Source organism: Felis catus, chromosome B3 (genome assembly GCF_018350175.1).
Source record: "Felis catus isolate Fca126 chromosome B3, F.catus_Fca126_mat1.0, whole genome shotgun sequence".
Taxonomy (NCBI): Eukaryota; Metazoa; Chordata; class Mammalia; order Carnivora; family Felidae; genus Felis; species Felis catus.
The window spans coordinates 14,518,599-14,590,687 of record NC_058373.1 but is presented as its reverse complement, the minus strand read 5'-3'; the positions used below and the strand labels follow the sequence as shown (position 1 = coordinate 14,590,687).

The 72,089-nt window shown below is 42.8% G+C and overlaps 1 long non-coding RNA gene across 2 annotated transcripts; it reads right to left on the bottom strand.

Annotated features, from left to right (window-relative positions):
- Positions 1–36,348: 36,348 nt before the first annotated feature.
- LOC111560785 lies at positions 36,349–47,526 on the bottom strand. 2 transcript variants are annotated; one of them, XR_006598905.1, is made up of 4 exons: positions 47,185–47,526; positions 44,863–45,871; positions 40,970–41,090; positions 36,349–36,475 (listed from the first exon to the last, which is right to left on the bottom strand). It is a non-coding gene; the product is annotated as an uncharacterized LOC111560785 (long non-coding RNA). The 2 variants fall into 2 exon arrangements; XR_002742801.2 differs by lacking the exon at positions 47,185–47,526 and having other exon boundaries at positions 44,863–46,368.
- Between the last annotated feature and the right edge of the window lie 24,563 nt (positions 47,527–72,089).

Genomic DNA, 72,089 nt, shown 5'->3' with positions numbered 1-72,089 from the left:
TGTTCTTACATTTTGGGGAACATATGTGGGACCACACTACCCAACCTGGAGAATCCCTTTGGAACTTCTCTACCATTTATGAAATAGTACACATACACATGCACATATAACTCATAAGGGAATAAAATAACAGCGATGATAATTAAGCACATTCATTGAACACCTATTGTGTGCCACGTACGATCTAGAAGGGTTCAGATTTATTAATTCGTGGATCTGCAACAAACCAACAGACGTCCTCTGGGATAGTAACCGTGACTCCCCTTTTGCAAATGATAAAGCCGAGGCACAGAGAAGTTCAGTAACTTGTTTGGCTGATGTCACAGAGCTGGGAAGCTGAGATTCAGACTGGAACCATCAGCCTCCTAAGCTCTTGCTCTTGCCTTCTACAAAGCATCCAGTTAAAGTGCTCACTTGTGGTCCGACTTTGACATATTATGACTTTGGGGTACACGGACAAATTGGTGGTTTCAGGGAGTACAGACTCTCTCACGCCCACCAGTTACTTTGGCCCCGTGAATCTCTCCCGTCTCCCCATAATAATCTGGGAGCCTCATCTGGAGGCTGGACAATAGTGAAATGACTACAGGCTTGACCAGACTTACGGTCTACTGAACAGAGAGAGGCGTTTTGTCAGGCTGCTAAATCAGTATTTTAGACTACTAATTCATCTCTCCATTCATCCATCAATCCATTCATCCATTCTTCTAACTTTCCTTGAGTTATACACCTTCTCTTATTTTTACCTACCCTTTCTGCGTGATAAAGACACTAGGCAATTTTGATTCCAGGCCCCACATTTGAATCTGAATCACAATCCAGTCACCTGATGTTTCTTAGACTTGAGTAAGTCCACTTTTTCATCTGTGAAAAGGATGTGTTAATAGCTGCCTTATTTTGGGGGGTGGGGGAGCAGGGAGCATTAAATGAGATAATATATACGCATCCCCATTCAGGACATAGTATTAGGTTCTAAGTCAATATTCTCCTTAAAAGGAAAACTAAACCCAAGTACTGTTGAATTAAAATCATAAATAATTAGGAGAAAATATAAACGAATATACTCTATCTTTTCCTAAGTGTAAATACAAAGCAAGGAATTCTGAAAACAGACATTTAACTAATTAACCTAAAAATTTCTGCAAGATCAAGGAAATTAAATTGAAAAAAGTTGGAATCTGTAATGAGTCCTTAAAAACCAAGTAGATGGAAAAAGATAAATACTGATAACTCTGAAAATTAATGCAAGTAGTCAATGCAAACATGAAATGTTTTCACTGACCCTGGCAAAGAAAAATTATTTTTATTTGGAGAAGAAAATTAAAGTTTCACAGAGAGTTTCTTTTTTTTTAAAATTTTTTTTAACATTTATTTATTATTGAGAGACAGAAGAGACAGAGCATGAGCAGGGGAGAGGCAGAGAGAGGAGGAGACACCGAATGGGAAGCAGGCTCCAGGCTCTGAGCTGTCAGCACAGAGCCTGATGTAGGGCTAGAACTCACAAACCAGGAGATCATGACTCGAGCCGAAATCGGAGGCTCAACCGACTGAGCCACCCAGGCGCCCCCACAGAGGCTTTCTTGACATACGAAATTGGTAAGTTTTTATTGGCCAACACACACAAAAAATAGTAGTCATATTCTTATCAGAGTGTAAATTTGCCCTCCTTTCAGAAGAGCATTTGGCAGTATTTACAGAAAGCCATGGAAATGTGCATATGGTTTTACTCAGTGATTTTTAGGGCAATGCTGAGAGACAAAACACAAAAGGCACTCGATGATTCGTGCATCAGGATTACACGGCAGCATTATTCTGTCAGAAACAAAACATATATTGTTATTTAAAGGATATTAGCTGACAGGGGAAACACCCAGGATGCAATGTTAAATTTTAAAAGTATTCTAGAGAACGAACGTTATAGAGAGTGGCGCTCTAATTGTGTAACACGTTTGTAACTAGTATGTGTGCCCGTGTGTGTAATGAGTCCTCACCTGTTTTAGTTATTATGCTGTTGGCCTCAATGGTTTCTATACAATTTTTTCTTCCACTGAATCGTCCCGTCCACTGTGCGTTGAATGCCTCATTGCAGATGAAGACAGAAGACAAGGAAAGGAAAGAACTCAATGCTATGGTCTGAACGTCTGCATCCCCCCAAAATTTACGTGTCGAAATCCTAACCCCCAAAGGCGATGCTATTAGGAGGTGGAAACTCTGGGAGGTATTTAGGTGATGAGTGTGGAGCCCTCATGAATGGGATTAGTTCTCTTCTAAAAGAGGTCACATAGGGGTGCCTGGGTGGCTCAGTCGGTTGCGCGTCCGACATCGGCTCGGGTCATGATCTCGAGGTCCATGAGCTCGAGCCCCGCGTCGGGCTCTGTGCTGACAGCTCGGAGCCCGGAGCCTGCTTCGGATTCTGTGTCTCCCTCTCTCTCTGCCTCTCCCCCGCTCATGCTCTGTCTCTCTCTGTCTCAAAAACAAAAAAAGATAAACATTAAAAAAATTAAATAAAAGAGATCGCACAGAGCTAACCTGACCCCTTCTACCATATGAAGACACAGAAAGAAGTCAGCCGCCCGGAAGGTCCTCACATCCCCAGGCTGGTGCCGTGATTTTCCAGCCTCCAGAGCTGGAAACAATAACGTTCTGCTGTTTCCGAACCACCCATTCTGTGCTATTTGTTATAGCCGCCCGACCGGATTATGATACTCAAAAGTCCTATCTCTTAATGAATGAATGGTGAGACCAGGATTTTACCATTTACCTGTTTGACATAAAACTCATGTTAGTTAGTAAACCAGCATGGCTCAAATCTCCGCCCTGATCAACTGCACTTTAGAAGGAAAGATCCCCTCAACCCAGTTAACAGTGGCCGTGTTGGTTTTAATTTTCCTCTTTATAAATTAACTGCGTGCCTCTTGCCTGTCTGTCAACCTATGGCAGGTAGGGATAAAAAAAAAAATCCCCTTAAGAGAAAGACAGATCTATGTTCAACTGTTCACTTTCTCACTTCATCATTCTGTGGTCTTGGGTAAGTTACTTATTTCACACAATCGTTATGCAGATGAAACTGCATATGCCTGCAAGGCACGAGGCTTTACAAGGATCTTGCAAGTAATAAGTGCTCAATAAATGGTAGGAAATAGATGTGTACGTTTTTTGCCAAAAGTTCTTTAATGAACGCATGACTCTTCTACTCAGAAAAAGCGCAATAAATATTATCGTCAAAAATGAAGTAAACCCATGACCTGATGTCAGTCTCCAGAAGCTGTTAAAAACAGAAAAAGCAAAAAAAAAAAAAAAAAAAAAGAAGTAAAGCCACCTTTGTCTGGATGCCGTATCCCAATTGTGGCCGCTAACCACAGGTGGGTATGGAAGCCGGAGGGAAACCAATTATGTGCAAATCCTTTGACTTAATGAAAAATAAAATTAAGCGGACTAATACCCAGCAGGTACTTAAACATCACCTAATATTATGAAAGCCAGTGTTTCTTAAAGACGAAAAACGTCCCTGGAGAAACTGGCAAAAGAAGTCCTTGACCCAGGAAGAAATTTCCTATGCGTAGGACTTTTTTTTTTTCTTTTTTTTTCCACAGCCTGCCTGCAAATTACCAAGTGGTTCCTCCTGTCTGCTGAGGCAAAGCTTTACTCAGACCTCAAAACAAATGCTTTTGTCCAGTGACTGTCGGTGCTTAAATTCAGGTCCTGATTGGCTCTGTAGAGCACTGACAACTAGCATTCATTGAAGAAAAACTGCATTTCTTTTTTTCACGGGGGAAGCCACTGTCTTTCGTATCTTATCTGCGTCCACTCACCTAATTTTTGCAGTAACCCCGAGGGGAAAACGTTACCATTTCTCCCATTTCACAGATCCGTAGAGGTTGGTGATACAGCTGAACCAGAGACCGTGACTTTACTACTCAGACGATGCTGGCGGAAGGAAATCCGTGTCATTTACAAAGAAAAGGTGTAGAGGCCGGGCCAATTCGGGCCAATTCCATCACCCTTTCTGGGCGATCGAGGTGTCCTATTAATTATAGAGAAAACCACCCCTTAAACCTCACGGTCCTATGTTTTAACCAAGTTAGCCAGGCAGGGTTGGGAGACACGGGACAGGGGAAGGCAGACTGGGAAGACCTAGGGAAGCCCGTGTCACCAAGTCATGGTGGGTTGTGCTGGCGTCCGGGACGAGAGAATTCTTCTGCTCCTCACAAACCTGACTCTAGCTGCTCGTGCTCTTGGACTCGCTCCCCGGGGGGGGTCTGCAACACCCTGGGCACTGGCCCTTAAGTCATTTCAACACCAGCAAAGCCAATGGTTCCTCTGGGGGCTCCGAACTGGGGTTCCCCAGATACCTCATCTCAATCGCTTCTTGCTCCTCTGTGTTTGGCGACTGGTTTCCAGAACTTCCCTTTCATGGCATTGTAAGACCGTTGTCAGATGGCAAGTCACACATGGGCCACTTTGCAGTGGCTGGGAAAGTAATCCGAGCCACTTCTTCCGGAATGTTTTTGCACACAAGCAAAGTGGAGAAGGGAGCAAAGTGGTTTGTCACGTTGTGTTTACCAGTTGCTGGGTCAAACATTTCCTCCAGCACCCTCGCTCTTTTTCACTCCCACTCGCTCTCTGTCTGCTTCTCTCTTGTCATCCTTCTTGCCCTTTCTCTGCCTCTCTCTCTCTCTCTCTCTCTCTCTCTCTGTGTCTCTGTCTCCGACTGTCTCTGTTCTGGGGTCCCACTCCCCACGCTGTGGGACACCTGGCGCGGAGGATGAGGAGGGCTGGCCTCCTGGAAGCGATGGCATTTCTCACCCGGTCCGGTGGCTTGCAGTTTTGGAACTGTAACTACACGAGCCACACCGCTTTCAAAGATCTCCATGGAGCTTTTCATGTAAGATGTAGTTATTAACTCCCCTTCGATGTTTAAAGACCCAGCCAGTGGGAGTGAAACGCGGCCCATCCGCTAAAGAGCTGATGAAATCGGCCTGATCCGTTATCTCTCAATGCTTTAAAGGTCTTCAGCTGGGAGATTAGAACAAGGTTACAGTGACAATTTGTTTACACGCAGGGAGAGATTAAGATCTCGTTGAAAAGGAATAAAAATAACATCATCTTGAGCTGTCACAGCATGAGCCCCATTGTAATCAACACTGGTCTGATTTCAGGGATAATTTAAGACCAATTTATTATCTTAATTAAAAAAAAAAAAAAGAGAGAAGAGAGAATTCAACGTTTCAGATGCCAGTCAGATCGTTGGACTAGGACGCCCCAGGAGATACCACATAGAAAATCCAACCCTCGCCAAGATTCCAGGTTGGAATTTCCGGGGGTGACTTAAAACAAACAAACAAACAAACAAACAAAAACAAAAAAACAAACAGAACACGACACTTTTTCTTTACTTGATATTCTTTACTTTTTTTTTTTTTTTTAAGATCTGGCGTCACTGGAAGACTAAAAGGCAACAGGATAACTTGTTGGGGATTGACCTTTTTTTAAAGACAAAAGAGGAGAGGGGTTAGAAAGGCACTCCCCAGCCACCTTTTTGTTTCAACTCCCTGGGGTTTAAGGTGAATGTCTCCCACTCTATTTTTCTCCCCTTTCTTCCTTAACGAACTCGCAGGGCATCCTTCCACCTGTGCATCAGCCGCAGGAACCACAGGGACAGGCCGGCCCCAGATGGGGAGGCAGAGTGGGCACCGGGAACAGCGTGATCTGCGACCACATCCCCCACGGGCCTGGTCCTTTCAAAGTTCTCGTGCCCAGGGGCGCCTGGGGGGCTCACTTCGGCTCGGGTCACGATCACGCGGTCCGTGGGTTCGAGCCCCCGCGTCGGGCTCTGTGCTGACCGCTCGGAGCCTGGAGCCTGTTTCGGATTCTGTGTCTCCCTCTCTCTCTGACCCTCCCCTGTTCATGCTCTCTCTCTCTCTCCCTGTCTCAAAAATAAATAAATGTTAAAAAAAAAAACTTTACAAAGTTCTCGTGCCCAGCGTAAACCTCACTCCTGGCTCTCTCTACAAAAGCGACCACGTAAGAGCGCCCAGCCCACAGAATGAATTAGGCCACAAAGAGCCCTTTGAGAGCTGGAAAGGAAATGCCCCACTGGGAAGCCAGGTGGACGGCCAACGTTCCCTTTCCATTACAAATGAGTTCGGGGACGGGGCCACCCCCGGTGGGACTCCCCAGCTCCACCAAGAGTCAAACCCAACTAGCCCAGTCATTTGAAAAGCCAACGTGTTTCCTTCTGCTGCCCCCTCCCCCCCTCCCTGTTTACCAACACGTTTACAAGCGCTTGATAGGTGACCTTATTTACTTAGTAACCTGTGGATTCATTTATCTTGAAATTAGTAGGTAATGAAGTGGAAAACCTCAACAGCCCTCCCACTAATTAACATGATAATAAGATTGTTTTGCTACAGAGGTACAATTAGCATGTATGAGAGAAAGGGGGAGAAAGATCAATAAAATGTCTGAAGGGTACTGCTCCCAGGTCTGCGGAAGAGAACAAAGAAAAGAAAACCGACGGATTTTAAGATTCCATCCATTTCAACATATCTCCCTGGAAGATGGGCCCCTCCGGAAATGATCTGACGCCTCCTGGAGGAAGAGGTAAGGGGGGGGGGGTGGGGATGGAAAGGAATTAATTATAAAGCGACCTTTTTTTTTTTTTTTTTTTTTTTTTTTGGTGCAAGATGCTTTGAAAAGAAAAGGGAAAAATTGTGGAAAGTTTCAGGCGCTGATCTTGAATACGTTTTGATGGGGGGGGGGTTGCTGGGGGGGTGGGGGGGCCGTGAAGAATGTGAGCAGATAATGACACCCATAAAAATGGTTCCACTTGCTCCTTTTTCTACCCCCCAAAGTCAAACGGCTTAGATATAAAACTTAGAAGAGATCCTTCTTGCACATCCAGGGTCCCCATACATTTTCATGAGGTGCTTTAACGCACAGAATGCACAGCTCAAATGTTTATTTATTCCACAGACCGAGGTGTGTAGAGTAAATAAATATGACTTTAAAAATTGCCTCAATATGTATTTACCCAGTAGGCTCATTTCTTGGGTAAATTACATGGATTTGGTAACCTTCCATGACATTTTCCCTTGATTCTAAACATACACAAACAAAGAATTTAAATGTCCGAAGTGTCTAAATAACCTAATTGAACTCGTGACACACACCAGGGAGAGCGGAAGACGGGATTGTGGAGGAAAAAGGCTAGGGTTGTTTGAGGGGGAAAATGAGGAGAACGGTTCGAAGCTCAGGGGCAAACCACGCTGATTGAGCATCACCAGCACTTGATAGGAGACTCTTGTTTTTACCTAAAGTGTTCTCTGAAAATAGAAAAATGATATTTATTACGTCTCGCCTTCCACGCCCCTCTGTCCTCTCTCGGAAACGGACTTCCCCCCAAACCTCCCCATTGCCCCCCAAAGCCAATGCTCCCATTTGCATTTCCTTTCGACAGTCATAATTCTAAGATCCCCGTCACTGCCCATTCTCCTTAAAATTGAGGGTCTGGGGGCACCTGGGTGGCGCAGTCGGTTAAGCGTCCGACTTCAGCCAGGTCACGATCTCGCGGTCCGGGAGTTCGAGCCCCGCGTCAGGATCTGGGCTGATGGCTCAGAGCCTGGAGCCTGTTTCCGATTCTGTGTCTCCCTCTCTCTCTGCCCCTCCCCCGTTCATGCTCTGTCTCTCTCTGTCCCAAAAATAAATAAATGTTGAAAAAAAAATTAAAAAAAAAATTGAGGGTCTGAGCATATCAAAAAAGAGTTTTTATCACTGACAGAGAAATGTCCTCACCACATTTTCAGATGGGAACTCTGAGAACCAGTCAGAGTAAGGGATGATCCTTGGTGGATTTTTCAACCCAACCAAGTTAGTGATGTTTTCATTTTGGAAATCATTTAAAATGACGGAGAGGTGTTTATTTATTATTATTATTATTATTATTATTATTATTATTTTTGCTTATGCTATTCAAAGAGACCTTTGGAGCCAAGTAGCTTGGTGTTTCTCTCCTTTTCTTTTCTTTAGGAAAAAAATAGTTTTTAATGTTTATTTATTTTTGAGAGAGAGAGTGTGAGCAGGCGAGGGGCAGAGAGAGAGGGAGACACAGAATTGAAGCAGGCTCCCCAGGCTCTGAGCTGTCAGCACAGAGCCTGACATGGGGCTCGAACTCATGGACCGTGAGATCATGACCCGAGCCAATGTCAGACGCTCAACAGACTGAGCCACCCAGGCACCCCATCTCTTCTCCTCTCCTCTCCTCTCCTCTCCTCTCCTCTCCTCTCCTCTCCTCTCCTCTCCTCTCCTCTCTTCTCTTTTTTCTCTTTTCTTTTTCCTTTTCTTTTCTCTTTTCTTTACAACAACTACAAGTTCTGAAAAAGTTGTCCTCAACACCTCTATGCTGTGTATTGACTTTAATTTTAGGTAGATTATCATTTCTTCAGAGTAACATATTTAGAGAAGGGGGGAGAACCCATTCTCATTTCTGAACGGCATTTGCATGATTCTTTTATTTTTATTTTTTAACTTTTAAAAAAAGTTTATTGATGTATTTTGAGAGAGTGTGCACCAGTGAGTGTAAGCAGGGAAGGACAGAAAGAGGGAGAGACCCAATCTTTTGGGCCTTTGGGACCCCATTTCTTTCTACATTCCATAACATCGTTGCCCAACCAAATAGGTCCATATAGGGTAAACGCTAATTCCAAAACCCAAGGGAGTTTACTCTTTAAAAAAAATTATTTGAGGGGCGCCTGGGTGGCGCAGTCGGTTGAGCGTCCGACTTCAGCCAGGTCACGATCTCGCGGTCCGGGAGTTCGAGCCCCGCGTCGGGCTCTGGGCTGATGGCTCAGAGCCTGGAGCCTGTTTCCGATTCTATGTCTCCCTCTCTCTCTGCCCCTCCCCCGTTCATGCTCTGTCTCTCTCTGTCCCAAAAATAAATAAACGTTGGAAAAAAAAATTAAAAAAAAATTATTTGAGAATAACTTGAAGATTTCTCAATATCCCTAGAGATCATTTGAGATACACCGGGGTGCCCTGCAATGTCTCCTGAGTACAGCTGTCCTAGGAAAAAAAAATAAAAAACAAAAACAAAAGGATTTTTAGTCACTGGAGCCAATGCTTCCTGGGAAGAATTCCCTTTGGGTTCTATAGTTTAGCTTCAAATCCAAATTCCTCATCTGTGAACAGTTAGAACAATATGATTCATCCCAGGAGACTTAAAACTTGAATTCATTTCAAAGAAATGTACGGTTTAGAGTAGTGAAAACTATCCCACATTTGTACTAGGTAAATATCCCAGGAATAAAACAATCATCTTCATTTTTTAGGTGCAACCCCCCCCCCCCATCTTCATAATCACAACATAAAGTCAAAGTTGATGTCCCCGTCTTACAGATGGCAAAACCAAGGCTTAGAGACCCACATAACCGTCTCAAGGTCAACGGGCTAGTAGGGGAAGAGCTGGGATTTGAACTCAAATTCTTCTGATTCTAGCACAAGCTCATACTGATCTTATCTTCTGTCCTGGAAAGAACCACCACCTTGCTAGAGGCCTTCCCAAGAACCAGGGTGGAAATTGCTTTGGAGGCCCCGAATTCTGTCTCCAGAAAGCATCTATTCGTGGAGGACACACTCAGTCGGCAGAGTTTTGTTAGTAATGTTTAAGACCACCGTCTGTTGTGAGGTGCTAAACATTTCCTCTCCTGGCTGAGACTTCTCTTCCAGGCTGTACGTCAAGGTTCCCATAATTTAACAGCGAGCCTCCTTCACTGGGTTCTAATGACTTTGTCAAATAAATACCTCCGGTTGTTCCTAAAAAATAAAATAAAATAAATTATTTCACTGGGAGAATATGGGAGATATAAATTTAACAGAATATGATTCCCTCCCTCCTTGTTAAGGGGGAAACATGTGATTAGAAATTTTTGGAAGGGCTCCGATGAGCGGATCGGTGGGTTGTCACGAGTAGCCTTTGGGGCCTAGACTTGCATCTTTCCTGAGAATGAGAGCAATTTTAAAGATTCTTCCCCGACTTTTTTTCCTTCTTTGCACATCCACTGTACAATTGGGAGCTTGTCTTTGCTTGCGAAGCCCTCACCAAGTTATAAAACCCTGCCGCCTGCCTCGTATCGTCGGAACGTACCTGACGTGAACAAGAACGAACGTACGGACAGCTCACGAGATTACCGTTGCCTCTCTTGTCACTCGGCCGTGTGAGCTCGGGCCATTTTGGCGTGACTCCGTTGTTTGGACAGCCCCGTGGAGGTGCGGGCTGCTGAGCGTTGTATTTCATCCACACATTTTCCCAGCAAGGTTGCTCTGCCATTTGAAAGGCAAGCAGGGTGGCCCGGGGCTCACGTTTCCCCAGCAGGGCTCCACCTCCCTCCCAGGAGCTTCGGGCTTGAAAATGTGTGGGGCCAGCAGCACACTTTGGGCTGCACAGGCCCAGGGAGGGTGGGGTTTGGGGGCCATCACTGCTCTCTGGTAAGGATGGAGACCCAGGGCTGGCTACGACCTGGCTCCAATGAGAAGTGGCTCAGAGGAAGGGCTTGCAGGGGTGGGAGCAGCTGGGGCACGTGTGACCATCCAGTCTCGGCAAGGAGGACAGCGTTGGGTTTCTATCATCTCTGAGTTCCAGGAGATTTTAGAGGAAGCGCTTCCAGAGGCTTCTATGGATCAAGGTTCTCATGTGTTCACACTCTACATCCTGGTAGGTGACTGCAGGGCACTGTTCACACTCCCCGTTTGCACACTCACAAACACAGGTGAAGGGGCCCATGGGATGTCTGCCTACTGACCTATCAGCGTCCTAAGACCCGCCACGTTGGGGCGGCCTTGACACAGCTCTGGGCTATTCGCCAGCCATTTTGAAAGGGACCATCTACTCTTGTCTTCCCGTAATTGGGTGAATGATGGTAGCATATTATCTCAAATGAAGCGTTAGTGATTTTTACTGGGTTATTTTCAAATGATGAGTCTCACGAACTTGTTCCACAACGTCTGTTGTGTATGTCTCGCGTTTACGTGCTCGTTAGTGTTGGGGGCCTTCTGTTCGGAATGCCAACTATGGCGCACGATGGGGGCAGGGCACGGGATTTCGAGTTGGACGTCTTCCCAAGTTTTGTCCTCAGTGAGCCTCTCTGTTCTCCTCAACAGAATGGGGGTGAGGGTTTTTTAGGAGAACCTGAGAAGTGTATGTCATAATCCAGGCACGTGGGGCCCTCCAGCAAGAGCGAGCCTCTGAGTTTCTTGTCACACATGCTTTTGAAACAGGACTGTCCGTAGAAGGCACCTAGCAGGGCGGTAAAGCCAAAGAAAGCATCAAAATGCTTATCCTTAGAGATCCCTTTAGAGAAGAGAGAATACAGTTCCTTAACCTTTGTGCAGAACAGAAAGTCCTCGGATTTGCCCTTAGGGCTCTGTCAAAGGAGGAGTTCGGCCTCCTTGCTGCTGTCCCAAGTCACAGAACCCCCCGTAGCTGTGGTTGTTCCCTCTGCAGCACCCCCATAGACAGCTGAATAAAGCATTAGTCTCCAGAAACTCCATCTCGAGGCATGACTTTGCCAGAAGCCATGCATGCATTCACTCCTTCATTGGGGCACTGCGCCGGGCCGTGGGAACGTGACGGCCGGCCAGACAGACAGGATGCCTGCACTGGGTGGGAGAGATGGGAAGGAATGAGATGTAAAACAAATAAAATAAACAATGTACTTGGATTCTGTTGGCGGCTGAGAACAAAACCTAGCAGAGGATAATGCGATGGCTGGATGAGAGAAGGAAAAACCTGGCTTCAGATGAGGAGGCCAAATTAGGCTTTGCTGTAGAGGGGACACTGAAGTTGCCAGCTGGAGGGTGTCAAGGTCCCCGCAGATCTGTGTGAGGGGAAAGAGCATTCCAGACGGCGGGAACAGCACCGGTAAAGACCCTGAGGAGGAGACGAGCTAGCTACTTCTTGGGACCGAAAGAGAGGAACAGCGGGGCTTGAATTGAGAGCCGGGTTGGTTTTGTGGGTTGCTGTTCCAGCTGAGCAAATAAACTAGACGGAGGACGTATTTCCCCTTCCTTGTTCTGGGTGGTGAGTTAGACTTAGAAAAATAAGGGCATGTTCTGGCTCCTTGTTTTATGTTTCATCTCCACACAAGCTTTTTTTTTGAAAGTTTCCTTTTTTACAATTTTTTAAAATTAAAAAAAAATTAATGTTTATTTTTTTTTTCAGAGAGAGAGAGAGAGAGAGAGAGAGAGAGAGAGTGAACAGGGGGAGGGGGGAGAGAAGGAGAGGGAGACACAGAATCCGAAGCAGGCTCCAGGCTCTGAGCTGTCAGCACGGAGCCCGACGCAGGGCTCGAACCCATGAGCCGCGAGATCGTGACCTAAGCCAAAGTCAGAAGCTTAACTGACTGAGCCACCCCGGCACCCCTCCAATTTTTAAAAAATGAATTTGTTATAAAGAGAGTCACCACAGATGCTGCCTATTATAAAAAGAGTTTGAATCGGTGAGAATGGGTTAGTCTGAAGGCAAGCTGGCCCGGATCTGAACACCGACTTAGCCACTTGCTAGATGTGTGTTCTTAGTTAAGATATGACATCTCTCTGGGCCTCCATTTCTTCTTGAAAACAGACTCAAGACTTAAATACCAAGGTGAAGATTGCGGTGCCTTCAAGGATCTACCGGTTTGGAAGGACTAAGCACACTGTTCAAGTCCCTGTGACCATACCACCATATCGAAGACCCTCCCGGCCAATGTCAGCCGCCCACCGCAGTGATCGCATTCAGTGAAAAGCGTGTCTAATGAGATTGGGAGGAAAGCACTTGTTCCAAGAAGAGGAAAAGTAAAAGTTAAACAAAACAGAGCCATTGACTGAAAAACCGTCTGAAGTGGACGGAACCTTCCCCGCGAGGATATGGCCTTACTGCCAGGATCAACTTCTCACGTGGGGACCATGATAAGAGTTGTGTCTGTGCCATGACAGACATTGAATTTCACACCGGATTACCATAATTTTCCTCTGAGATACGTCACCACCGGTACTGACCCGCTAACTTGTTTCAAAACATAGCTAATGCTTCAACGTGCCTTCTCTCGAGTTTCGTCTTCGCATCGAAATGGCGATGTGATAGAAAGAAGTTCCTAAGCACGTGATGATGCCACAGTTTCAGCGGAAGGTATGTTGAGCTCTTGGAAGCACCATCAGTCTCAGGAGATGGAGGAAGTAGTGGGAAAGAGGAATATAGTCAGAAGGATCGTGGTTCATGCTTCTGGACCATGTTCTCTGTAGATGGGACACCTACGTGTATCTCATTACGATGCTTGCCTTACGATGGGGGCAAACTTCCCTTATGCACATGTGAAACTACGAAACAATTCTCTGAATTACAGCTGTACAGTTCGAACTCTGCTTTTTCTTTCCCTCTGACTGCCCAAGTACGTATGGATCCCAAACACACGGCGGGTTCGGCTTCCAAATACTGGGCATTTAGAAGAAAGGTAAATGGAGGCACACACCCTTCCGTGCGCATAAGAAACACCTAATTCGCTACTCCTCTTACAAAGGGGGAAGCAGGTTCCTCCACAAGTCATTCTTCTCCCTCTTCTATTTGATAAACCCTTGGCTCTTTTGTCAGGTCAGACCATCTCTAGCCGACTCGTGACTGGAAAAGCCTTACAAATGGATTTTCAGTCACCGCTCCACGAAGCTGGTTGACAGGGCTCCACGAGATCCTTCTGGAGGGAGGCAGGCTTTTAACTTGATTGATGAAATTATATCTAAATCTAGTAGATTTGGGACTTCAAAGGCATTTTTCCCTACTTAGGGCATCCCGGATGAAGGAAGTATGCTGTTTGTACCGAACTCACAGGCTCAAGTGGTTCGCAAATTGACCCCTTTGTAATAGGTTAAAGGTTTCTTGCTAGATAACGGGGGTTCATTTTGATTAATTATGTCAGGGAATTAATGTATGATTACTAACTTTTAGCAGACCCTGCTCCTTCTGACCCCGGGCTGTTCGTTTGTGTGGCTGGTTGTAATTTTCGACCGATGGGTTAGGAGGGGGTCACTGTGTGGTCAGCATATTTTAAACAAAGGGAGAAAAAGAGAAACAGAGGCTTCCAAATGGAGTGGACACTGCAGTTCAAGGCCTTGACAGAGGAGAGCTGCTCAGTGTTTTAACAGTAAGCTTTTATATATTTACTCTTGCTAATAAAAGATGGCTCGCCAGAGTGGAGGGTAACCTCGACTGATTTGGAGAATCATTTAACAGCTGAATGTTAGCCCGTAAATTTCACTTCGTACCAGTTCCAACGGCCCAGGACCTCGCTGAAGATTAAAACTGGCAAAGTGTTGACTTTCGGCTTTTGATAGGTCAAGAGAGTCAGAATGAAGGAACGTTGTAAACAGTGAGGTTTTCTGGTAGCCGGTGTGTGGTTGAAACAGTTATTCTCAGACTAAATGCTAGATGCTTCAAAGAAACGTAATGGAGAATCAGCCGATGATACCTCACATCAAATTAATTTTATACCGTTTGGTCTCCATCACTTATGTGATGCAGCTTCTCCTAATTGGAATGATTACATTCTTTGATGTGAACTGAGAACCTCATGGCTCATGTTCAACTCCAAACGATCAGTTCAAAATGGCCAGTGACCTCTGAGATGAGACTAGTTGTTTTTCTTTCTTTCTTTCTTTTTCTTTCTTTCTTTCTTTCTTTCTTTCTTTCTTTCTTTCTTTCTTTCTTTCTTTCTTTCTTTCTTTTTTCTTTCTTTTTCCTGGCATTGTGTCTCCCTGAAAGGAAGCATATTTACCAGGAGAATCAGGTCCTTGGGATTTTGAGAAAGATGAGAACTCTCCATTCGTCTACTTGGCATTCAACTTTGAGGGTTCTGTCTACAACATGCTATGGATGTTATGTTGTCAATTGTTTTCCAACCGCGACCTCGTGGAAACATAATTATTAGGCTCAGAGGGGGAAAAAAAAGGCAGGCCAAGGAGAAAGAGGAGACCCTTAGAGGAGAAGCAAGGGTGCCCAGGGGGATATTATCAAGACAAGGCGGGAAGCGTAATTACAAACAAGGGTTGGGCACAGCATCGGGATGAGGAAGGAGGACCAGGCTCTTTGGTTTTGGAGCAAACGCTGTGTATTAAAGGACTTAACAACAGAGATGTAAAGGAAAAAAAAAAAAAGATAGGAAAAAAAAGAGAAATTGTTACAAATGGAAGGTGTTACTTAGATACTAGATTAAACTTTTGAACATTATCAAACACCCTTTCTGTAAGGTTATTCAGCAATAAATGTTGCTTTAGCGTTCAGATTTAGTTAGCTCTGTTCAGAAGGATCTTGGAAAGGCCCTGGAAATGCTTACAATTGCTGATCACCCGTAGTCTTTATGGACAACATAATCACAATTACTGTATTTCAAACAAGGCCCTTTCAAAAATTAGAGGTGTTGATGACTTTAATGGGGACATAGACCATTTGTCTCTTCCATTATTGCAATTACTGTCTGGCTTGGTATCTTCTCCCTGACAGTGGCTAATGCTGTATACTTCAAAGGAAGATATAAACCCCCAATAATGCACGTATGGGCCTGTTCACATCTAGCTATTCATCTCCCCACTCTGTTTCCTCACCTCCCTGACACAGGCACATTTGCACCATTCTGAGCACGGGGCTCTAGTGAGGAAGGGTGAGTGTGTACTTGTGTTCCAGGGAAGGAAATAGACAGCAGCACAGGGACAGAGGGAAGAGGCCATAGGAGCAAGGGGTGTAGGGCTGGAGGGATGTAGAAAGGGTACCTCACCCAGTTTGCCCACTGACACAGAGATGCCCTCATAACATGTAGAGATCTAGGGAAAAAATATTCCTTGGATACACCTTGTAGAATTTGGGGGGGGGCTTTGAAAGACAAATCTATTTAAATAACTATCTTTTAATCTCTCACTTTCCCTTTCTCATTGTTGTACACAGAGTTGGAAATATTGATCACATATATTATATGATATATATCTGTATCTCCAAATATCTTCACATTCTATATATACATAGGTATAGATATATGTAGATATATGCATCTCGTAAATATCCTAAATGTATATATGATATATAAATCTATCTCCTGTGTTTCTAAATCTCCAAATGGTTTTCTTCTTGAGTCCCAGATCACACGACTTTGAACTAAGTTGACTTTGATTGTACTGTAGAAGCTATAATGGTTTTAATCCTATATCAATTTTAAGTAATGAAACTTAGCACGAACTAGTTTATTCACACATGATCAAAAAGATAGTGCTATCTAAGGTAAGGACTCTGTAAGACCAAGCGTCTGTAAAACTTTGTGCCCATTTTCATTCTGGTTTTCTGGAGAAGATAAGTGTTGAGCCCCAAGTGCAGACCGTCAGGAGCCTGCCTACTCATAGCCTTTCTTTTCCCCAGATCAGTCCTGTTACAGCTAGATTTTAACATAACGTTGTTTCCCCCATGGTCTGAGGTCCTCATGCAGGATCCAGGGTTTCACGGTGAAAAGCGAAAGTGGAACAGGAAGAAAAAAACATTAGAAAGGAAAGAGAACTAATAATGAGCATAAAAGATTTAAAATGCTTTTTTAGCCAGGTTAACTGATTTCGTCATTGTGAAATTCACAGAAGGGAACAATTTATGTATGTATGTATGTATGTATGTATGTATTTATTTATGTTTATTTTTGAGAGAGACAGAGATAGAATGCGAGTGGGTTAGGGGCAGAGAGGAGACAGAATCCAAAGCAGGCTCCAGGCTCTGAGCTGTCAGCACAGAGCCCGACACGGGGCTCGGACTCACAAGCTGTGAGATCATGACCTGAGCCGAAGTCGGACGCCCAACCGACTGAGCCACCCAGGAGTCCCTAAAGCGAACAATTTAACATTGATGTCCGCTTCCACAGCATGAGCTGGAGTCGATTCATGTTCCCTCCGATGAACAAGCTGATGAATTTATTGTTTAGATTTTGGTTAATGTCTCCATCCATTAGCCCTCAAGGCGAGATTTATGTTATACAGGTACCCTCGAGTAACCCAAAGAAAAAGGATCCAGTTAGATACGGGAGCTATATAGTGTAACTCATCATCTCAGTCTGCTTGGGTCTGAGGGGGTTCTTGGAAGAGGGGGCTTTCTGTTTTAAAACCGGTTAAGACCCAGGCAAACCGGATCACATCAAGTCACCCTCAACGGATAGGGGAGTGCCTTTTCAGGAGCCAATTCCTTTCCCCGCCCCCCCCCAAATTTTATTTAAATTCTACTCGGTTAACATATAGTGTAATATTGGTGTATTGGTAGCAGGAGTAGAATTTAGCGATTCATCCCTTACATATAACAAACACCCAGTGTTCATCACAAGTGCCCTCCTTAATACCGGCCACCCATTGTGCCCATGCCCCTACCCACCTCCCACTATCAACCCTCAGTTTGCTCTCTATCGATAACAGTCTCTTATGCTTTGTATCCCCTCTCTTTTTTTTCCTTCTCTTATTTTCATGTGTTTTGTTTCTTAACTTCCACAGATGAGTGAAATCATATGGTATTTGTTTTTCTCTGACTTATTTCACTCTGCACAATACATTCTAGCTCCATCCACATCATTGCAAATGGCAAGATTTCATTCTTTTTGACAGCTGAGTAATATTCCATTGTGTGTGTGTGCGTGTGTGTATACACTGTGTGTGTGTGTGTATGTGTGTATATATATATATACATATATATACATATACATATATATACATATATACATATATATACATATACATACATATACATATATATACATATATACATATACATATATATACACATATATATACGTATACATATCTATACATATATACATATATATATACATATACATACATATACATATATATACATATATATATATACACACTGTTGATAATGCTGCTATAAACATTGGGGTGCATGTACCCCTTTGAATCTGTATTTGTGTATCCTTTGGGTAAATGCCTAGTAGTACAATGATTGGGTCATAGGGTAGTTCTATTTTTACTTTTCCAGGAACTTCCTCTGTTCTCCAGAATGGCTGCACCAGTTTGCATCCCCACCAACAGTGTAGGAGGGTTCCTGCAGGTGCCAATTCCTAATGCTATGGAAGTTGGGTCCTTACGTTGAAAGGCCTGAAATGATTGCCATAGGTTAGATATATGCTACCTTCAAAGTAGCTTCCAAATATTAAAGGTGATATGGAACCAGGCACGTCAGAGATAATGTTCATTTACTCTGCTGTCTTATATCCTATGGTTGGGCAAACAAAAACAAATTACTTACCTATTAGTTGAACTGTTCTATTTAATTTTTTAAACCCGAGATGGCTCAATAAACTGTAATAATTCTCACAACCAAAATTAAACGATGTATCCCACGTTATGAACCATTTGCAAACCTATTCTTTAGCTTTGGCTTCTCAGATGGTTTTCATCTCTCGGAACAGTCACCAACAAGGCAACCTTTTAAAACGTAAAGTACGATATAGGTCTGCAATGAAATTTAAAAGAGACTTTTCAATATCCAATATTTTGGATCTTTTTTTTTTAAGTTCAGAGGTGACTTTCAACAGAACTTCAAAACCAAATGGGAGAACAATGACCATAGAACTGTTCTTTTTCATCATGAGCAAAATCTATCACACATGTTCTTTCAAGTAAAGTTTATTAGAAAGAAACAGCTACTAGAGAACCACATGTTAACTCTGACTTGGCAAGGTCAGGCCAGGGCAATAAACCCTTGAACCTTACAAATATGCAAAGCTGACATAAATAACAAATTAAACCCAGCCAGGTATAACACTTTGGCCAGTTGGATGTGAGGCAGATACCAATTCCCAGGAACAAGAGCCTGTTGATTTGTAAGGAAAACCCGGTCTTACCCTCTTTGTTCGCTGCCCATTAGTTTTGCATCTGGGGGTCACTCTGCTCCTTCCTGCTGAGGTAAAACCTAATAAAAATGATTCTGCTATGTTTTCTGCCAGCAGCTCCATGTTCCAGCTCATGGCTTGTTGGTAGGGTACATTGGACTAACAACGTAGCATGTTTTTATGAAGGAACAGAGGGTCTTGGGTGGGATTGACATGGCGCTTCGGAATTTTAAAATCATTTCTACATGATGGCGTCGGGGATGTTCTCCAGGCAGAAAGTGAGCGCTGTGGTAACTGCAGAATCAGCACCACGGTTGAAGGGATGCTCTTTGATTTAACCCCGGTCTAGAAACAGGAATAAGCAGCTGTGAAAAAGAAAACAAAAAAGCAAAACAACACAAAACAAAAACCAAAAAAACAAATAACAACAACAACAACAACAACAAAAAAACCCAACCATATATTTTGTGTCGAGGAGAAGACATCTTTGCCTATTCTCTACGATAAAGTTTATTAAAGGCATTCAGAAGTTAGGGAACTGGAAGAAGGAAGGAGGAAATCTCGAATATTGTTTATAATTTACAGCAGAAAGTATCAATGGTGTGGCAGTCACTGGTGTGACCGACACATTTTTGTTCATTGAACACATACTTTTTGCTTACTGAGCAACGTAGCCATTTCTAAGATCATTATGATGCCCAACGTTAAGTTATCCTTCCACCGATCTTCTTAAGGAACGTAGGTTTTGACAGAGCTAATCTATAATGTATTTAATTAAGCAAACACAGCCTGTTAAGCTCAATGAGTTGGAATTCAGGGCTTTTAAATTTTCTTTGAGTTTTTTTGTTTGTTTTTGCCATAGGGTGTGACTCTGTACTCCCTACAACTACGGTTGGTGATTGATATACCAGGGCCTGTCAGTGTGAAACAGCCCTTTGGAGTAATACTGTTGACAGAGAAAAATGTTCTTTGGTAGCCATATTAGAAATGGCCCGTGATAGTGATTCTCTTGTGTCTTTGCCAGTAGGGAGCCATAGATGGTTGACATGGAACTCTTTCTTGGCAGGGAAACTGTTTGACTGTATGTTGGGTTCAGTTTGCATGTTGATATCCTATCACATTTTTGAATTTTGAAATTTGAGAATTTCCTGTGGAACAGGAAGTGGGTTTGTAGGTCACTGATGACATTCTTAAGCTTGAATACCTTTACAATTTCGATTTGATACATTTTAACCAATTTCTAGTTTGTTGAATAGGGGTAAAAATCTCTTCGACCTTTTTTAAAACGTTTATTTGTTTGTTTTGAGAGAGAGAGAGAAAGAGAAAGAGAGAGAGAGAGAGAGAGAGAGAGAGAGAGAGAGAGAGAGCAAGTGGGGGAGAGGCAGAGAGGGAGACAGTCCCAAGCAGGCTCCATGTTCATTGAGGAACCTGATGTGGGGCTCGATCCCACAAATGGTGAGATCGTGATCTGAGCCCAAATCAAGAGTCGATCGATCGCTCAACCACCCAGGCACCCCTCGCTTTACCATTTGGAGTGCAAATTTACACAGCACCATGACGACCTAAATGAAATCTCATCCAATACCTGAGGTAAATTCGGAAACAGATTTTTCCTAAAACAGCGAGGACTGCAGACCTCATTGTGGAAACTCGGGTGATAGATGGATTGAGAATTTTCTCTGCTGTGCCAACTCAGTTGTAATGAGGTGGTGTACTCTTTTAGCTTTAGGAGAGAGAAAAAGCAAGTATGGTTTTTTTTGTGTGTTTTTTTTTCGCAATTGGCCCAATTTAAGGACAGGACGTTTGGCAGAGGAGCTTGAGGGGGTGAACACCGTTTTGTAATACTATAACATCGAAATACCAATAATGAGCAAACAGTATGGGGTGAAGCCTGTCGAGAACTTCAGACAAGTGGATGACAACAAATGATATTCCACTGCCGTCTTTTCTGGTTCCCATATCTCCCTTTTATTTTAAAAAAGCACACACAGACACACAGACACACACACACACACATATGTTGATGTACATGAAAGCACCTATGAAGCTGTTCCACCTCTGACGTAGACAAAAGTGTAAATCTGGTCTCTGTTCCATTTTTTTTGAATTTTATACAAGTCACTCCTTGGTAGCACAGAAAAATAATGAATCAATTGTATGAAATTCTGGCCCATCCAATTCTCCGTCCGGCTCATTTTTAATATCTTTTATGCCCTTGATCGAGCCAAGTGAGTTGCATTTTACGATCAGCAGTCTAGTTTACATTCCTCACGAAGACCAAGGTCTCTTACCGGCAGACCAAATTCTGCCTCTGTTCTTCTCTGATTGGTTGACACAGTTATTTTAACATCTGCGGGTTTTCAAAAAAATTTTTTTTAATGCATTGCAGTGGTGAGAGTGTAAGCCTTCCAGTTTGCTATTAGCCTCTCCCCTTCTCCATTATCTTCTCCCTGGCCCAGGCCACACAACGGATGTTACCACCCCAACCTCAGCCGGTTGAGATTTTCTGACTTGGTGCACACCATCAAGCTGGCCTCCCATCCTCAGGTCTGGTGTGGAGGATTTAATCCACCAATCCAACCTTGACCCAGCTGGGATTCTTGCTTCTGGGAAGACTGGACACCTGACACGTTTTTCCTTTTGTACGTCAAGTTAATTGCAAGGTATTTTGGCACAAATCGAATAACCTTGCTCCGTGTCTCTTTGCTGATTCTGTGGGTGGGAGCTGATTAGAAAGAATGGAGGGAAGCAATTAACAGGGTCTTGCACAGGAAGTTGAATCATACGCGTATTACTACCTTATTTATTTTTGGATTCTTGTGGATCTAAGGCTGTTGGCTATAAATCTCAAGGACTAAAGGATTAAGATGTGTAGGTACTATATATATATATATATATATATATATATATATTTGTTACTTTTGTCGACTCGTCTTTGGCCCCAGGGCACGTACCCTTGAATTGTATTAAATATTATACACAAATGTTTATTTAAAGTTCTTTCAACTGACAGGTTATTAAATGCCAGATCAAATGACAAGAAAGTTCAACATAAAACTTGTTATTGGGTGAGTAAGTGTGGGATATGTTGATTCCTGTACAAACAAACAGACATGGAAATATTCTCAACTCCATTTAACCTGATGAACAGTGATTCCAATGAAGAAAAAAGGAGGGACGCGATTTTTTTTTTTCAGCCATCCAAGGGCAATCAGTGTTGGCAGAAGTTCACATGCTTACGAATATACCGAGACGGTGAAAAAGAATAATTTTTATAACAGATGTTTAGCCACTACTTTAGGGTGGTTGCTTTAGTGTGTAACCCGAGTCACTCACCTCAGACCTCAGGGTAGTCTGAAGCTCAGCGTGGACATTTAGAACAAAATGGCAACAAAAAGATCAATAGCAAATAAGGAACAGAAAGCAATCCTTTCAACTGCTTCTTCCTACAGAGCAGCTAGCAGTGTCCACATTGGGGGTACTGTTCTCTATTTGTTTCTAGTCCAATCATCTGAGTTTTTAAAAAAAAATTTACATTTATTCATTTTTTAATGTTTATTTATTTTTGAGACAGAGAGAGACAGAGCATGAACGGGTGAGGGGCAGAGAGAGAGGGAGACACAGAATCGGAAGCAGGCTCCAGGCTCTGAGCCATCAGCCCAGAGCCCAACGAGGGGCTCGAACTCACGGACGGCGAGATCATGACCTGAGGTGAAGTCGGACGCTTAACCGACTGAGCCTCCCAGGCGCCCCTACATTTATTCATTTTTGAGAGACCGGGCACAAGCAGGGGAGGGGCAGAGAGAGAGGGAGACCCAGAATCCGAATCAGGCTCCAGGCTCTGAGCCGTCAGCACAGAGCCCGATGCGGGGCTCGAACTCACGAACCACGAGATCATGACCTGAGCCGAAGTCGGAGGCACAACTGACTGAGCCACCCAGGCGCCCCTGAGTTCTTTTCTTTTTTTTCCAAGTCCCTTTTTAGTTCAAAAATAGGTGAGCAGAAGTGACATGAATGCCAAAAAGCAGTCTCCTAGCAGAAGGTCAGTAGAGAAGTGTAATCAGTTTAGAACTTGATGTTGTAACTGACTTGAATGAAAGACTTTTCTTAAGGTGACATTAAGATGATATATTTAAGATAAACTGGAAGATTTGACTGGAAATTCACAATGGCTCTCTGAAATAGTCTGGCCTGATTTACAGATCCTCAATTTTCAATTTATGAGCTGAGACCTGAGTATACCACCAGAGGATGAGAATACAGTAGTCATATTAGAGGCAGCTCATATATCCTAAAGACAGACTTTGGAAGAATTAGAAAGTATAATAAAGTGTCTGTCCCTTTAAGACAGGACCTGGCTCACCGCCAATTTCCAACCTAAAGCATTAGATATTTTTAAAGCCCTTAAAACTGTCACTTTTTCCCCAGACTTTTTGTCATTTCTAAATGAAAAAACAGTACCAGAGAGATTTGCCCATATTGTTTCAAGTCTCCTCAGGATATTTTTGAAAAGTAAATATTTATTGCTGACAATAATTTTTTGCTAAGGTTAACTGGCTCTCCAAGTACAAAGTGGGGCATCTGAAAGACGGAGAAAGAGCTCAGCTCCTATCAGCCACACATTTTTACGGGGAGCTTACAAATAAGACTATCGAAAATGCAAATTATTAAAATGTCCTTACCTTTGCCCAAAGGAGACACTAGACATTATTTGGGGAGGGATGGGCTAGATGTCTGGTACTCAAAAGAACGTAGGTTTTGGCTAAAGGACATCAGGACATCAAATATAGAATTGGCACCGCTGATGGCCTTTTCCCCACCTTTGTTCTTGAGCTTCTTGAATGGATTTTGACAGTGTGATCACCTTGAATGTTCTTCCTCCCTGAATGTCCCTTCTCCTTTGGCCTCTGTCGGAAAACTTCCAGAATTTGGTGACTTAATGACCGTTCAGTCTGTGCTCTCCCATAAGACATTCAAAGAAGTCTAAGCGCTTCCCCCAGATAGTTTCCTGCCAACGTGCTCTAAGGGACATTCAGGGTTTCCTTAGATAGGTCAGGAAAAGGCAAAGTTAACCAAGTTTCTCTAGCATAGATTTCCTCAAAAATTTTAATATATACCACGAAGCTCAAATCCTAGGAAACCCATTTAGGTTTTGGGGAACGTTCAACAAGACTGGTAACCAATGGATCATATTTTGTTGTGTGCTGGCTAAAAGTATCAAAGGATAAAACTGCTAAGGTCCTTTGGGGTTATAGTGTTTCTATTAATTGATTAACTAATTAGATAAATAAACACGGAGTAGAACAATGAAGATTTTGGAGAAGATCTCACAATGGCCTCTACCACTTTTATATAAATGTAAAAGATGATTAGAGGGTCCGAATAGACTCTGAATACCATAAGACTCTATCATTTATCTATTGATAAATGCGTGCTAAGATCGACATTCACATGCGACGTCCCACACACAGATACACACACAGTCTAGAGTTTGTCAAGATGCGTTAAGATGGGTACTTGACTTCAGGGCGCCTGGGTGGTGCAGTCGGTTAAGCGTCCGACTTCAGCCAGGTCACGATCTCGTGGTCTGTGAGTTCGAGCCCCGCGTCAGGCTCTGGGCTGATGGCTCAGAGCCTGGAGCCTGTTTTTGATTCTGTGTCTCCCTCTCTCTCTGCCCCTCCCCGTTCATGCTCTGTCTCTCTCTGTCCCAAAAATAAATAAAAAACGTTGAAAAAAAATTAAAAAAAAAAAAGATGGGTACTTGACTTCAATAACACAGACCTTACAATTTTAGCGGTTTAGCCAATCTGATATTTTTTTTTGCCTCACAACATGGTGCTTCCATAAAATCTAGAGGGCCTGGCTCTGGCTTTCTGCTCCAGATCCTTAGCACAAGGTTATCTTATGGTTGCAAAAATGATTTACGGCAACTACGGCCATTATACCTCCATTTTAGGCAGGAAGAGTGGAAAGGAAGAAATCTTTCAAAGGTACACGTCTGTTGGGTTGGATCCTACCACCAAGTCCTACTCAACAACTTATTTTGGTATTTTATGGGCCAGAACTTTGTTTTCTGGATGTCTCTATTTGTAAGGAAGACTGAGAAATGTAGTTTCTTCAACTGGGAACCTGACTATCAGAAACAAATCCAAGATTCTTTCGGCAAGAAGGGAGAGGGGAATGAACACAAAGTAGACAACTGAGCTGTTGCTGTATTATGTTCTTTGCCACGGGCCCTGCGGATAAATGTCCTTGAATGACCATCCAATTAACAACCTAGTGTCTGGAGGAAGCATCCGGAACTGGTGATTTTCAGTAAAGATTGTCAAGGATCACAAAAATATATTTCCAAATTTTCAAACAGCAAAAAAGCTTCAGGGTCAACTGTTGGGAAAGCTATTAGGGGCGGGACAAAAATGTGTGTATTCCCAGATGCTTTCGAATCGGGGTGAAGAAGCAAGAAGACTGTCATGGCTGAAAGTACGTAAGGAGGTTTCTGAAGAGGCAGTGAAATCCCGAAAATAACACAAAATGGCTCAACTTGGAATAGGTTTCCATTTTATTTATTGTCATATTAAATTAATACTCTGAAATCCTTAGGAGCTTTATAGTCTGTAAAGGTTGTCAATACTTGGGGAAATAGCTCAATAAATAATTTTATTTACAAAAGCACTCTTGGCTTTTAAAAGATCTCTAGAAGAATCCTCAACAGTCATTGTCAACAGGACCCCCTGCATGAGGGCTCTGAAAGGTATAGCGCCATCTAGTGGTAATTATCTTGATCTGTAGACACAACATCCTTGGGATTTGGAAATAGGGTCAGGTGACAGAATCCATATTAATAGCAACAAAGGTTAGAGTTGCCATGATCCCAAGCTATCTTGGTTTTCTATTTCTTTTTTCCTTCCCCTGATTCTTTTTCTTCCTTATGCTCCCAAATTATGGCTTTTCTTAAAAAGCATAATCCTTTGTTCTTCTTTTTTTTTTTTCCTCAATGACTCTATCTTTCTCTCACACTTGGCTTCTACACAGACATGCCATCTAGGAAATACAGGAGTTGGAAGGTCACTCTCTAGGGCTACTGACAAACATTAAAATTCCATGATTTTTACTATTATGATTTCATACTTTATGTATCTGGACCTGCTATTACCGAATTCTGATCATAAATTTCCAAATTCCCAGTACACACGTCTGCTTGAAGGTTCTGCTGTTATACACATCAGTTCTAACGACAAGCCTAACACAAAGACTAATAAAAAGTCTCCTTTATTTCTGTTAGTGATGTTCCTTTCTCTCTTTCTACCCACTTAAAATTAGTCTTTAGGGGCAGTTGGCTGGCTCAGTGGGTAGAGCATGCTACTCTTGATCTCACGGTCATGAGTTCAAGCCCCATATTAGGCATGGAGCCTACTTAGAAAAATAGTATTTAAAGTCTCATGATTTTTCTTTTGTATTTTCTCTTAATGATAACTAGAAAGAGCATGGGCGTTGCGACCAGCCTGATGAATAGTTGAGTACTGGTTTTGCCAATGAATGATTTGGGGAAAGATAAACTCTGTTGGTTGGAATAAGAGATCATATGACAAGGTGAAAATGGAAAAAAAAAAACGATTACTTAGTATCTCATAAAACAAAACAAAAATCCCTAAGAACACAGAGGACAGGTTATTCCCTCCTGGACATTAGCTTTGCAATTTCAGTTTAGAAGCTTGGCAAAGATAAAGGAATGGCAGAGAGAGAAATGATGATAGGTGGATGACGGTACTATCATGAAAGAAGTTCCGGGGGGCTTAAGACAAAATAGTTGAGAGAAAATAAGGAACCTCTAAGGCTAAATTGGAAGAAAATTACCTCGAAATACAGTTGGAAACTTGAAGTTGTCTTAGTTTGAAAGGAGCCTTGAACCCCAGATGTTTGCACCTTGATTTAAAGTCAAGGATTCTGGGCCACAGAATAACTATACATATAATGTATTGCTACCCATGCATGATGACTGGGTAAAAAAATCCATTGTAAGTAAAAAAAAAAAAAATTAAAAGAGAAATTGAAAACAAGAACAAGAGATAATGGATGCAAAAGCAATCGAGGGGAACAGAACAATGGAAAGTGGATAAAGGATGGGACTAGGAAAAGGAATTGGACAGGACTCTAAAAATCTGGTAGGAGACTTGAACTACATCAAGTTAGTTTAGACTGGAAGTCACTAACTTAACTAATACGTATCTATTTTCTGCCCTGAGTAAGGTAATAACTCTAATTGGCTGTCTAATGTGTGGACTGCAGTGATGTGTTGGTAAAGTTCAATAAACCCTTCTGGAATAAATGAGTGGACCATTCAGGCCATGATCAAATCCAATCAGTCTGAGCTCAGCAATGTGCTGAATACACATCCTCGCACATCCAAAAGGTAGTTAACATGACACTTTAAAAACAAAGTACTGAAGAGTGAGTTAGCAAAATCAAACGAGTACACCCACTGAGAAATGGTCCGCAAGCGGAACACAGGAATAAAGGCAGAAAGATTTTATCGGGTTATGCAAATCATCAAAATTGGGAAAATTTGGAAGAAGTCAGCTTGCTTCTACGAGGCTAAGGGAGACTTTGCTGCTCTAAGAATGTCCGGTGCCACCTGCTTGGGTAATCTTTAAAAAATTTCCATGGAACCTTAGCACTTCACGATTCCATCTTGCTTCGCTTTTCGAATCAGGAAAGATCGGAGCTGTACCCAGGTCAGCGTCTTGCACAATGTGATTGCTCAGTAAATCCTGAAAATCAAATTGGATAAGAACTCAAAGGGAGCTTGGAGATCAGCCTGTCCCCCCTTCTCTATTCCTGTTATTCTGAAGGTGAAGAAGCCAAAACTGAGGAAACCGTGAGACTCACTGATGTAGTGGGTGTGAAAGTCTGTCCACTAGATGATGTTCTCTTGGAAGACACGCATCAGCTATTTGTCTTACACTTGAATAACTTAGGACATTTATCAAATTCACTTATTTTCCCTAAAACGTCTTCGGTAAAGTTACAGCCTGCATGATTATAGGCACCTTGAAAACAGGAACCATGACTGCCAAAGGCTGGCTTTCGAGAAGATCTTGCTGAATGAATGGATGTTCTTTTTACTTTATAGATGGCAAGACTCCAGTGACACAATGCTAAGAATTATTCATAAAGTAGCCCGTGGAATCTTTGCTGTTTGAAAACTCTTTGCCCACATATTACAACCTCTTCTAAATGGCAAATGGCTTTTGCCATTGATTAGTCTATTTTCCTAAATACCCGGTTACCCAGATGATTAAGTGAATTAGATTTACTGATTATATGCACATTCCCCAAGTCATGCTCTTTTTTTTTGGTTATTAGACTGAGCGCATTCCCGCACCTTTGGAATTTAAAATTGTTTATCATTTTCCTTCTGGTACCATAAATTCCATTTTTAAGCACTCAGAGATGAATCATATTACTGGCGTTACTCTGCAGGGTTTTAAGAATCTCAGAGGAATTCTAGTTCTTGCCCTGACATGGAAGGTAGCTGAGCTTTCTCCTCGCCAGGCAGAGCAGGGATTAGGTATGGTTGCTCCCGCTTTTTCAAGGAAGGTCCTTCCATGCTCAGGGAATGAGCCTCTTCCTGAAGATGAGGAGATAATGCATCTGGGACCACATGAGCTCATCCAGCTTCGTGGTTCATCTGAAAATCGAATCCCAATCGTCACATATTCTATCTAGCTGCTCATACATTTGGGTGAAGTTTGAACACCGACGGTGCCACGGGGCGAATGAGTTTCGAAACAGGAGAGGAAAGGGGAGTTGCATTTTTAAGTGCAGGCTAAACATCGCTTTGCCTTTGGCGGTATGTTTTTCTTCCAGCCGCCCGGAGAATGTTGTTGGCAGGAGCCTCTTCAGTGTGTTTGTTTCTTCCATGGTCATCTGTGCTCAGCGGGCCCTTGTAAGCGCGAACAGAACCCAGACGTAGCCCGTGCCCTGGCTGAAGCAAAAATGTAAAAGGTGTGAAAAACATGAATCTACAGATTGAGTAGATTAGCCTTTCAACATTCATCCTAGAAAAAAGCAGCTTTATCCTGGTTATGAGCCAGTTTGTGGACAAGCCAAGCAGTACGGTAGAGCAAAATGGTCAGTATTTGGTTCATCGGGAGTTATCCGTACAAGACAGAAGCAGGCAGGTTAGCATTAGTTAAGAGCTTGGAGTTTGAAGTAAAACAGATCACGGTTCAAGGCCAGGCTTTGATACATGGTATATGTGTAATGTGGAGCAGGCAGTTTACCTTCTCACATCTCACAGCCTGGGAATGAGGACAGGATGTTTGTCATGGGGTTCTTGTCTGTATCACATTAGGTGATGTATGTGAAATAAATGGACAGACAACTCTACCAAGGAGTAAGCCCACAATTAATAACCATGGATCAAACGTAACTGACAGCCTATTCTGTTGAGAAGGTATTTCTAAAGCTTTCGCAGGTTTCTTACGAAATGTACAGGTTTTGAAAAAGCCCTGTGTGGACCAAAATGCTTTCCCACACCTTGCTGTTGGGCGTGAAAATTGGGGCAGGACCACATTTCCGAAGGACCGTTTGTCAAAAGGAATCAAAAGCCTTCAGCAGGTGCGCATGCTTTACCTAAAAATTCAAATTTTTATACTTATCCCGAGGAGATAATTACAAGTATAAACAAAGATTAAATGTAAAATGTCTGTTACCATGTATTTTCCCACTACATGGTGTTATTTAGGACAGCGAAAGCCCCTCACACAAAGCCCAACACAGAATGACGGATTTCATACCTAAATGGAATAGGTTTATAGTTATTAGAAATCCTAGTTCAGAAGAATCTTTCATGATAAGGTAAAGTACTTTTGATACGCCATCAAATTAAACGAAGCAAAAACTGCTACCAGGAAGCATATGCTCTGTGAGAGCAATGGTTCTAGAATCCAGATACATATATACCGATGTACAGTTCTCTGGGTGATGGGATTACAAGCTATTTTTATCTTCTTAGTTTGTCTTATAAAAAAGTTCACAAATTCTATACAGAGACCCTTTCAAATGGAACATAAAAAATTCTATTTATAAACTTCTCAAGTTCAGTCACCTTCCTAAATCCTACCTTCTACTTCCCCACACACCCCTGCTCACAGAAAATTGTTACTACTTGGACACTTTTTTGATATAGCTATGTTAAAATGTAAAAATACAGAATCCTCTCCTTCAACTTTTTTTACTTTTATTTCTGAGAGAGAGAAAGAGACAGAGTGTGAGTGGGGGAGGAGCACAGAGAGAGGGAGACACAGAATCGGAAGCAGGCTCCGGGCTCCGAGCTGTCAGCACAGAGCCCGGTGCGGGGCTCGAACTCACGAACCGCGAGATAATGACCCGAGCCTGAGTCGGATGCTCAACCGACGGGAGTCCCCCAAGCGCTGTAAAAATACAGAATTCTTAACAGCTAGGTTACCTAATTCACAGTACGGTTGTTGAGATGGCAAAGAAAATGATAATTATTACAAAGCTTGTGATTTTGTTTTTTGTTACCGTAATGAAGAATTGGATTTATATTTCAACTAAATGAAATCTCATAGAGGCACCAAGTTCAACACAGATAAAGCCTTGGCACGCATTTTAAAAACGCTTCCAGAAATATGACTCATCAAGAAACATTCCACAGGATATTCTGGGACTTTTCTTGGTGCTTGAAAGGAACTTCCAGTGGTCGGACCATTTAATTAGCATTAAGTAAAGTGGACATCTAATAATTTTCTCATGCAGGTAATGGCATTCTTCATGTTACCTGTGGCAAATATGGTAATGCCCAAGATCACCTGCTAGAATTTTTTTCACTAAAAGTCACAAACAGGGGCGCCTGGGTGGCTCAGTCGGTTAAGCGTCCGGCTTCGGCTCAGGTCATGATCTCAGAGTTTGTGAGCTCGAGCCCCGCGTCGGGTTCTGTGCTGACCGCTCGGAGCCTGGAGCCTGCTTCGGATTCTGTGTCTTCTCTCTCTGCCCCTACACCGCTCGTGCGCTCTCTCTCTTTCAAAAATAAATAAACATTAAAAAAATAATTAAATAAAAATAAAAGTCACAAACAATTTTATGGGCAAATATGAAAGTCACAATAATCTGATTCTTTAGCTGTGAGTTAGAAATTAGATTTTCATGATTTTAAGAAAGGTAATGATTCATTGCCTTTATATGACCAGAAGATAAATTATTTGGTTTTAATATAATTGGAGAAACCAAAAAATGAAAATCTTTTAATCTTGTTGCGCACCCCACCATAAAACGAGTTGAAACAAATCATTCTCAGTCATGAATTACCGAAAGTAATTCTGTGCCTTCAGTGGCCTATCTACCTATGGATTGAATCTTTATTTCTTCTAGTATCGGTTCTCTAGATACAGGTTTTTAAAAACGAGGCTCTAAGGTTTTGTCACCCCAATTGGCTCTCAATTGGTTGTTTATTACGGTTTTTGGCTTCGTTGTTTATTATGGGTTTTTTTTTTGTTTTTTGTTTTTTTTTTTTGGCCAATCAGCAGAGGAGTACTTGCTGGATGTGCAGAATAACATTTAATTAAGTTTCAACCCCTGTATAGAATCCACGCAGATAAAATACGAACAAACACAACTGCTGAGGTTCTGTAGATCATAGCCTGTGCCACCTTCCACCAGCCGGGGCGAAAAGATAAAAAGGAATGGTAAAGCCCAGACGAGCACGAAACATTTGGATACCTGCGGGGGAGCAAAGGGCTGGTGTTTTTCACGGACAACAGGGACAATATGGCTTGGTAAATGGACTGTGTCAGCTTTTCCTGATGTTATGGACAAGTCTCACCAGTGCTGGGCAAGGGGGTTACCACTCACAACGTTGAGGCCACTTACTACAACTGGAGAGATTTTGTGAACCTAGAAGGTTCAGGTGCCTGATCGCGGCCATGTCTTCCAGTGAACGTTACGTTCACTTGTGCTGATTTTACTTCTGATGCTCTAATGATGCCCAGTCTCTGTTCCAGAGTATTCGAGATCTCAAATGCTCTCGGCCTGCCTGGTCTGTTTCTGGGTTACAGAATAAGGCCCTCGATGCTCTACCGAGGCACCCAGTGGCCTCGTCCTTAGGAGACGAGTTTGGTTTGGGATGCTCTCGTACGTTGTTCCCCTTGTTGACCTTGGCGGGGTTACAGCAGGTTTGCGACTACAAGCAGGGTTTGAACTCCTGACCTCGACACATGGCTTTTCAACATCATGCGCCAACGTATCACAATAAAAACACATGAGCTGTCTAGGTGCGCTACATGAGGTGCAGACCACAGAAATCCTGACGCTTAACAGGAATACACACGCCGTGGAACATTGCAAGATTATTTACCGAATGCAATTGCGTGACCGCCAATCCTAAGTGTTGAGGGAAATCAGGCCAGACGTCCCCTCCGAGGCACGAATCAGAAGATAATCTAATGCTGGTACATGCGAACGGATAACACTTGAGTGTCCCGGGCACGTCTGAAACACCATTCCCGGGGCCCACGCCTAGCGACCACGTGGCTGCGATCGGCGACCGAGTCGCACAGAAGTTGGTTCCCTGGGACCATCTCCTTCAAGGAGCCAGGGCGATCATCACCAGTTCGCAGATCTTGGGCTCCCTTCCGTAGTCCTGTTGGCCTCTAAAAACCTCGCAGTCCGGCCTCTCTGCCATAAAGTGGGAGAGCTGGCATTCTTTAGGACCTGGGGGAGCACTTGTGTTCCACTGGAATGTGTTGAATGGCTTGTAAATTAGAGTCCCTAATGAAAACTCGCTGGTGTCGAACTGCAACAATCATCTGGTTAAAATCAGGCAGTAATTCCACTAATTTTACTGCCCTTCTCCCAGCCCTCAACGCCTCATTTAGGAAAAAAATGTTTATGTTCCCCTCAGAACACCTGCGTTTTAACTTCAGTCCCCAAAGCAATTATAGTTTTGACTTTATTTTATTTTATCTTATTTTATTTTATATTTGATTTCATTTCTTTTCCCCTCTCTCTGTCTCTCTCTCTCTCTCTTTTTTTTTTTGTCTCTGTTGTGAACGAAGCATTCCTTCCTTTGCACGATATAAGCAGAAACACCCCCCCCCCAAACCTTTCACCGTGGGCATTCTAAGTCGTCACTTTTTGTGTGTGGAAAGCGCCCAGTTTCACAGCTGTTGCCAAGACGCCTTTAGACATTTTTCACAAAACAACAGAGAAGTTTACATTGTGACCAAATGTGTTCCATTTTGAAGACAAGAATGGTGTGACTGCCAGTTATCCAATTAAAAGCCTTATAAAAATCGAGTCCCACTGAGACCCTCCACACTTTTATCCGTTTAACATCACTAAAAAAAAAAAAAAAAAATTGTTTCGATCCCCAAGGAAAAGAGAATTCCACGGCAAACATTGAGAATACGGTATGGAAATCGGTTCTCCTCTCTTTTAACTGTAGGCCTTAAGAGAACATTACCTGGTGGTTAGGTTTTCTGGTTTCCAGTTGTTTAGATGTCCTGAAATCAGAGTGAACATTTTCTCGAAGCGAGGTGAAAATGCCTAACTTTGTATTACATTATGTCTCTTGATACGAAACAGAGGGAGAAGAATGTTGAGTAACATATACACAAATCGCTCTGTTTCCACACCATCACCTTTACCCCCGCTCTCTTCCCACCCCGCGTCTGGGAAACATCTGTGGGCTGGGTAGGCATTCTGGGTAATGACATGCAAATGAGCCCGCCAGTTAACAGAATTTCCTTGTCCAATAATGGAATTGGACCAACATGTAGGTTTTTAAATTGGAGCCAGGCTCACCCAGGCCAGATGTGCAAACAAGAGCACGTGTTCCTGGTTTTAGGGATTAGAGCAGCAAGGCCCCATGGGGGAGGGGAGGAAGAGAAAACCACGTGACAGCCTATCAAATGAAGAACAAGAAATGGCTGGAAAGGCTCTCTTGGGATGCCTGCCTATCGGTCATGTTTAGGCACTCGCGAATATCTGCTAACTGGGGAACTTGGCCCAGGACGTCCCCCCAGGCCCGCCAGCTTTGACTGACTGAGGGTGACTGCCTTCCTCTGGCCCTAAGATTGTCCACTTCTCAGGGTCCTGACTGATGCACTCACTTTCAGACGCAATCTGAGGGTTATCAAGCAACGAGAAAGGTTCCTCTTTCCCCTCATGTACCCTAAGTATTAGTCCTTCTGAAATGCAGAGTGAAGGGTTAAAAAAAAGACGACCTCGCAGGACCCGTGCTACCCATGGGGCACCCTCAGGAAGATGCGGCTGCCACCATTGGCAGTGACAACCCCAGATCACAGCCGTCGCCCCCTGCTCCGCCAGAGGCGAGTCAATACCTGATGGCAAAGCAATGCCGTTAACTCCGTAACAGCAGAAAGTCGTTATAGAGTTGGAAGGAGCCTAAAGAAACCGGACAAGACAAACCAAATGAACTGAAGTCACATTTTGGGAAATGGCTTGAAGTAAGATTTCAGAAAGCTTTCCTTTGGTGAAGGGAGAAGATCTACCTTACCATTCTTTTTAAAAAATGAGAGCCGAAACGGATTACATTAGAGATGTCACAATTAATGATCATCATGTGACCAAGGCTCGTTGAGGATCAGAAAATGAGCAAACATTTGGATATACTTCTCAAGGATGATGGATATATTTAACTGATGGCTATTGAATTTATCAGGGTCAGTTAGCATAATGAAAACATATTTTATTAGGCTGTTAAAGGGATAAATTGTTTTCATATTTATTCATCTGTTCCCAAGGCTAATTTGGGGGTTTTTAAAACATGCTTTTCATGTTCCTAAAATGAACAGCTAAATAAATAAAGCATTAGTTTCAGAACAGAAGTATCCGCTGTAGATATAACATCCTATTTCTCAGTACAGGCCTAAGTAATGATTTTCTGATTTAATTTTCATCAGTCACAGTAAACAGTCACCGGAATTCCCAAGCCAATCACAAATAAATAAAAGAAGAAATACACATCAGAAAAAAAAAAAAATCCCAACAACTCAGGTCAAGTTGCTGTTTGTTAACATGAAACACAAAACCAGCAATATGATTATTTAAGCTGGGAACACTTTTGCTTCAATTCACTGCTGAGCACCTTCTCAAGGACTTAACCACATCTCAAGGACTGGAAAACCCCCCATTTTATTTTGCTTGTTTAAAAAGCAACCACCATCCAAATTTAAACAGGAACTTTTAAATGCTGACTCCCAAAGCACGTCTGGGGTTGTAGTAGCTTTTGGAGAGAAAAACAAAAACAAAAACAAAAAACGTTGGAAGGTTAGAAGGGGGTTATGTGCTCCTCGCCATTTAGCAGTGGAATCTGCATGGGGTGTTTGTTTGTTTGTTTGTTTGGCAGCCTGCACCACTATCCCTCAGCTGTCAGGTTCACTCTTGGGATGCTATAGCAAGAATCTTGCCCCGATTTTCTCTTCAATTAGTTTCTTCTCTGATTCAGTCATTGGTGCCCCTTCCCCCAGCCCTACCCCCAGCTCCGTAAATGCTGGTGGTCTTGATGGCTCTGTTCCCAGTTCCGTTCATCGTACACTCTCTTTCTCTTTGCAGGCAATCCCAGTAACTTCTGATGGTCACCTAACGTCTTTCTTCAGCCCTGACTCCGCTAGGTAAAACCAGGCTGCGTTTTCAACTCTCTACAGGCATCTCCTCTTGGAGGATCCTTAAGAGTTTCAGATGCGTTATAGCTAAAATAAAATGTAGAGACTGTTTGGCAACATCTGTTCTTTTCTCTGACCTCTTTGGGTGACAGAAGCTATTATGCATCCACTTTAAACCCTTCTCTACCGTCTATCACATCAATAGAATGCTAAGTACCGCCATCCCTTGGTCTCAGAAATGGCACCAAACTAAGTCTCCTCCTTTCCATTCACATGCTCCCACTGCCTTACACTAGGTCACATCACCTCTTGTTCTGATGAGCGCAACGGTTTTCCTCTTTTCATCGGTTACTTTTTTTCTGTAACATCACCGGACCTTGTGTGTGTGTGTGTGTGTGTGTGTGTGTGTGTGTGTCTTTTTTCTTCTAAACAACAAAGTGAAAACTATCTCTTGACAAAAACGTCCATTGATTCCTTCCTGCTGCTTGCTGGATGAAATCCAAATCCTTGCTGCCTAAGAGCTATCATGATTGGAACATAATATTCCTTTCGTAGCCCATCTCCTGCCACTTCTTATCCTGCACGATCGTAAACCACAGTAACTTACTCCTCATCCTCCACGCACACTGGGTCCGCCCGGCTGTGTCTTGCCTGCGTTCTTCTCTCAGTAGTTTTCAACTTCAGAATAACTCAACCACTTCTTTGATAGAAAGTTCTCGGGGGCGGGGGGGGGGGATGGAAGTTCGGTTAAAGCGCATTATGGCCGTCAGTCGTGCCTTTGCAATTTGGGGATGACCCAGTAAGATAGAACGATCGCCGCTGGAGGAAAACGTTGGTTAAATTATGCGTCAGCCTTTATAATGAGAAGCAAAAGAAGAAGGAAATTTCAGTGCGAAGTAAGTTGGCTTGGAGGTCTCAAGCGCAGAGGCGGTCTCTTCCCTGCCAAGAAAAAAAACGCATGTGAATTAGTAGGGGAAATGTACGCGATTGGCCAAGAACAAAACTGGATGAGGAACCGAAGGGGAAAGTGATGGAGAAGAGAAGAGTTTGTCAACATAAAAGGATGCGGAAGTCGATCCTCCGTACGTCTAGGCAGTTACGGAACCCGGAGTCTCTCTCCACACTCTGGTAGCAACAATCTAGGCCGCAATTTACATTTTACATTTGTGTTAGCGCTTGGAATTGGGTAGCGAAGGTGTTAGGGGCGGTAGATCAGAGAGAAACAGACCGAGCACCAGCGGCGGAGGAACAGGCAGGCATGTAAAATGTGCAACAAAGGGCAGATAGAAGCATTTGTTTCAGCTTTAAACCAACGTGTGTGTAATTAACAGCTCTAATTCATGATTTAATTTCCCCAACATATCACTCTTTATTGCAAACCCTTCATGGTACATTGTGATTCGGCTGTGAATCAGAAAGATGCTGCGAGATAGGCCTGACATAGTTTCCTCCGGTGTCTTGGGACTAAATTTGGTGCTGGTGACAGGCGGCACCCCAAGAGCAAAGCTCGAATCCCCTCTTTACCTCAGCAGTAGGTCTATAGAGGAAATTAGCTGAACATTCCAGTACATTCTTGTTACGATGACGCTGCTCAGGGACTAGTAGGTCCATTTCGGGAATTGTGACTTCTTTCCCATTCAATTATTAGTCTCTCTACCAAGACCACCCAAAATTGCCAATTAGCACGAGTTGTAAAGGAATGCATGCTAGATGGATATCTGTATTTGGCTTCACTTTCTCATCCCTAAGTCCAAACTTTCACACGGCAATAGCTTCTAGTCCCTTCTAAGGAAACTAGATGTGAAAAAGAAAGGGAAACTAACTTCTCCATTTCTCAGAAGGAAGACAAGAAACACACACACATCCAGCCAACCCCCAAATCCCGAATTTCTTTAAATTCTACCAATTTGGGGGCACAGCATGTGATCCAGGCTGAGAGAAAGAACATATCTTGTGAGGGAAGAAAAAAAAATACTGGGATATCATGAAATTCATTGAATGAGCCTTCATTCTTCCTGGTCACGTGTTGTAGTTTCAGAATCTATAATCATCTGCAAAGTACATACGAGCAAAGGAAGAAAACTTGGTCATAAGGAAGCATGAATTATTTAAAAGATGACTCTACTCACACAAAACCGAAATTAACAGCACGCAATTCTCTTAATAATTCAAACAAAATTCTCTACTTTCCCTTAATCAATTACATGTGTTAAATAAAGTATGTTTTTTGCCTGAAATATTCAAGTGATTTCTTCAAATGTCCACTTTGTGTACACACAGGCAGAGGTACACATTTGAGTACGTTCTATAATTAATTTTGAAACGAGACAGCAATGTCCCGATAAGTAAAGTAGTGAGTCCATTATCTGAACAAATGGAACCTGGATGACAAACGCGGGGGAACTATTTTTCCCTCTTCTTAAACAGCCATCTATTGCATAAGCAGAAAAAAGAGATTTCCATTCGTAAAAGAACTTTTTTCATTTTGTACATCTGCAGGCACGAAAGAAGCCATACTCAACCACAAATTAGGTCAGGGAGCTGAAATAAACTCAGATTATAACAGGCCATAGGTCTGTGAAAAATATACTGTCATTTGGGGTTGGATTTTTATTTTATTTTTTTTACCGTAAAGCAAAGGAAAAGTCATTTTATGATAAAATATCATACCATCTGTTCTTGTATGTAAGAAAATTTGGCTGAACTGATCCAATTTGCAACAAGTTAAAATGGGTAGGTCTGGAATTCCTTTATCCTCAACCTTCAGTGGCTCAACGTTGTAAGAATAATACAGCGAGGGGAAGAGGAGAAAACATAGCAACTCTATGTTAAATTCTTGGCCCAATTTCTACCACTTTGTGGCTTGTACTTGCTATGTTCTGGGGGAACCACTGTGATTGCATGCTTCTAGAAGAAATCACCTCCTATCTCAAGTTAAGTGGGTACTGAAGCCAGGTGGTCCACAGATGCCTAAATTTGAATCTAGAAAGTAGGTCTAACTTGGAAATACTCATAACCACAACTTCAAAACGGCAAAGGGTTGTCCTAAGTCCCAAATTTCTATGATTCTGAAACTGAGTAACGCTATTAAGATAGCAGGAAATCGCACTTTTATTTTGCATAAGACATATGTTTGTTGGGTCTTCCCGGCTTTGATTACGGTTATACCCAGTGGTTGAAGGATACCATATATACAACATCCCCATTGTATTTATGAATGTATTTTGATTTTCTATGATATGTTTTCCAGTCCAGGGGAGTATTAATATCCATGTACCTATTACTTTTCTATTAAATGCAGTATATGTCAAGAATGAACAAAATATCTAAACATATAATTCAAGGATTTGGTGGGGGAATAGAACATAATGATGATGAGTCTATAGGGAATTACTTAAATTTTTATTGTTTTATATCTACTTTGTTTTTTCTCTTCTATAATTGTATTACTACACTTAGCTTTAAATTTTTTTCATGGTTATTTATTTTTGAAAGAGAGAGAGAAAGAGAGCGAGTGAGCAGGGGAGGGGCCGAGAAAGACGGAGACACAGAATCTGAAGCAGACTCCAGGCTCTGAGCTGTCAGCACAGAGCCCGACGCGGGACTCGAACTCGCGAACCGTGAGATCATGCCCTGAGCTGAAGTCGGACGGTTAACTGACTGAGCCACCCAGGCGCCCCTACAATACTTAGCTTTAAATGAAACCTTAAATTTGCAATGTCATCTAAAAACAAGACTCTTTTTCATATTTTAGGTGGATGCCCCTTCATTCTTAAATATACACACACCTACCCTAATTTTCAATATAACTGCAAAATACTTTTTACTAAAGTTCTCAGTTTTTTAGGATCCTGGAATAATCCTACATCTGAACCTACAGAAAGTCCTTCGGCTCAAAGCCCTGAAATGTCTGACATTGCATATCACTCAAAAAGGCCACTGCTCTAGTTTTTAAAACTTTAGAAAACTTTGCTTTGCCTCCTTTTGATCCCAAGATGAGATCAACCAGGCAGAGCGTATACTCAGGGTTTTATGGTACGTAGGTTGTCTCATTGTAGGCAAAACCCCACACATAAAGGCGAACAGAAGTGGGAATATTCTTTGAATGTCGGGATAATTTGAAAGATAATGTGAATAATTTAGATCTGAATTATCTGGTTGAGCTCTAATGCCAATTAAGTTAACCGAATAAATTATCCTAGCCTGATAATTTACGGTGAAGAAAAAGAAGCAGAGTTAAGGTAAATACCTGAAGGGTTCATTTACAAACTCAGTTAATAATGTTTTCAGTCCTAATTACTGAGTTTGGCTATATAAATAGCTGATCTATTCGCTGGCTAATTATATAATTGCTTAATTCTGCACTTCAGGTTGTTGAAAGAATTAAATGAAATAATATATTTAAAGAATTAAGTAGTCCTTTTTTCACACACTTCCCTTTTCCCCCCCCTCCACTCCATCCTTACCATAACCCACCAGTGGGTGGGCAGGTCTCCGGTAGGAAACACAAAAGAAAACAAAGCAAAAACAAACAAAAAAACCACCTGTGTCACAGCATCATCTAACACCGTGCCATTTCATCCTGTGCACATTACACCATCGTCACTGTGGTCACAAGCCGGTCCCATAGATACAGTTACAGGCCAGAACTCCATCTGGAAAACCAAAGCTGAAGAATAAGCTTCTGGAACATCAGTGAGTTCAAAATGTCCTGTACCGTATTTGACAAAGAGGCTACCATTTTGCGGGTGTATCACATACGTGGTCGAGTGTAATCCTCCTAAAAATCCTCCCAGATGAAAGGAACGGTTTTATAGAAGACACTAAGTTTCAGTGAGGTAAAATAACACGCTCAAAGTCACATAACTCTGAAATGATAGAAATAGGTACTACCCCAGGCTTTCCTTGCCTCAAAGCCTTTTTTTTCTTTCCAGTACGCTGTGCTTCCTTCGGATGCATTGCTGTTCACCAAATGGGCAGAGCGCACATTTTCCTGGATAAAATATGTGTCGGAAAAGAAGATATATGTTTGGCTACATTTTACAGGGTGGCTCGCATCCTTCGAATTTTAGGGACAGCGGCAAAAAATGCCAAGAGCCTGAATTTTTCACATCGGCCTTTAGAAGGTGTTTATGTGTTTATTTTGAGAGAGAGAGAGAGAGGGAGGGAGGGACGGGCAGAGAGAGTCAGAGAGAATCCCAGGCAGGCTCTGAGCACGCTGTCGGGGCAGAGCCACGTGCAGGGCTCGAACCCACGAACTGTGAGATCATGACCTGAGCTGACATCAAGAATCCCACGCTTCCCCAACTGAGCCACCCAGGCGCCCCCACACTGGCCTTCAAATTAAATTGCTTTTCTGGTTTTGCAAATTAAATTGCTTTTCTGGTTTTGCAAAAAATACCGATCGGTGAATTTCGTGCTTTCAGTGCCTACCGAACAGTGGGTCGGCCTCAGATGAATTGCTCGCTGCGGCATAGCTGGTAGGTTCTGCATGATTCTAGTGGTGCTCTTGGGACCACGCACAGACTCCCCTGTGATTGTGGGGAGGGAAGCCCTGCAGAGGAGAGAGGAAAGAGGGTGAAAAAGAGGACTGGGGGTAGTTATCCCACATTTGAATCTCAATGAACACTTCTTTGGCTGAAGGGTCAGAAAAGTGGGTTTACATTCCACCAGTAATCCTCGTTAAGTGTGCCCCTCATCTCTCTTAATTTGGTTTCCCCATCAAGAAAATAAAAGCAGCCTGGTCCACCAGGCTGGGGAGGAGGACCTCAGCCTGTGGAAGGATATCTACGAACGCTGCTCGAAACGTAAAGTAAGAAAGCCCTGTTCAAACGTGCAGATTATTAGCGCCTGTCTGTTCCATTCTGGTTGCCAGGCAAAATCCTTGGCCCCTTGCCCTGAACCACAACATCCTCAAGACAGGCATGGTGCGGGGTAGTAACCGGAAACAGGGCACTTTCACATTATTTTAAAATTTGTTATGAAATTTTGCCAAAACTTCATAAATACCAGCCAGGGCGATGGGGTGTTTGTACAACATTCTTTCCACCTCATGAACCATTGTTTTTTGTTCTGAACGCAGAAGTTTAAACTGCACTGAGTTGCCGTTGCCTGGCTGGGGCCAGCTTGTGAAATGCCCCAGATGTAATGCTTGATTCTAGCCAATTATCTTTAGTTCCTCTCGTTTATTAGTGTTAAATTTGAATTACAAGGGGAAGGGTGAGAGAGTGGAGCCCACACTATACTCGAGACCTTTTAAGACAGTGAATTCATTTGTATTATTTCGTTATCGCTCTTGATAGCTACCATCGGCTGGAGGCCGTTGGTGACACTTTGGGATGACTTTAGACCCACGCTTCTTTTTCTCTCGCTGTGCATTTGTTTCCCAAAAGCAGAAGGTGAACTTTCCCGTTGCCACGTTCGAAACAAGCAAAAGAAAAGAAAAGAAAACAAAACAAAACAAAAAAACTCGCAACAATCTAAAACTCGTAGTTAACAAAATAAACTGCAGATAAATCCCCTGAAGGTCTTGGCAGCAAATGTTTCCCACTAAAAAAGGAACTCTGCACTCATAGTCTGAAACAAATTAGGAAGGAGGGGGAAAATCAACAGCTCTGGGGTGAAATTGGGGTTGGTGCTGCCTCATCATTTTTTAACCAAAAATAAAACAAGCAAATTTTGTTTAACTGCAGGTCAAAATACAAAAAAAAAAAAAAAAAAAAAAATTAAAAAGTCCCTCATCTGTTCAGTGTAATTACTAACAGAGGACACTGTTACCAGCTGCAGGGTTCAGGGATAAATGGAGAGAACCATAATTTTCTCTCCCTGGGGTTAAACCTCCAAACTTTGAGTCTGTGCCTCTATAGTATGCTTTTAATATACCATGAGAAGCCAAGTCAGAATGTTTTTTTTTTCCAACGTTTTTATTTATTTTTGGGACAGAGAGAGACAGAGCATGAACGGGGGAGGGGCAGAGAGAGAGGGAGACACAGAATCGGAAACAGGCTCCAGGCTCCGAGCCATCAGCCCAGAGCCCGACGCGGGGCTTGAACTCCCGGACCGCGAGATTGCGACCTGGCTGAAGTCGGACGCTTACCCGACTGCGCCACCCAGGCGCCCCAAATTGGCTATACTTTAAACTTGTCAAATGTTGGCAATTTCTTTCCAAATGTTCTCATTTCAGCACAACGAGAGAGAGTTTTTTTTTCCCCTAGTACTTTTCCCTTAATTTTTAAGCCCAAGTGTATATTAAGGAAAATTTGACCCATATGTTTCTGATTCATTTAAACTGAACTCATTGAACTTTTTTTTTTTTAATAAAACATTTTTGGTGTCCAAAAAAAACCCAATGCTGTTCTTTAAAACCATCTTTAAAACCTTATTTTTATCTGCAGAAGAATGTCAGATTTGGGCTGAAAAGGAAATGGAATCTGAGCTTAAAAGTCTCACCTTTGGTTTGAGATTGAACTCATCAGGTTCCTGCGGGGTCTGACAGGGAAGTAGGAAAACTGTGTTTTTTTCACTTTTTCACTAGGCTTTTCTCACCGGGTAATTTCCCCTTGTCATCAGGATCGAATCAGAGAAATACGGATTAACCGAAGGGTGTAAGTACTCATTTCATAGGAACGTGAGCGATCATCTGGATTTGTGGAGTAACACGAACTGTCCAAAACTCTTACGAGTGTATCCTGGATTGCCTTAACCTCCTCACTGTCTTTTACACTTGACCCAGACAGAAGAATAGACGTGCCCAAAAAGGACAGCTTGCTGGAGACTGGACACAGGTGGATCGAACATAGGTGATTCTGAGACAGGAGGAATTCACAGAAGAGCCACATCTGGGCAAGCTACGTTCTTCCCCTTCTGAAAATGAACGGCTGGGGAGTGTGCTCTTGGGGTTCAGACCAAGGCGGGCTTCTTGACAGCAATGAGAAGGGTATTTGTCCTTCTCTAATTCGGTATCACCATTGCAACAACTCCCACCGAGAAAAGTCAACCGTATTTTACCGGCTCAAATGCTCCTTCTGGGGAGCGTTTAGAATCCAGATCGGAAATGCAGGTGACATTATATATAAACATAGATTTGGATTGCATCTATGTCGATCAAGTGAAACAAAGAAACAAACAAACAAAAAAACATTGAGCAATATCCCCGGTCTTCTCCAATTAGAGTAGACAAACGCCCTCAGTAGCCTCGAGTTTCACTTTGCCACAAGTAAATGGCTTACAATTACTGTAATGTTTCAGAACTAGAGGTATCAGGTGCAGATCATGGGTTTACACCCAGATCCATGATTCTGATAAGGCGTTAACTTCTGTTTCCTCCTCTGCGCGGTGGGGACAGAAATAACACCTAACTGGGCTTGTTACAAAGTTGAAATGCGTTAGTATGTGATGATTAATTCGATATCTGGCCCAAGTAAGGACTCAGTAAATACTACTACCATATTATTCAATTCCAATATTTCCCCACGTTTCAATAGTCTTGAAATCAGACCGTGCTTTACAATAGATGGCATCTTGAGGTGCCTGGGTGGCTCAGCTGGTTAAGCGCCTGACTCTTGGTTTTGGCTCAAGTCATGATCGCCTGGTTTCATGAGCTGAAGCCCTGCATCAGGCTCTGCACTGGCAGCATGGAGCCTGCTTGGGATTCTCTCTCCCTCTCCCTCTCCCTCTCTGCCCCTCCCCCACTCATGCTGTCTCTGTCTCTCTCGAAATAAATGAATACTTTAAAAACAAACAAACAAACAAACAAAAAACCTCAGACATTGACATCCACGATTTGGAGCAAAACACTGATTCAGCAGAGCCTGGCTCTGAATGTAAGAAGCGTTAGCATTCCTAAACTCGTTGATTTTGAGTATATATCCACGCATACACGCCCAAGCACGACAGATGATCAAAACTGGTATACTTAGGTCTAAAAGTGCCTGCTCAGTAAGTACAAAATAAACATCTCAAGTGAAAAGAGAGGGCGGGGCGCCTGGGTGGCCCAGTCGGTTGAGCGTCCGACTTGAGCTCAGGTCATGATCTCACGGTTCGGGAGTTTGAGCTGTGCTGACAGCTCGGAGCCTGCAGCCTGCTTCGGATTCTGTGTCTCCCTCTCTCTCTGCTCCTCCTCCGCTTGCGCTCTGCCTCTCTCTCAAAAATAAATAAGCAAGTAAAAGAGATTAAAAAGCAAACAAAAGAAGGAAAAGAGAGGGCTCGGGAGGATGGAGGGCTGTGTTGAATCAAGTGTCCGGAATGAGATCTGGCATGCTTGACTATTTAGTGGATGCTTGCTAAGTCCGCTCTACAGGATGCACTCTGAGTGGTCTAGCTCCTACCTGCCGGTCTCCAGGTCTGCTCCTGGTCTGCTCCAGACCTGTCGTCCACCCTGCTTTGCAATCCTGTCCAGGCTCCATCCACGAGCAAGGTCTTCGCATACGATGACACCTACGTCTGGATTATTCTCCCCTCCTGAAATATCGAGGCAAGCAGTACACTTTCATATTTGGGGGATTCTTGGTAGCAGAGCATAACCTTGCCTATCTTGGCTGAGCGCATCCCAAGTTCAGCTCTCGACTCGAGAGTCTGCCTCAGCCTTCTCATCTCTAGAGTGGGAGTAATAATAGACGATCCGTGTCTCATGTGGCTGAAGAGAAAAAAAAATACGTCTAAGTGCTCTGAACCATAGTTCGTAGTGAGTTTTCAATACGTATTGCTTTTACTATTTCTTGGGACATCTTTCTTTGGCTTGATCCTATCCCCTACTTTAAACGCTCACAGCTCCTTGTATTTCTTCACAGCACCTGCATCAGTCAGAATTTTCTGTTTTGCTGCGTGCTGATGCGATGGATGTGTGTTTCGCTGGCTTGATTTCAACTGCATGAGGGCAGACGCCACGTTCAATTTTACTCAGGGCTTTGTCCTCAGAAGACGGTCCAGTGCCTACAGGTAGAACATATTCAGCGAGTGTCTGTTGAGGGAATGATACTGAAAATTACAATACAGCTCCTAGTTTCCGGTGGCTGCGGGATGCGAGTCCATCATCCAGAAAACGGACGTGGACGCGTTCCAGAGGTATTGGACAAAACTGTGATAAAAAAAGAAGCATCTGCAGCCACCAAAACAGCACTTCCCCCGACTAAAGCAAAGTCAGAAAAGGATTCAGGGCCAGAATTAGGAACCAGAGGTTTTCTCCGTGGGTTAATGAATTCATCTGGCTTTCTTTGGTTGCCCTGAATGTATATTTTTACGCTCTTCAGTCCAGCCGAACTCCAGCCTTTCTCGAACAAAGCGAAGCTGACGTGAAGTCCCCGTCTGTAGCACCTCAAACAACTGTGTCCCGTAAAACTGTTGACACAAAGACTTGAAAATGAGAATCAAAACAACACGACCAGCCACAAATAGCCCTCCTGGATTCTCCTCACACTTTTTTCCAGCCCCTGTGTCTCCGCACTCGGCTGAACCTTTTGCCACGAATAGCTTTGCTCTGTCCTTTTAACGATAATATCTTAAACTTTTATGGTGCCTTATAGCTAAGCATCTCTAGACATTTTACAATAGCATTGAAACGAAAGCCGGGGCTTCTCTCGGAATTGCCACGGGGTCCACAGTAAAAGCCAGCAGCTTGTGTCTTTGTCCTGAAAACCAGAGGCGGCCTGTGGGCCGATGGAAGAGAGGACAATCCGTGTCTCCCTTTTCTGGTTGCAACTCGCCCTTCACCTCGTGATGGCAGGAGGCAGGAGAGGGAATGAGCATTCGCTGGCGTGGAAGGCTTGGAACCCAAGGATCTGTGCAGAACAGCTCGGGCTGAATCAGAGCTCTCGGTTCCCATATCCCACATCCCTCAGTCTTAGCTGTTTTTTTGTTCTTTTGAAAAAAACCAGATTCGTGGGGGAACACTAGATTATTTGTAAGTGCAATCAAATATTTACATAACAGAAAACTAATTTCCTTAGTTAAAGCCGTTTCAAAATTTGAGCTTGCATATGTGTGAGAATATTTCTCCCTTGGAAATCTGTTTTCACTTCATGTATATGAGTGAATATACATGGAAAATATATACGATTCTATATTTTATATAAATCTTACATAACTTTATATCTATGTATATCTATATCTATATCTATCTATATCCTCCGTGTATCTAAATCTCTACCCTTCACAACATTGTTTAAAAAGCCTAGGCTAGGATTCACTGGGTCATAACCTAGTTTTTTTTTTTTTTTTTCCAATTACAATGATCTAATGGATAAAACATAAGATTCAAAGCCAGAGCTACATTAGCAAAGTGAAGAGAGAATTAAGGCAATTATCTCAGTAATTAAGGGGACCGGCCAAACCTTTTTTGGCAGTGATGTCTAAATAAGTTGAGGAAAATGTGGGCTGGGGGAGGTGGAAACACTCGCGTTTTCTGAATAAAAGCCTCCTTTGGCCAACACGCTCTGATAATCGAACCCGGAGTCAGAAATTTGAACTTTTTCCTCTTAGCCAAAGGAAGGCGGAGGCTTTGGGTCATTAATAATTGATCACTTAGGCAAATCTCTCTCTGCGCAGCAGAGAAGTAGTAGAGTAGAAGAGGAATCCTGTTTAACGACCCCCGGCTTTCTGGAACACACCAGCACATTCCATGAAGCTTGGCCATATGGAATAATAAAGCTTACCTTTCTGGTGGGGCTGCAGCCGATCCCCGCACAGGGCGGTTTAGGGGCGCTCTCTGTGGGGTGGTGATGCGCTCTGTAGCCCGGGCCATGGGGATTTCTTAAATCCCTTTTACGATGCCTCTTCCGCCAGGGCCCCTGCGCTTAAACCCACACCCCAGGGGGCGATGCTCTCCTCCCCGGCTGGTGCCAAGCTCCGAGAGGGCAGGCCCCGGGCACAACTGTTTGCTTTGCCTCCTCTTTTACTGCTGAGCTCAAGTTCAGTTGTGGCTGCCTTTAAAAACGACAAATGTGTTCTAATTTTAGAGCATCATAGCAATAATTGTTTTTATTTCGGTGGTGAGGAAAAGTGAAGGAAAAACAGCTTGGGACTTAATAACCACCCTAGCCTGCAGCCTTCGACTTTATTCATGCGATTTTTTATTTTCGCTCTCCCTCCCCGTGCACCTTACCATCTTCTTTAAGGCACAGCCTTAAATTACCTTTGCAAAGGTTATATGTTTATTTACAAAGAGCTGGCTATCAACGGGCCTCGCCAGGCGAGAAGGGTAGCTTCTGGCAATAAACATCTTCCGCTCTCTTAACACCGCCGAGGCCAACTGAATAAGGTAATGTTTAGTACTTCAGACATAGTATAGTTTATGGCTTCATTAACCACCTGACCCGGATTGTGTGCAAATTTCATGAAAGTATGATGTATATTTATTCCCTGAGGTATGCTGCTTGGCGGTATTTTATTCTTCCAGGGAAATTGTAATAATGATCCTTCAGGGTAAGAGTTTTCACTTTCAACAAATTAGAAATTCAGTCACATATAAGCAGTGTATTTATGGAGGACACCCCTATGCACGAATTATATATATATATAGACACACACACATATATACATATATATGTGTGTATATGTGTGTGTGTCTATATATATATAATTAGCGCATATATATATAATTATATATATACATATATACATATATATACATATATATACATATGTGTGTGTGTCTATCTATATATAATTAGTGCATATATATATAATTAGTGCATATATATATAATTATATATACATATATGTGTGTATATGTGTATATATATATATAATTAGTGCATATATATAATTATATATATACATATATGTGTGTATATGTGTGTGTGTCTATCTATATATAATTAGTGCATATATATAATTAGTGCATATATATAATTATATATATACATATATGTGTGTATATGTGTGTGAGTCTATCTATATATAACTAGTGCATATATATATAATTAGTGCATATATATATAATTATATATATACGTATATGTGTGTATATGTGTGTGAGTCTATCTATATATAACTAGTGCATATATATATAATTAGTGCATATATGTATAATTATATATATACGTATATGTGTGTATATGTGTGTGAGTCTATCTATATATAACTAGTGCATATATATATAATTAGTGCATATATGTATAATTATATATATACGTATATGTGTGTATATGTGTGTGTGTCTATCTATATATAATTAGTGCATATATATATAATTAGTGCATATATATAATTATATATATACATACATGTGTGTATATGTGTGTGTGTCTACCTATATATAATTAGTGCATATATATATAATTAGTGCATATATATATAATTATATATATACATATATGTGTGTATATGTGTGTGTGTCTATCTATATATAATTAGTGCATATATATAATTAGTGCATATATATATAATTATATATATACATATATGTGTGTATATGTGTGTGTCTATCTATATATAATTAGTGCATATATATATAATTAGTGCATATATATATAATTAGTGCATATATGTGTGTATATGTGTGTGTGTCTATATATATATGTATATATATATATAAAATCATGTCTGAGATATCATTCCCATGCCAGCTTACAAAGACATCTAAGTGAAATAAAAAAACAGGAACAACAAACCACAAAACAAAAACAAACAAAAAGAATCCTGATATGACAAGCTAGCTCGCGAAGTAAAAGTGTTATTAGGGCACCAGATACCTGGTCATTTCGGAAAACACTGTGTATATATAAATATATACATGTACATTATGTTATATATATATATATATATGTGTGTATATATATATATATATTTATTTATTTAATGTTTATTTATTTTGAGAGAAAGAGAGAAGAGAGAGAATGAACAGGTGGGGGGGTAGAAGGAGAGGGAGAGAGAGACTCCCAAGCAATCTTTATGCTCTGTGCAGAGCTAGACTTGGGGCTTGAACTCATGAACTATGAGATTACGACCTGAGCTGAAGTCAAGAGTCAAATGTTTAACTGACTGAGCCACCCAGGCGCCCCTGGATATACTAAAATTTTTTTCATTGTTTATATTTGAGAGAGAGAGAGACAGTGAATGAGCAGGGGAGGGGCAGAGAGAGACAGACAGACAGAGGCAGAGACAGAATGTGAAGCAGGTCCAGCCTCTAAGCTGTCAGCACAGAGCCCGATACGATGCTTGATTGAACTCACCAGCCATGAGATCATGACCTGAGCCGAAGTTGGACGCTTAATCGACTGAGCCACTCTGGTGCCCCTGGATATATTTTTTTTAATTGAAGATTTCCGGATAAGTACTTGAGTTTATGTAGGCAAACAATAAGGAGGGAGATGGACAATGATATGATTAGTTTTATTTTTGTACATAGCCAAATGTGGAAAACAAAACGAATCCTGGTTTTCTTTGGAGGAGGAGGGTTAAAATTAACATATCTCCGAAAAGTAATATTTTTTATATGGTCAATATTGTATGCGTGTGTGAAAATGGGAGCACCATGAAAAGTGGAGGGGCAACTGGGTGGCTCATTCTGTCAAGCGTCCAACTTCGGCTCAGGTCATGATCTCGTGGGTCATGGGTTCGAGCCCCGAATCGGGCTCCGTGCTGACAGCTCTGAGCCAGGAGTCTGCTTCCGATTCTGTGTCTCCCTCTCTCTCTCTGCCCCTCCCCCACTCACAGGCGCTGTCTCTCCCTCTCTCTCTCTCTTTCTCAAAACTAAAATAAACATTAATTTTTTTTTTTTTTAAAGTGGAAATTTGAGGTCTGGGCTTTGCTTGTATAGATAAATAGATGTGAAAGCGGGACTCATAGTCAGCAGCACTGGCCTTTGCTCTCTGTCCTGACCTTCCATAATTATTTTAGCCTTCTAGAGGTAGCACTTTCCCAACTGCATGCTCACTGCAGCTTACTTAATTTTCCTCCTAGGGTTCTCCAGTGTAGAAGGTTCTCTAGACTGGCCAGCCCATCCTTCCAGATCCCACTCTCTGTGTCCACTGTCATTATCACTCGATAACATATCAATTTGTATTTTTTCCCCGTGTGTGCCCTTGCGTATCTGATTCCCCCCGTTATGCCGACAAGCTTTTATCTACCTCCCTCATAGTAGCTTCTCAATAAATATCATTTGTTTGACTGATATTAATTCAAATAACGATTGCCCAGTGCCCACTGTAGTGTTTGATGCTGAGTAAGTGTTCAGTAAATGTTCCCAATTTCACCAGGTAGTTAACAAAGCAGAGGCCAAAGAAACATTCCTGTATCGTACTTGCTTTATGACCCACATAAATGAGAATTTGATGTAAAGCCTGCTTTGTCCTCCGCAAATAGAATGATCACTTAATCTTCCCCGTGCATTTAGTTTTTTTCCTCTATCATTCAACACTGAGGACTTCTTTACCTAGCGGGAGCCTTGGCGATCCTTCCAGTTCTTTCTAGTGATCTCCGAGGACAGATTATACGTTTTCCAGATTGCTGTCGAGAAACCTGTCACTTTTTCAATCTCCCACAGCTGTGCGTGGTGCTGAAGGGTCTCACTGGGAGCCGCTGGTGCCTGATGCTTCCCATCTGTAGGAGGCCCAGTCCGACGACACTTTTGGAGACTTTTATGGCTCACAGCCTCACTTAGTGGGGTTCTGTTTAACTACACCTTCCTAATCATTGCAATGAAAAAAAATCATTGAACCTTTCGACTGATGTTGGGATATAGAAAATGCTTGTTTGTGGAATGCCTAGAACAAAACGCTAACCTGACAGGTTTTATTTATTTATTTATTTATTTATTTATTTATTAAAAAAAATGTTTTAACGTTTATTTATTTTTGAGACAGAGAGAGACAGACCATGAACGGGGGAGGGTCAGAGAGAGGGAGACACGGAATCTGAAACAGGCTCCAGACTCCGAGCTGTCGGCACAGAGCCCCACGCGGGGCTTGAACTCACGGACCACGAGATCATGACCTGAGCCGAAGTCGGCCGCCCAACCGACTGAGCCACCCAGGCGCCCCTTTATTTATTTTTTTGATGTGGATAGATTCCCCCACCCCTCTCCTCATAAACTCCCAATTCGTTGCAAATGGGGGCATGGCCAGAATGCCCTGAGGGTAATTATGACCAATGGGAACGTTTCCAGAAATTTAGTAGTGGGCCAAGTCTTCACAGGACCACCGGAAAGTCGGTTGTCTCAGAACATGAGGTGATGTAACACGGATCTGTCGTGCCTTGGTGTGTGTCGTTCATGTTTTTGATAATTGAATGGGGACAAGTTTGCTTTTAAAAATTTTGCTGTGCTGGGGTGCCTGGGTGGCTCAGTCAGTCGACTGTCCGATTCTTGATTTCAGCTTGGGTCATGATCTCATGGCTCGTGAGATTGAGCAGCACATCCGGCTCAGAGCTGAGGTGGAGCCTGCTTAAGATTCTCTCTCTCTCTCTCTCTCTCTCTCTCTCTCCCCCCCCCCTCCGTCTCTCTCTGCCCCTCCACCGCACCTGTGTGCTCTCTCTCACTCTCTCTAAAAAAAAAAAAAATCATTGTGGTTTTCTCCTACAAGCTCTGCTGCCTTTAACAGATCGTTATTAGATTATATCAGAGTTATTAATAACCCCCCTAATTAAATCTTTGCTTTGGAGAAAGAGAAAATTCTTTTTATGGCTGGAATACTGGGAAATCCCATTTCCCAGTGAATTATAGGCTTTTAAAGTGGCATCAGTGGTAAACAGTCTCTATATGGGAAGAAGATTGTGCCCCAAAGCTCATTAAAGCGATTGCAACTTCCAAGGAGTGAGAAATTCCATGAAATAGAAGGCAGAGAAAGTTGTGTCAGGAACCAAAGCCTGGAAAGATATCATGAGGAAGAAATTGATTTTCTCTGGATGCTGCCTATCGATTTACGTTGGGTTTGTGTAAGTCGCGCCCTGAGCAAATTGAGAGAGGCTCGTTCATATGTGAATCTGTGTGAATCGTGCGTCCTAGAGGTTTGCCAGGACGCGAGCCTTTGCCTTTCTTCACCTCGCCGCACTGATCTTAACATGAGAATCAAGAGGATCTTGGGAAGACTCTGAAAGTGACTGGAACGGAGCAGGGACTTTATTTTTATTTGTGTTATTTTTAACATTTTTATTATTATTTTGAATGTTTGTTGTATTTATTTATTTTGAGAGAGACAGCATGAGCGGTGGAGGGGGGGGCAGAGAGGGGGACAGAAAGAACCCCAGGCAGGCTCTGCACCATCGGTGTGGAGCCTGATTCAGGGCTCGAACTCACGAACTTCGAGATCATGGCTTGAGCCGAAGTCAGGGGTCAGAGGCTTAACCCACTCGGTCACCCACGCACTCCCAGAGCAGAGATTTAAGAAAGTTATTTCCCTTTGTGCAATGTGACAGATACCGGTCACCAAGGTGAGTACCTGGCGATTCTTATAATGCCGGGAGACTGGGGCGTCTAGAGTCGTTCAGATTCACATGTCCCTGGGACTCAAGCCCTTGGGTGGTACCAAAGTGGGAACAGGTGAGGAGGAGAGTGGGAGAGCTCTCTTGCTTAAGGTGACGACGACGGCTGTAAATCTCTCTCCCACGTGTCGATGGCTTCAGACAATCGATGTGATTTCCCAAGCACATATATTCCAAGTGGGTGTTTCTCCAAGATGGTGTCATCCGAGAAGTAAGCCAGAGGCCCAGGTTCCTTCCATCTTGTGGCTCTAGCTTCTTCAGCATGTGGCTACCATGGTGGCTGCAGGAGGAGACACGGGCGTGAGGATTGTTCCCGAGAGCCTGGAGGAGGTTCGCATCACCGTGCGGAAGCTCCTTCAGTGGGCTTGCGGTCCGATGTCCGCCCCTGTCGTTGAGGGGGGTAGAGAAATGTGGATGAGCCGTGTGTCCAGGAGGAAGAAGAAAGCGCTCTCGTCTATGCTTTGGTCAGAACCATCTGGATTTCATCTTCTTTATGCTGGTAGAAGACCCTGGATTGTCATCCCCAGATTGGGCCTTCTGGATTTAGAAATTGAACCACGTTCACACAGGAACCTTTGCTCCTTCTCAAATGGCTAGAAAGAAGCTAGTGAGAAGAGGAGAGATCGTACATGCACAGGTACACATATGTGTGCCTACGCGTGCACGCATGGTTTGAACCGGAAGGTGGGATGTATTCTCAATGAAATAATTTCAAGTCATAGGATTTGTGTCTGTGTCTGAGTGTTTGCTCCTTATGGGGTTTAGAATTGGGGATTCTCCTTCTTTAATGGGAAGACGTATTGCAAAGAATTTTGACGAGTACTGATTTTTCAACCTCGCCTAAAAAAAGGATGCTTTTGACTGCCTTCTTCTTCTTCCACTTCTCCTCCCCCTCCTCTTCCTCCTCCTCCTTCTTCACATCCTGATCCAGTTGAAGTCTATGGGAAACGTCCATTGGATTCTTCCTCTTCTGAATCTTCACTCTTTTAAAACTACATTGGGGAGGAAGGGGGAGGTAAGTTACTGCTCAACTGCCTTTGTATTTGCAAAGAATGTCTTTTACCGCCTATTTAGTTTTGTTTACTAATAGATATAAAACTTAAAAGTCCTTTCTGCCTCATTGTACTCGCCACGTGTAACGAACACTCTGAAAATATACACGGCTTGACAGAAATGTAACTGACACCTCTCTGCTCTGTCTACATGTCATTTACCTCTTGCCTTTGAAATACTAGCAAAATGATCCTTGAGAAGGCAGTAAATCTGGTATATTAATCCAGAGGGCCTTTTAATCAATCTCTCTCTCTCTCTCTCTCCCCCTTTCCTTCCTTCCTCCCTCCCCCTCCCTCCCTTCCTTCCTTCTTTCCTTCCTCCCTCCCTCCTTTCCTTCCTCCCTTCTTCCCTCTCTCCCTTCCTTCCTTCCTTCCTTCCTTCCTTCCTTCCTTCCTTCCTTCTTTCCTCCCTCCCTTCCTCCCTCTTTCCCTCCCTCCCTTTCTTTCTTCTTCCCTTCCTTCCTCCCTCCCTTCCTCCCTCCCTCCCTCCTTCCCTTCCTTCCTTCCTCCTTCCCTCCCTCCCTTCTTTCCTCCCTCCTTCCCTCCCTCCCTTTCTTCCTTCTTCCCTTCCTTCCTTCCTTCCTTCCTTCTTCCTTCCTCCCTCCCTCCCTTCCTCCCTTCCTTCCTTCCTTCTTCCTTCCTCCCTCCCTCCTTTCCTTCCTTCCTTCTTCCCTCTCTCCCTCCCTTCCTTCCTTCCTTCCTTCCTTCCTTCCTTCCTTCTTTCCTTCTTTCCTCCCTCCCTTCCTCCCTCTTTCCCTCCCTCCCTTTCTTTCTTCTTCCCTTCCTTCCTCCCTCCCTTCCTTCCTCCCTCCCTCCCTCCATTCCTCCCTCCCTCCCTTCCTCCCTCCCTCTCTTCCTCCCTCCCTCCCTTCCTCCCTCCCTCCTTTCCTTCCTTCCTCCTTCCCTCTCTTCCTTCCTTCCTTCCTTCCTTCCTTCCTTCCTTCCTTCCTTCTTCCTTCCTCCCTCCCTCCTTTCCTTCCTTCCTCCTTCCCTCCCTTCCTTCCTTCCTTCCTTCCTTCCTTCCTTCCTTCCTTCCTTCCTCCCTCCCTTCCTCCATCTCTCCCTTCCCTCCTCCGTCCCTCCCTCCCTCCCTTCCTCCCTCCTTCCCTCCCTCCCTTCCTTCCTTACTCCTTCCCTCCCTTCCTTCCTCCCTCCCTCCCTTCCTTCCTCCCTTCCTCCCTCCCTCCCTTTCTTCCTTCTTCCCTTCCTCCCTCCCTCCCTCCCTCCCTTCCTTCCTTCCTTCCTTCCCTCACTTGCTCTTGCTCTTAAGACTTTGAGAAGCTAGATTTCTCATGGCTCATGTTTTATATTTCCATTTATGGCTCCCTTAAGCTCAAGACTGTGACTCACATAGGCAACACTCTGTGCCCTACCTCACCACGCCGGTGCACACGTGTCTTGTCCTCAGCAGCCATAGTACCCAGCGTCTTGGTCATTTTTTTTCTGCGTGGCTTTGTGCTTTCATTTCTGCTTGTCCCGCACACCATCTCTCCCAAGGGCAGCTTGGATGTTTTATTTAAATTCCACTCGTTTCCCTTCTCCTCGTCTGGAATTTTCCTAAAGAAACGCAACATGATCAAAATCAAAGAACTTGCCATCCAGCTTCCAGTTTACGGGCCCTGCACACACACCTTGGAAAGTTTTACACCTTACAGCACTGAAATATGTTACACATTTAATTAAATGTGGTGTTTGCTGTCATTTCTGTAAGTCATCGAGCAACAGACTTTGGGACCGGCACAGAGTCCGTGAAAACATTGCTGCAATGGGAAAATCAGATTCCCCTGACATCGTTTTGAACTGCAATGCCTTTTCCAGGAGCATTATTCGGAGCAAATACAGGGACTGCTTGTAAACTTAGTGAGCTCTTTCTTCCCCCGCAGCCGTGAAGTTTAAAGCGCTGGACATGTTCCTGCCGATGCGGGACCGTCGGGAGTTCCTCTGTCAGGCAAGTCCCAGGCCACTTTGAAGAGATACTGCTGGGAAAAGAACGGCATCCTTCCTTGCCCTGTTGATTTGCGGTCTGATCCCAGATTGGCCTCTCTGATAAGTGCTTCAGCAACATTATTGACGCACGTTCTGGCTTTAGTAATAATAGCCTGCAAATGTCAGCTAAGCGCGAGCTGAGCGCGGCGAACCTTTTGGGAATGGAAAAGTTCTGGAATAACTTTGTGAATGTGGACCTGTCTTTTTGGCTTGTTTCAATTTGAAAGACATGGCCCGCGCTCCATTCTTGCTCTACAAATACTCGTAAGACCGGTGCCAGTCGGAAATGATCACAGGCGATCCAGCCCGTTACAAAGTTGTGGTCGACTTCATCTGAAGCACATTCAGTTAAAATTACTGAACTCTTCTTGTTAATATATGCGAAGATTCAAGGATCTAAAAGTCAATAAGACAGTTTCTGCTCTGGGGGTGCCTGGGTGGCTCAGTCGGTTGAGCGTCCAACTTTTGATTTCGGCTCAAGTCATGATCCCAGAGTTGTGGGATCAAGCCCTGTGTCAGGTTGCACCGTGATCTCGGACCCTGCTTAAGATTCTCTCTCTCGGGGCGCCTGGTTGGCGCAGTCGGTTAAGCGTCCGACCTCAGCCAGGTCACGATCTCGCGGTCCGTGAGTTCGAGCCCCGCGTCAGGCTCTGGGCTGATGGCTCGGAGCCTGGAGCCTGTTTCCGTTTCTGTGTCTCCCTCTCTCTCTGTCCCTCCCCCGTTCATGCTCTGTCTCTCTCTGTCCCAAAAATAAATAAACGTTGAAAAAAAATTAAAAAAAAAAGATTCTCTCTCTCTTCTTCTTCTCTCTCTCTCTTTCCCCTTCTCCCCCTGCCCCTCTCCCTGGCTCGAGCACTCCTTCTCTGAAATAATAATAACAACAACAACAAAAGACTGTTTCTGCTCTGAACCAGCTCATACACTTAAATGGGAATGGTTTAAAAGAGAAAACCACGTAGGCAAACATATACACGTAAAGTGAGAAAAGGGACTAAGACAGGCTATGTCAAGTATAACTCAGAATATTCTCTAAAAATCTGAGTACACGAGAGATAACACCTGGCTGGACAAAACGGACCCCACCCTCATCATTCGGTATTTCTAGAGTTACTCACAGGAAAATTTGAACACTAGGGTGGAGAGAAAGTTTTGCCATTATTACACCGAATTAGGAAAATGCATCCAGTGGGTGGGAATGACTAAGAGGTCTAACTGAGCCGTGGCTCCGCGAATGATCTAGGCTGGGGAGCGGCCACCGGCTGCCTTTCTTCTAACCACAAGTAGAAGTTAGCAACAGCTAATAAGCCTCTCGTGTCCAGATCCATTGATGTCTACACCCACACCACAGTTGAACCCACACAGTTCCTCTCTGCGTCCTTCCTAAGCTAGAGACTGCCCATGTAATAATACTTTGCCCAGCCCTGTTTTACAAAACTTGAAAAGGGATCCTTCCTTTTGAACTCTGGAGTCCATTTCTACTCAACCCTCTGAAATAAATCCGCCTCCTATGCGGCTCCCAGGGCCCTCTCGCTTGTGGATGCCACATTTTGCACTTGGCACCGTGCCTGACACGTTCGGAGGCGTCCCTCCCGCGGTTGGGGAGTGAATGGATAGGTGAGCGAGCACATGACCGGCTTCATCACCCCCCAAGTCTCGTCTCTGCATCTCCCCATTTCCCTGGTTAGCCCGCGGCCTCCTTGTAGTTGACTAGCTGGTTGCATCCCACTCAGTCACAGGCGGGCCATCCAGTCCCTGAAAACAGATTCAGCGTCTTTCCAGATTCAGAGTCTTTTCTCTCCTCTTCGCCAAAAATCTCGAGGAGGCCAGTAAGTGGACAAGAGGAACGTCAGTCTGACGGCCAAACCCTCCACACGCGCCGTCGAGCGCCTGGCATCTGCGTGGCTTACTTTTTCTCTCCTTCCGAGTACCCAGACGCATAAAGAATCACGTTTTGAGTCTTTTGCAGGGACGAGTAACCTCCGTTTAACCTGACTGGTTCAATGCGTGTCTTAAGAATTGTGTTTACAGAATTAATTCGGTTATAAATATGAGAACAAATTTAGGCTACAAATGTAACTCGGTTTTCCCCTCAGGCAAGCTAATTCATAAAATCTGAAAATATTGTTTTGCCCATGAAGTGATGGTCCCTCTAACCTAATAAGTAAATGGAAGGAGAAAACGTAATAAAGCGCAAATCCCCAGCAGCTAAAAAGTTAACACCTTCGCGGTGAAGAGACCGAATCAGAAAGAATGGAGTGTTGCCAGCGGCAAAAGGTCTCAAACCCGTTAAGCCTCTTTCTTAAAGCTGTAACCCTGTCCTTTCAACTCGTTCACCTTTCACCCAGTAGGCCCCTTTCCCTGACCCTTGAACTATAGTTATTTGTTTAGCATTGTGGTAATAGAGTTTGGAATTCTGAAAAACATTAAGTTAAATGCAAGGGTGTTGAGAAGGTGGCATTCTTCGAGTGAGCTGAAGAAATTCTATCTGGAAGATTTAAACTCCCCCCCCCCCCCCACATTGGAGTAAGGGATGGGGAAAAATATTGGAAGTCTTTGGAATAATCAAAGTGTTCAGGTTTTTTTTTTTTTTTCCTAAGTAAAGGAAAAGAAAGAACGTTATCAAGGGCGTGTATGCGTGAAGAGTAAAGAAAAGTCGTTTTCTCTTCAGCCGCAAATTAGTTTTATGATTATTATAAAAGGAAACATTTCACAGATCCACCAGACTTTTGATTGGAGTTGGATGCATGGCCAGTGGCACAAAAGCTGAAAAATGTGACGTATTTTTTCGTGCGAATGTCCTCTCTGATCTGCAAGGTTGTTGAATGACGAAAGCACAAGATTCCCACAAGAGTTTATTTTTCTTTGCGGGGCTTAGCTTAATGAATTAGTTTCTGTACTCCCTCAAATGTATTAATTAGAAACAAATGAAGACGTGATATTGTGAGTCCTCTGAAATAATATTAACAGTATGGGAGACTTGTGTGGGTGTTTAATTTAATAATATTTAATTTTTTATTTTTTTTCTTTTCTTAATTTTTTTAAACGTTTATTTATCTTTGAGAGAGAGAGAGAGAGAGAGAGAGAGAGAACAAGGTGGGGTGGGGCGGGGTGGGAGGGAGACACAGAATCTGAAGCAGACACCTGGCTCTGAGTTGTTAGCACTGGGACCGAGGCAGGGCTCGAACTCACGAACCGTGAGATCATGACCTGAGCCAAAGGGGGATGCTTAACCAACTGAGCTACCCAGGTGCCTTATTTTTTTATTAAAAAAAATTTTTTAAAGTGATTATTCATTTGGAGAAAGAGACAGACAAAGAGAGAGAGAGAGAGAGAGGAGGAGGAGGAGGGGCAGAGAGGGGGAGATTGGATTCAGGCTCCAGGCTCTGGGCTGTGGGCTGTCAGCACAGAGCCCCACGCGGGGCTCGATCTCACAAACCATGAGATCATGACCTGAGTGGAAGTCAGAGGCTCAACCGACCGAGCCACCCAGGTGCCCCTAATTTAAATTTTTTTTCAACGTTTATTTATTTTTTGGGGGGACAGAGAGAGACAGAGCATGAACGGGGGAGGGGCAGAGAGAGAGGGAGACACAGAATCGGAAACAGGCTCCAGGCTCTGAGCCGTCAGCCCAGAGCCCGACGCGGGGCTCGAACTCACGGACCGCGAGATCGTGACCTGGCCGAAGTCGGACGCTTAACCGACTGCGCCACCCAGGCGCCCCCAGGTGCCCCTAATTTAATAATATTTTAATTGAATAATATTAAAAGTATGTGTTGGCTACCCTCAAACATCATGATTAAAAAGTGCAAAACGCGAGTCGATCTCAGTAGCTTGTTTAGTATAATTATAATGACGCAGAATGTTGCCCTTTCCTCCACATCTTTAGCTTTATGCATTAGATTAGCCTTTTTCTGCCAAAGAATTTCAGTGCTAAGACTTTTCTGGATTTTCTTGATAATCTGAGTTTAATTTCGTTTTTTAAAGTTTATTAATTTATTTTGAGAGAGAGAGAGAGAACCAGCGGGAGAGGGGCAGAGAGAGGGGAACAGAGGACCCAAAACGGGCTCTGTGCTGATGGCAGAAAGCCCGACGCAAGGCTTGAACTCACGGACCATGAGATCATGACCTCATCCAAAGTCTGACACTTAACCGATTGAGACACCCAGGTGCTCCTGAAGTTTAATTTCTTTCTTTCTTTTTTGATTAAAAAATAATTGTAACGTTTATTTATTATTGTGAGACAGAGAGACAGAGCATGAGCAGAGAGAGGGGGAGACACAGAATCCAAAGCAGGCTCCAGACTCCATGCCGTCGGCACTCAGCCCGACGCAGGGCTCGACCTCACGAACTGCAAGATCCCGACCTGAGTCGAAGTCTGATGCTTAACCGACCAAGCCACCCAGACGCCCCTCCTGAAGTTTAATTTCTAGGTGACAGGACAGGCCCTCCTAATTTTTTAGTTGGGCAATGGCGTTGGCAACAAGGTTAAAACTGACCAGTAGATGACAATCTACTGTCTTGAGTGAAGGTAATAAAAGAAAATATCGTCATACCTCTAGTTGCACAAACTTTAGAACTGTTTTTCTGCAATAATCTGAGAGATAGTAAAAAGTATTTCTGGGACACCTGGGTGGCTCAGTCGATTGAGCATCTGGCTCTTGACTTGGCTCATGTCATGATCTTATAGTGCGTGAGATCAAGCCTCACGTCGGGCTGCACGTTGAGTGCGGAGCCTCCTTGGGATTCTTTCTCTCCCCCTCTCTCTGCCCCTTCCCCGTTCTCTCTCTCTCTCTCAAAATAAATAAATAAACATTAAAAAAAGTTTAAAAAAAGTATTTCTGATCTCTATCTATATATCTGTATCTATGTTTATCGATCTACCTACCTACCTTCTCATAGCCTTGCTTTGTGCCCACATTCCCAACCCTTCATTTTATTCATTCAACACACATTTACTGAGCATATATTTTATGACTCGTGCTATGCCAAGCATTGGGGATAAAGATGGAAGGACAAATCTCAAGGAACTTTGGGTTAAGGCTCTGTAGACTCTGGTTAAACACAAAATCAGACAGAGATGATGGAAAAAGACTCTCAGTCCTTTTGGACCCGTGTGGCAGTAACGCGACACCTGATGTTAAGATACCTGGCTCTTGGACCTGGGATCCAGTTCCGTTTTTGTCACTCACTCTCCTGTGAAATAGGTAGGGTGGGTCTCTTCACGACCTTCCCTTCCACCATCCACTCCAGTCTTGAACACGGCGTTCATACCGTCTTCAAGGTTCTGCAAGGACCCCTGGGAACACAACGGCATCCCGGCACTCCCTGGCACTCAATCATTCTCTCCCTCCCATTTCGAGCTGGCCCTCGGTGTGAGCCATTTTGGTTAGATACTTGTTTCGGTATCGTTTGCCCTCCTGTTCTTCCTGTGTCCCTATCCTCGGCTTGGGATGTAGCATGTGCGAATAAATATTTCAATAAGTGGATGAAATTAACTATAGTAAAAAGGAACTGTGGAGACAGAGAAGCAGTATGAACCTGGCAGTGATTATAATCTCACCTAAAGAATATGCATTATGTAACTTGCATATTTTATTATATAGCAGAAATCATCAGTGCAGGGGGTATTTAGTACAGAAGGCGGCTTTCACCTGCCGTATGGCAGTGTGTGCCTCTTAAAATGTGTTGTACCAATGGTTGGAGGGCACGTCAAAACAGAGAAGAACTGGGGTGCCTGGGGGGCTCGGTCGGTTAAGCGTCTGACTCTTAAGTTCAGCTCACGTCGTGATCTCACAGTTCATGGGTTCGAGCCCCACGTCAGGCTCCATGCTGACAGTGCAGAGCCTGCTTGGGCTTCTCTCTCTCTCCCTCTCTCTGCCCTTCCCCTGCTCATGCTCTCTCTCTCTCTCTCTCTCTCTCTCTCTCTCAAAATAAATAAATAAAACTTAAAAAAAAAAAACCCAAATCCAGAAAGGACTAATGTATGCCTGCCCAGCCACCAGTGGCATATATTTAAGAACAAACATCTCTCCAGGTCCCTACTCCATAGTTGATTTATTGACGCATTATTACATCAGTTGCCTTCAGAACAACAAATAATCTGGAACTTGTTTGATCATCTGGATAAAATTCGCAGATCATTATGTCCGCTGACATTAAACATCCAGGTCTTTTCAGATATTGATTGCGTTGCTGTTTCTACACACATAATTAGCTTAACCATTTTTACAAATCCCTCCAGTGAGTTTGGTCAAACAACCATGTAAGTCATCTAAGAGATTAATTTACCTGATGTGCTTTATATAACGTGTGCCCAATAAATACTCGTGGAGATAGCGTTTTTATAGAGTGAATGAATTTGAATAAACTAGTCAGGGTCTGAACATCACAAATTCTGTGGAAGGAGTGACTGCATTGTCAACTGGCTACATAGATACTCTTCAAAGAACACCACCTACAAATACATAGGGGGCCAATTGTTATGCGTTGAACAAATGCAGTGTCTATTTAGTAATCCATGAATGCACATGTACAGAAATAGAATCGACCAACACGTCTGAGGAGGATATCCAGTATTCAATCAGCCCTTTGCCCTCTAGGAGAATATAGTCCTTCTTTTCAAGTTTTCATTAGCGTTATGACCTTCTTATTGAGTTGGATTCTGTAGGCTTGATAAAACAGAGAGAGAATTTTTTTTTTAACTCCACATCAGCTTTAGGAGTTAATGCTTTTGATTCTGGTGACGTCAATCACCACAGTCTGTACACAGAAGTTCTCCATACGTCGTATTTACTGATGGCAAAGTTTTTATGCATTTCTATATTCCCGCTTAAGAGACATACATACGCAAGCACATAGAGTTATCTAAACTAACCACTGCTCATTCTTATCAGGAAAAACTTTACCAACCAAGCTCTTTTCTTCTACTTTTTGTTCAAACCAGTTGGGAAACAATGTCAGAGGAATTGATGCGCTTGTTGTATGGGGATGATAAATTGAGAAATGAAAATTTAGGCATTACTGTGTTACTATAGTAAGAGGCGTGCATCTATTTATGGATTTGTTGAGGGTAAATTAAGGGCAAGTGTAGTTTTTCTTTCTTAGATGAAAAAAAGAAAGTTTATCCTAAGCTTTAAAGAGCCATCTGTCTGTCCCATTTGCCTCTCGGGGTTTTAAAAATGTGGTACCAAGGAATTTCATTGATCCTATTTTCCATCCCCAAGGATTTGCCTCTCTATGTTCTTTCCCATGTATCGGCCATTTCCCATGACTATATCCAACTGTTATGTACGTACCGTCCCTTTCTTGCTCAATCCCACCGCAAGCCTAGAACTATTCTTAGCCATAGTTGGATTTTATTCTAATGACTGAGGTTATATTTCCCCCACCCACCTAAGTCAGCATCATTATAGAAAACAACCAAGATCATTTCAAAGCATCCTACAGTTCATTGTCTCTAGGTTGGTTCTTAGTTGTAATTTTTTAAAGCGTTCAGTCCTGGTCCCAAACAGAGTTAAGACCTCTCCACTGGAAACTTTTGGTTTCCTTATCTCATAATATTTTCACCTCCGTTTCATGGGTATGTAGTCTCAGAGGTCCTCTTTGTTCCCTACATATCTCTTAGCCCCAGTGTTTACTTTGTCACTGATTCCTATCAGTAACACCTTGGTAACTTGTTTTCATTTGTCATAAAATTTTTCTTCCCATCAAGATGACTCGGGTTTGGATCTACATGATTGCTCTACTGTTCAGACTAATCTCTTAATTGAATCTGCAAAGCCTCGGTTCTCTAAGCAATTCTATACACAGCTACCTAAAACACAGCTCGGCAAGTCTCATTTTCCCAGGCACAATTCGAGAAATCTTTTGGATCCACAATATATATGCTAAAAGCTGCACTCTTTGTTCTTGATCTCTCAGTGAAATTTAACTCATATGCCCGCCTTCAGCTGCACTGCACCCCTCTCCCTGCCCCTCGCCCAGCACCCACCCCTCCCACGAAGACTGTTTCAATGGGAATCTCAACTATATAGGAAAGATGAAAGGCTTTGGGGTCAAACAGACCTGGGTGTGAAACCCCACATCTCGCCATTTTCAGCTTGTGTCAGTTCAAATACTTCACCTAGAAAATGGAGATAATCCAGCCTTTGACAGATGAAATAAATGTCTGTGCGAAAGTACATTCTGGAAGGATGGAAGTATTTATTAGTGAGTATTATGCGTATAATAATCAGCTGGAAAAAAAAAGGTTCCCGGTTCTGATATTGACTCTGATGTGATGGTCCAACCAACTGTGTTCAATGGGCTGGGTGTGGTAGCCTTTAAGCCCCCTCTGTAGAGAAGCTCAAAGCCCTGGTCTCCTCTCCCCAAAAGGTTCCTGTTGAGCAAGAGTTTTGCTTGTGGGCGGGGTTTCCACATCCTGCAAATGATTTTCCCTGGCTAGTATCTTCTCCTTAGTTTCCTCTTCTAAGTAATATCTCACTTCAGATTTGCTCAAAAGAGCAGATCAAAGAAAATGTGAGAACTTTGGCCAGGGAATAAGGCTACAGAAGGAAGAGTAGTGACAACGTGAAACTTTGTTTCCAAAGCGATTTTGTCAGGGCTGAAGATCTGCAAAAAAACCAATCCTGCCCATCTTTTGATTTTATTTTTTTCCCCCCACTCATTAAAGTCTGCTGCAATCTGAAAAGAAACTAATCAAAAATCGAAACAGGGTAACATTTTATTTTAATGCTTCCTATGAGTGTCGGAAAACCTATTGAAATTAATCAGCGAGGTGGGTAATTTAATCAGGATGCGTAATAAATATGTAAATCTGATTGGTTAAGAATGCGTGCAGAAGTACATTAGTGGTTCCGCCTACAGTGACTGTATAATAATAATAATACGCAGTGTTTTGCTTTTCGAAGCAACTGACATGCTCACCACGTTTGGTCCTCATGATCAGTGCTACCCATGAAGTGGGGCAGGGACCACGTATTGAAAAAAACAAAAAGGTATTTTCTCCAAACATCAGTCTCTCCATTTGTGGTTTTGACAGGTTGATTTGTGATATTAGCAACTACATGGGAAAGTTCTCATTTTGATAATTACTTTCTTTTGAGTAAATGTGATTTTTAGAAGCATGACAAATATGTTTTTCAGAAGTCCATAAAACTTTTATTATGGGGAAATTTTCAGGTTGTTCTTGTTCAAGAGAAAAGGTTTAGAAAATGTGTTACCTATGAAAATGCAAGCTAAAGAATTTGCTCATTACCCCTAGAACCATTGTTCGGTTATCGGTACGTTTTCTTCTGCTATATTTTGTGTATGTGTATGTGTTTTGGAAATCAAAGTGTACATGGTTCTTGTTTCCTTTTAACATCATGTTTTGGAATATCATCTCTTAAATATTCTTTGAAAACAAGATTTTTATGGACTTCACGTTTCCAGGAGGATTGATGGGCACAACGTATATGGTCACTGCTGAGGGGGAGTTGAGCACTGGGGGAAGTACGGGTGACATGATACAATTGGAGAGCCCTCTTTTTTTAAAAAAATTTTTTTTCAACGTTTATTTATTTTTGGGACAGAGAGAGACAGAGCATGAACGGGGGAGGGGCAGAGAGAGAGGGAGACACAGAATCGGAAACAGGCTCCAGGCTCCGAGCCATCAGCCCAGAGCCCGATGCGGGGCTCGAACTCCCGGACCGCGAGATCGTGACCTGGCTGAAGTCGGACGCTTAACCCACTGCGCCACCCAGGCACCCCAAGGAGAGCCCTCTTCTTTTCTCCTCGACCTTCCTCAGATTCCCCATGACCAAAGGGCCTTTCATCCTCCAAACTCGTCACCTCCTTCAGACCTGGGTTTGGTCTTCTTTTCTCTGCCTATGTGGGTATATTATGCTCAGGAACTCTTTGAGATCAAGGCATTTGTCAGATTCAATTTGCCAAGGTCAAACTACAGTACCCTAATTATAATGAGTGTTCAGGAAGCTGTTTTCTCACCCCCCCCCCACCTCTTTCTCTCTCTAGATAGATATCTAGATCTAGATGGACATCTAGATCTAGCAGGCTCCACACGGCACAGAGCCCCACACGGCGCTTGATCCCACGACCCCGGGATCAGGAACTGAGCCGAAATCAAGAGTTGATGCTCAACCGACTGAGCCCCCCAGGGCCCCCCAGGAAGCTGCTTTAAATGAATAAATGTATTTTCTGAGTTCTTAGTGAGTGGGAAAAATTTCTGATGACTAGAGTGAGGTGATGAAAATTTCTCACCTCCAGTATAGTCCCCGGTAATACTCTGTGTCATTTCTGAAAAGGGGCAATGGGTACAAAAAAGACTAAATACAGTATAAGCATGCTTTCTTATTTGTCTATAGCATTTCTTTTTTTTTCTTTTCATTTTTTAATACGGCAATTGAGTTTTCTTAACTTTCTAAAAAGTAAACTCCACCCCCAAATGGTGCTCGACCTCATAACCCAAAGATCAAGAGTCTCAAGCTCTGTCGACTGAGACAGCCACGTACCCTCGGTAATTGAGTTTTTAATTAATAAAGGTAGTAGGTTTGGGGTTCCTGGGTGGCTCGGTTGGTTAAGTATCCAACTCTTGGTTTCAGCTCAGGTTATGATCTCATGGTTCATGACTCTGAGCCCCGTGTTAAGCTCTGCACTGACAGGGTGGAACTTGCTTGGGATTCTCTCTCCCTCTCTCTCTGCCCTTCCCCCCCTCCCCCAGTCGCTGACTCTCTCTCTCAAAACAAATATAAAAAAAAATAACAGGTAGTGTGTTTGTATCTCAACTTCCCTCCTTTGGTTATAATAAAAACAGAATCTATTGCAGAGAAGAGTTTCATGCAAGGTTTTGTGGATCAAAAGGAAGTACAGCTTGCTTTGTATGTGCTAAACATCTCATTTAGAGAAGTAGCTGACTGGTCCGGAAGGTCCTCTCACAAACAATGGATTGATTGGGTAACCATTAAAAAATTTTTTAAGTTATTTTTTTATTTATTCAGTAGAGAAAAAAATAGAGTGTTTCACAAGGTTAGCCAGGGGAAAAAACCAATTAATTTCATCTTTTGCTTGGAGAGAGTGAGTCCTCATCAAATTTCTTGTAATGTTTAGAATAGAAATTTATGGAAAAATTGAAAGGATACTGTAGAGAGGTCCCATCCGGTTCCCCCAATGACTCACATCTTACCTTCCTATGGTAAATTTGTCACACTTAATGAACCAATATTGATACATTATTATTAGCTAAAATTATGTTTTGTTAGCTTTTCAGAATATTTTCGCTAATATCCTGTTTATACAAGCTATGGTCTTTTTCTCAGATTTTCTTCCGTTTAAAGACCTTGTAAGTTTGAGGAGTACCACCCAGATATTTCATAGAATGGCTTTCAGTTGGGATTTGTTTGATTTTTTTTTTCTCATGATTAAACTGGTGTTCCAGGGTTTAGGGAAGAAGACAACAAAGGATAAGTGACCTTCTCATCACATCTTAAGGGAATCTACTGTGGACACGATTCATGAGGTTTCTCTGATGTAAAGTTATTGTTTTTTCCTTCTTTCCATACTTTCCTCTTTGAAAGGAAATCATCATGCGATGCACAGCAGACACGAAAGCAGTGGAAAGTTATAATCCTCATTGGGAGTGGAGTATCAAATTTTTGGAATTCTTCGTGGGAGATTTGTCTATTCTCCCCTATTTGTGGTGGGTTTTGTTTTGTCTTGTTTTGTTTTGTTTTGTTTTTGTTTTGTCTTGTTTTGGTGTATGGACCTTCGAGTATCCCCATGACATTTTTTGAACAAACCCATTCTTTCTCCTTTGAATTTCCTTTGCACCTTTGTCAAAAACTCAGTTGACTGTATCTGTTTGCTTCTATTTCTCATCTTTCTATTGTTACGTCAGTTTATGTATCTATTCCTTACACCAGTACCATGCTTTCTTGAATACTGTAGCATTATATTAAGTTTTGAAATTAGATCGTACGAGTCCTCTAACTTTGTCTTTCTTCAGAATTGTGTTGGTTATTGTGTTATTATCACTGTGTTGGTTCTTTGCCTTTGCATATAAACTTTAGAGGCAGTTTGCCAATATCTATACAATAGTTTGATGGGATTCTGATTGTTGACTGGGATGTGTGGATCCTGCCATTATCGAATCTTTCACCCATGAACATGTAATATTGTTACACGAATTGAGATCTTCTTTGACTTCTTATAACATGTTTTGTCATTCATATATAGATCCTATGACTATTTTGTTAGCTTAAGTACTTTTTGTTGTTGTTATAGTGCTATCATAAATGGTATATATATATATATACACACACACACACATACATATATATATATATATACACAGACATATATATATAATATGTGTATATATATACAGGTAGTGTATAATATGTATAATATGTATACATATGTATAATATGTATATATATACAGATATATATATATATATAATTTCAAATTTGATGATTCATTTTTAATATATAGGAAAGAAATTGACTTTTGTATATTGACCTTGATATTCTATGACCTTGCAATCTTGCTATCCTCACTTAGCAGCACTAGGAGTTTCTTGAATTTTTGTTTTTGTTTTAGTCTTTGTAATTTTATACATAGATAATCTGGCCATCTACAAATAAAAAGTTGTATTTTTTCCTTTCCTATTTGTACTGTTTATTTCTGTTCCTCATCTAATTGCACTAGCTAGGGCTTCTAGTATGATGTTAAATAGGAGTAGTCAGGGAGAATATCCTTCTTTTATTTGATCTCAAAGGGACGGTATTTTGCCTCACAGCAGGAAGAGTGATGTTCATTGGAAATTTTTGTGGATTCATTTTTATTAAGCTAAGAAGTTTCCTTCTGTTCCTAGTTTACCGAGAGTTTGTATCATGAATGATGCTAGATTTTGTTAAATGCTTTTCCTGAATCAGTTGATAGGATCGTGATTTTCCTTCTTTAGCCTGTTGATGTCATAAATTACATTGGCTTGGGGCGCCTGGGTGGCACAGTCGGTTAAGCGTCCGACTTCAGCCAGGTCACGATCTTGCAGTCCGTGAGTTCGAGCCCCGCGTCGGGCTCTGGGCTGATGGCTCGGAGCCTGGAGCCTGTTTCCGATTCTGTGTCTCCCTCTCTCTCTGCCCCTCCCCCGTTCATGCTCTGTCTCTCTCTGTCCCAAAAATAAACGTTGAAAAAAAAATAAATTACATTGGCTGATTTTAGAATGTTGAACCAGACTTGTATACCTAGAATAAATCTCACTTGGTTGTAGTGTATAATTACTTTTTTTTAAAGAGAGAGAGAGAGAGAGAGAGAGAGAGAGAGAGAGAATCTTAAGCAGGCCCCATGCCCAGCACAGCCTAATGCAGAGCTCTATGTCATGAATGTTTGATCCTGACCTGAGCCAAAATCGAGAGTTGGACACTTAACCAACTGAGCCACATGGGTGCCCCTAGTATATAATTAGTTTCATACATTATTGAATTTGATTTGCTACTATATTGCTGAGATTTTTGTGCATGTGTTCATAAGAGATATCAGTCTGTAGTTTTCTTACATTGTAATATCTGGTTTTGGTAGTAGGGCAAATACCTAATTAGGATCAATTCGACACCCTAGAATGATGTGGGATTTGCTCCCTCTGCTTAGACTTTCTGGAAAGGATTGTGGAGAATTGGCATCTTTGTCATTTTAAATATTTGCTAGAACTCACTACACTAATGTTTATTGCCTTGATTTATATTTATCTGTTTTCTGCCTGATCTATTCTGGAAAGGTGAGAACCCTTTTGAGGTAAGCTTATGTTATACCTATCTCTGTGTCCCTTACAATATCTAATAGGCACTGTGTGATTGTGTGTGTGTGTGTGTGTGTGTGTGTGTCTGTTTGTTGAATAAGTATGAAGATGACCAACTATATGATGTAGTTAAATATAGAGTTTAAGATATGATAGTCCTCTCTCTTCCAAAGGGGGTGTCAATCATAATAGTAGGGTAAGAGTTGTGTCCAAATTAGATTTGATAGAAACTACGGTTGCACAAGGGACAAGAGAAGAAAAAGCCAGAGAAAAAAGGGGCCTAGCAATGGCATGTGCCAATGGAGAATGGAACTTTATGTCAGGACACCAGAATAGGAGCCCATTTGCTTAAGAGAAGGAGCGGTAAAACAGCGATGTTCTCTCAGCAGAATGCAGTGGAGAATATGGCTCGTGGTAAGTTAGAGCCTTTACAAAGTGGGTGTTCAATCCATCAATTTAGGAAGATCGGGGTCATGGGTCCTTAGGGAATGGATTTTTAGTGGACTGGTCTAAAACAGTGGACTGGTCTAAAACAGTGGTCTAAGGACCACTGTGGTCTAAGGAGCAGTAAAACAGTGATGTTCTCTCAGCAGAATGCAGTGGAGAATATGGCTCATGGTAAGTAAGAGCCTTTACAAAGTGTGTGTTCAATCCATCAATTTAGGAAGATCGGGGTCATGGGTCCTTAGGGAATGGATTTTTAGTGGACTGGTCTAAAACAGTGGTCTTGTTGGTGATCCCTGTCAGTGGGACTATCCTGCTGGCAACAGCTGGCTTATCAGTCTGAGGAGACATAATTCCCTGGGGTTTCTCTTTTTTTCCAGAAGCATGAGGTGTGAAGACAAATCGGAATTTGTTCCCAGTTAGCTCTTTAGAATTGAGAAGAGGGGAGATATGATCGGATCCTTACTTTTCTGTATTCCAACAAGGAAGCCTCTCGGAGTTAGAGGAAGAGAAATCTTGTGTGAGGATTTGAGCTAAGTGTGGAAGCCCTAACTGATAACTCAGTCCTTACCTTGTGGTTCCAGGAAGCTCACCCCGGTACAGGGGATAATTATACGGGTAGATTCTACCCCGAGAAAGAACACATCATTCAGTCATGGCAGTGCAATTTCACAGTGTGTTGTTCTTTAGGGAGGGGAATTTCAAATATAGCGGATGATAGGAATCACCTAGATAACATACTGAATACACTTATGCCTTAAAAAAATATATCCACAGACACTCTTATTCCGCAAAAGCGGGATCTGGCCAACAATTTGCATATTTCAAGAGTGTTCAAGTTCTCCTGATGATGACCTAAATGGAGAAGTCTTGAGTTAGTCAACACTCTTGTGTCAAGAACCATCAAAGAAGCAAGGGAACCTCATCGTTAGTGGTTTGATGTTTGGAGGTGAACTCCTGAGAGCTCGGACGGAGACCGGAAAAAGTCACAATAAGAATGGAGACGAGGTGCCATCTTGGACTGCTTTATCCAGTAACAGACACTCTACCTGGTTCCCTCACTTTCTCAGTTTATATTTTTAGGTGTTAAGATCTGAAAAATAATATCCCCAGCCTTTTGTCCATCCCCGTATTTCCCCGCCCAAAGAGAGGAAAGAAATACAAGACAAACAAAACAAAAGGGAAGAAAGGAGAAGGCGAGAAAACAGGAGCATATTTGTGCACGTTAACATACTTCTAAGCAAAGGTGGAAATACAATTCCTGGTTTTTTGATTTTGCATTTTAGTGAAAACTCATTAATTTGAACAATTTGGCGTTAACAAAGGCCGATATTGAAAAGCTCTGATAAAGACGAGTGGAAGCAAATATTTTTCTGAATGCACATCATGCCGGGTGCCAATAGCTTGTTCCGTGGTTGCTTTTTGAATTTCTTGACGTGGTGAAAGAGAATCGTACTGGCTAATTTTTTGAAGACCTGGGTATTTGAGGCACTCCAGCACTGATCTCGTAGAGCTCCGTTTAGAAACCTCCTTTGGGTTCCTTTCATTTGGGGGGGCCCTACGAGTCAGCTGGGTCAGCCCTGCCTCCAGCATTTCAATGGTCTTCAGGGATGTTTCCAAACCCTCGCCTTCCTGTGAGGCTACCAAAGCCTTCCTGAACGACCTCAGGTAAAACCCATCCTGCTTGCACAGGAAAAGTGAAAACGAGAGCTTTACAGGAAGAATAGGGCAGTAAGAAATGAAATCGATTTCAGGTATTTTCGCTAGCCAGCCCAGCTTCCAACCCCCTCCCTGCCCCCTGATTCTATCTCCCGTTACACAATCCTCAAGCCTGGCCGCAAGTTCTCGCTCTTTCCTTCTT